The sequence below is a fragment of the Astyanax mexicanus genome, chromosome 11 (assembly GCF_023375975.1).
Source record: "Astyanax mexicanus isolate ESR-SI-001 chromosome 11, AstMex3_surface, whole genome shotgun sequence".
Taxonomy (NCBI): Eukaryota; Metazoa; Chordata; class Actinopteri; order Characiformes; family Acestrorhamphidae; genus Astyanax; species Astyanax mexicanus.
The window spans coordinates 27,729,606-27,789,882 of NC_064418.1; the positions used below are offsets into that span (position 1 = coordinate 27,729,606).

The 60,277-nt window shown below is 36.8% G+C and overlaps 6 protein-coding genes across 17 annotated transcripts; all 6 read left to right on the plus strand.

Annotated features, from left to right (window-relative positions):
* The first annotated feature begins 666 nt into the window (after positions 1 to 666).
* Positions 667 to 14,586, plus strand: scel (sciellin). 10 transcript variants are annotated; one of them, XM_049485178.1, is made up of 28 exons: positions 667 to 773; positions 2,561 to 2,621; positions 6,124 to 6,229; positions 6,703 to 6,765; positions 6,890 to 6,976; positions 7,559 to 7,594; positions 7,785 to 7,835; positions 7,948 to 8,010; positions 8,100 to 8,153; positions 8,261 to 8,290; positions 8,802 to 8,864; positions 8,950 to 9,003; positions 9,598 to 9,627; positions 9,890 to 9,946; positions 10,041 to 10,115; positions 11,084 to 11,134; positions 11,238 to 11,291; positions 11,394 to 11,456; positions 11,601 to 11,627; positions 11,844 to 11,918; positions 12,395 to 12,472; positions 12,575 to 12,637; positions 12,751 to 12,819; positions 13,440 to 13,529; positions 13,604 to 13,675; positions 13,776 to 13,884; positions 13,984 to 14,086; positions 14,186 to 14,586. In XM_049485178.1, exons 2-28 carry the CDS (start codon positions 2,576 to 2,578, stop codon positions 14,200 to 14,202), a joined length of 1,686 nt encoding a protein of 561 aa, XP_049341135.1. In that variant the 5' UTR covers positions 667 to 773; positions 2,561 to 2,575; the 3' UTR covers positions 14,203 to 14,586. The 10 variants fall into 10 exon arrangements, with proteins under 10 accessions (XP_049341135.1, XP_049341137.1, XP_049341136.1 ...); XM_049485180.1 differs by having other exon boundaries at positions 13,607 to 13,675; XM_049485179.1 differs by having other exon boundaries at positions 8,805 to 8,864.
* A 2,685-nt stretch (positions 14,587 to 17,271) lies between these two features.
* Positions 17,272 to 32,646, plus strand: slain1a (SLAIN motif family, member 1a). Of its 2 annotated transcripts, XM_007251696.4 has the most exons (9): positions 17,272 to 17,888; positions 21,730 to 21,866; positions 24,027 to 24,158; positions 25,556 to 25,666; positions 25,914 to 26,063; positions 29,525 to 29,875; positions 30,673 to 30,870; positions 30,990 to 31,272; positions 31,689 to 32,646. In XM_007251696.4, exons 1-9 carry the CDS (start codon positions 17,452 to 17,454, stop codon positions 31,762 to 31,764), a joined length of 1,875 nt encoding a protein of 624 aa, XP_007251758.3. In that variant the 5' UTR covers positions 17,272 to 17,451; the 3' UTR covers positions 31,765 to 32,646. The 2 variants fall into 2 exon arrangements, with proteins under 2 accessions (XP_007251758.3, XP_007251759.3); XM_007251697.4 differs by lacking the exon at positions 25,556 to 25,666.
* Positions 32,647 to 33,819: 1,173 nt separating this feature from the next.
* On the plus strand, positions 33,820 to 35,588 carry wu:fc50b12 (uncharacterized protein LOC103911624 homolog). 2 transcript variants are annotated; one of them, XM_022668558.2, is made up of 5 exons: positions 33,820 to 34,186; positions 34,335 to 34,372; positions 34,474 to 34,637; positions 35,055 to 35,327; positions 35,440 to 35,588. In XM_022668558.2, exons 1-4 carry the CDS (start codon positions 34,168 to 34,170, stop codon positions 35,287 to 35,289), a joined length of 456 nt encoding a protein of 151 aa, XP_022524279.2. In that variant the 5' UTR covers positions 33,820 to 34,167; the 3' UTR covers positions 35,290 to 35,327; positions 35,440 to 35,588. The 2 variants fall into 2 exon arrangements, with proteins under 2 accessions (XP_022524279.2, XP_049340954.1); XM_049484997.1 differs by having other exon boundaries at positions 35,055 to 35,588.
* Positions 35,589 to 36,473: 885 nt separating this feature from the next.
* kbtbd7 (kelch repeat and BTB (POZ) domain containing 7) lies at positions 36,474 to 39,276 on the plus strand. The gene has a single exon (XM_007251698.4). The coding sequence runs from the start codon at positions 36,839 to 36,841 to the stop codon at positions 38,738 to 38,740; it is 1,902 nt and encodes a 633-aa protein (XP_007251760.3). The 5' UTR covers positions 36,474 to 36,838; the 3' UTR covers positions 38,741 to 39,276.
* Positions 39,277 to 39,362: 86 nt separating this feature from the next.
* zgc:101559 (Rab33B_Rab33A domain-containing protein) lies at positions 39,363 to 42,779 on the plus strand. The gene is made up of 2 exons (XM_007251699.4): positions 39,363 to 39,821; positions 41,368 to 42,779. Exons 1-2 carry the CDS (start codon positions 39,525 to 39,527, stop codon positions 41,800 to 41,802), a joined length of 732 nt encoding a protein of 243 aa, XP_007251761.3. The 5' UTR covers positions 39,363 to 39,524; the 3' UTR covers positions 41,803 to 42,779.
* A 2,176-nt stretch (positions 42,780 to 44,955) lies between these two features.
* rgcc (regulator of cell cycle) lies at positions 44,956 to 51,518 on the plus strand. Its single transcript, XM_007251701.4, has 5 exons — positions 44,956 to 45,120; positions 45,266 to 45,439; positions 49,658 to 49,765; positions 50,440 to 50,502; positions 50,910 to 51,518. The coding sequence occupies exons 1-5, from the start codon at positions 45,087 to 45,089 to the stop codon at positions 50,915 to 50,917; spliced, it is 387 nt and encodes a 128-aa protein (XP_007251763.1). The 5' UTR covers positions 44,956 to 45,086; the 3' UTR covers positions 50,918 to 51,518.
* Positions 51,519 to 60,277: the final 8,759 nt, after the last annotated feature.

A 60,277-nucleotide genomic window follows, 5' to 3' on the forward strand; every position in this document is an offset into this window, starting at 1 on the left:
ATGAAACACACACATATTTACATACATATTTTTGAACGTCTTCTTTTGGTGGATTGTGACCTGCATATCTAAAGTACAAAGGGTATTAAAGGGCTGCTGTAAAGGCAAGAGATAAGAAGCAACATTACATCAGCGCGGGACACGCAACTTTCTTTCTTTTTTTAGAAAGTTAATGAGGATTTAGTGTGTATTACAACTAAATATTAACCAGAGAACATGTATTTACACATTTTATACCTTTGTAAAGAACTTAAAATGGCTTATGAGAGCTTTAGTATGGACATACATTAAAGGTTCACATGTTTAAGAAGGAATAAACCCATTATATTTTCATTAGAGAACATTTCCACATTATGTAGTCATAATTAGAAAGGCAAAAGGCAAAATACTGGTGTATTTTGGTTAGTGTTAGCAGTGCTGCTACAGATAACATACAGTATGCTTACATGAAAAGAAAATGTGTAAAAAATATTTTCGTTCTATGACTCAGAGTTAAAACATTTTTCACACCCTCTAAAAGGTTTTGCATGTTCCTGATTTTACAAAGTCACTGGTACTGATCTGCCTGTCACACCTGAACACTAATCACAGGCTGACATATCCATGGTGACCAGTCTGCAACCAACTGTTCTGGTTTCGGTGGTGGTTTGTGTACAGTGAAGGCCACACCTATAGCCGCACTCACCGTCCCCTCCCAGCAGGTCAAATACAGCGGCACAGACACACTCTGTAAAGCTGTTTGCATTCAACCTTTGTTCACCTGAGGCTGTAAGGTAGGTCTAACCTTGATTGACAATTTTATTTTGTATTAATCCTTTGAAAAGAAATAGAGTTACTCATGTAAAAGTACTGTATTAAACTGTATCAAAATCTTACTCCATTACTCTGAATGTAAAGGAATTATTGAGTCAACAAAAGGTCTTCAGTAAAGATTAAATCATAATAACATTTTAATACAAATATAAAGAAATGGTTTAACACAAAATAAAGGGTATGGACAAGGTTTTCTCTCTCTCACTTTGGGGTCAGTTTCCCGAACAGAGGTTAAGCCTGAGCCTAAACTATATTCTTCACTCTAACTGCTGGGTAGTTCAAGAGTAGGCTTAAACCCTGTGAAATGTCTGTGAAACATTCTGCTTAACCAAAATCTGGTTCAACAAACTGTATGAAGTGCAGTAGTAGGAAATGCAATTGAGTACTAGTTCAAGTACATTTAGTTAATTAAAGTACATGTCTTCTAAAATCATAGTAAAATACAGTAATGAACTACCGGAACTGCATATTTTACCTGAGTGAATTTGTTATATTACTTTACTATATTACATATTTCTTTATTGTACAGACTGAATTGATCTCACTCACTAGACAACTACTATCAAGTTGTCATATTTTTAAATTGAAAGAATGCTAAAGTTCTCTCTCTCTCTCTCTCTCTCTCTCTCTATATATATATATATATATATATATATATATATATATATTGTTGAATGCACCAAAAATGACTTGAAATTATGTATTTTTTTACACTGAATAAGAGTTCTTTCTATTTTGCTATCGTGGACATACACTTTACAATAAGGGTGCTAAATTTACTGACAGAACTTGCAACAGAATGCATCAACTAATTATTAATAAATTAACACTATTTAAAATATTATTAGTACCAATTCATTATTATTTACAACATTTATTAGCATTGACATTCAGTATTGTTTATTAATGTTTTAAATAGTGCCAATTAATAATTAGTTGAGACATATGTACATATATACATATTATACAGTGTTTATTGCAGCCGTAACTACTGCAATTTGTGACCCTTGTTGTGACCCTTAAGTGTTACAAAGGTAATAAAAAACAATACACATCTAATGTATATAATATATTAGCTGAGTTTTTCTGCCTGTTTATTCCTGTGTTCCTAGTCATCTTTTTCTGTAGACAAATCAATTATAATAAATATACAGGTGTGTTTGTAGTACAAATATGAATGCAATTGCTTGAGAAATTAAATAAATACTTTAACACATACAATAATCTACTGCCAAATATGTTCAGATACCACTTTCCTCACTTAGAATGACTGACACTTCTCCAAACCTACACAGACGGCATCTATCTTCTCTCTACATCTGCACATACTCTATGTCTGTTTTGCATAAGACTCACAGACATGTGTGATGATGCATACGACCATGTAATCCCTGTCATTAAAGCTAGGAGAACAATCCAGAAGAGCTGCCAGGAGTGTGTTTGAGTAGGGTGTGTCTTTATGATGGGCAAGATAGACAAGTTTTGCTTGCAAAAAGCCAAAAGTCAGGGGGTGTTGAAGAATTCCAGAGGAGGGCACTGTGTTACACACTGTCGCTGGGTAGGTCTAGAGATCAGTCAGCGCCATCAAGGAGGAAACAGACATAAATCATATATATCTATGTCTATCATCAAAATCCAAATAAATCCATAACAATACCTTGTTGGGGTTTGGTTTATAGATTCCTATGGCTTTTTTATGTAAGATATCAACAATGTTATCTATTTATGTATTTTTGACTTCTTTCAGGGTACCCTTAAAACCATGTCTGCAACAGCCACCAGAAGATCATACCCTCCCACCAAGACAGGTGAGATAACATGCCAGGATGTTTTACCTTTATGCTATGTGTTCTGCTTTCTGTAGCTTAACATGTGGCAGCAGTGTTCATACACATTGGAGGATACATCAGCACAGCAATTTCATTGACTGTAAAGAGTTATTTTAAACACTACTGTGGAGCATATGTTGTCACAGTCTACAGAGTAAATGCAATTAATTTTTTTCACATACATGAGATAAAGTATTTCTATTTTGAGTGAAAGTTAACTTTAGTTAAAGTTTAACTCCTTAACTTCATCAAAGAAAAAAATATGTAAATATGTAATTTTCTTTTTTGGTTTGGTTGTTAAAGGCATTAATAAAAACATTTAGTATTATTATAAATATATTTTAAAACCCCAGTTCTTAATGTAAAGTATATGTTGTATACATTCCTTCATTAAAAGCTCTATAATATGCTGAAATGTATAATGCTATAATGTTTACCTTCAAAAATCCCAACAAAACAAACCATATATGTGGAGCGAATTATGGATGAGAACTGAAAAGACACAGTACTGAAAGACACAGTGACATCTAGTGGATTTTATTATATTAAAAATACCTCTGCTGGTTGGTAAAGATTGCACTAAACAAAGTTTACTGCCTGATATATTCACTCAAATGTGTTTCACCTATCGTTCAGGCAGATGTTAAAGGGTTAACTCTACTACATTTTAATTTTAAATAACTTACTTTTTACTTCACACAATTGTGTTCCTTTTGGTTTATGTGTGCATAAATCTTAACACATGAACACAATATAACCACAAAGCAAGCTCACCAATCAGCATAGGAATAAAATGTGTGTTTACATGTTTCCTAGTTGGTATTTAGCTGTAATACACACTAAGCATGAAAATAAAATGTATCCTCATTATCCTCATTATCATCCTAAAAAATGTAATTATAAATGTAAGTGTAAACGTGTAATATTGTGAAAGTGCCTATGCCTACATATTTGAAGGAATATATGGAGTATACAGATGAAATAAAGTGAAGGAAAACCTACTTGTGAATCAGTTTAAAACAAGTTAAAAAAAATTTAACTAAGGACTAAGCTGCAAATAAAATGTAAAGAAAAAAGTCATTCATATGCAAAAAGTGCTACACTAAGACATAAGAGTCATAATAAATGACGGTAAATTTACTTTTAACACTTACTTACATTTGAAAACAAATGCATTTGAACTTTTACTCAAGTGAAGGTCTAAAGGAAGTGTCAGGGCCAGACAGGAATGAGACTGGTGCAGATACAATAAAATAACTTTATTAAAAGTTATAGAGCAGACAGGGGTAGTCAACGGAAACAGGGTCAGTACCAATAATACACAGTGTAGAAAAACCATACCATAACCGGAAGACAGTCCAGAGTTCATACACGGGTAGGCAGTATAACAGGGTAGGCAAAAATCCAAAGTACTATAAACAGTCCAGGTCATACACGAATATCCAACACAAGGGAGCAGGCAAAAATCAACATCGGTAGAAAACAAAAACAAGATCATACACGGATAAAGGCAAGGGCAAGAGAAACGCTTTGTATTGCAGGTATTACCAAACAGATACTCGGCGAGGTGTGAGCGTGAGCATGGTCCTTATATACTGAGGATAATCAGTACTCGGGGCTTCCTGGTGGCGTCATGTGATGTGTCATGTGATCGGGAGTGTGTGTTGTGTCATGGAGTGGTGCGTTCTGGGTATTGTAGTTGTTACTGTGGGAATCGCAGATAGAGCTGGATGTGGGAGACTCAGACATGCTTTCAGCACCAGACATGACAGGAAGGACTTCTACCTGTATCTTAAATATCTCTACTTTAACTAAAATACATGGTTTGTGTATTTTGTGTTCTTATAACATTATTAAAGAAAGTGTAACATGTTACACTCACTAGTGTACTCTCATACACTAGTACTCTCATCTCACTACTCTAATAAAGCATGTTTTCAGTGTCAGTCTCCAGCTTTACTGAAGTGAATAATATTAAGCCCTCCTGTTATGTTTAACTGTAAGAAACAGCCATAATGTTCCCAGGTTAAACTGAACCATGTTCTGCCATATTTAACAATTTATAAAATCTTCATACAAATAAAAATATTTACATATAAAGAATATTTAGAGTAATCAAACATTTCACCTTTACAGATCATGATTTATTAATGATAATTCACAATGTTCATGAAGTACACATAACTCACAACATTGTTTAGCCTCAGTTTTAGTCTAAATCTAGCATTTACACCCTTTGAGGCCTTTGTTGTCACTACTGGTTTAAACTGAAGAAGAGTATGTGTGTAATATAAACAGGACATGTATATACATAATATAAACATACTAAATTTGACATTTTCCACTTAACTGTTCATTACACTAATTTCAGTTTAAGTTTGGGGGTTCAGGGGCCAAAAATAAATATATATATATATAAAAATCTAAATATACAGGAGGGCTACCTGATCAATGTTTACACTGATGAGTTTATGTGTACGTACATTAAGCAGAAGCTTCCTCAAGAATTTTGATCCAAGTTCTTAAAGTTCTCTCATTTCCTTCAGTCTACATTCTATAAAATACATATCTCTTCACACTTTGAACCATCCGCTGAAGACATGATCTCTGGCTGGATCTCTGGTTCTGTTTAGATATAGATAAAATACTGTATTTTAGCCAGTGATAAATTACTGTATTTTATTTTATGAAATATGTAATGTACGTAATGTATTTTAATGTAATGTCCAACGCTCTAAATCCTTTCCAATACCAAAGATCTACCGTATTTTATGAACTAAGGCGCATTGTATAATAGGGAGCATTTTAAGCAACAATAGTAAAGAACAAGGGTGTCACCATGTTTTTTCCTTCTATTGGCAAAGCTGAGGGAAGCTTTAAAAAAAAAACTAGAATAAAAAAAATTGTTTAAAATCAAAATGGAGTGTTGGATGTTAATCTACACAGATTTCCCACCTGAAAACTGTTTATTTGGGTGAGTAAAGTGCTTTCATTTATTTAAAGTGAGCTTAGATTTAGCAGAGGTGCTAGCCACGGTTAGCTCTAGTAAATGCTATCCAACAGCGCTACACTGAGGAACCCTGAGTGTTCCGGTAAGCCAGGGCACAATCAGCTAGCAGTTTGTCCCACTTAGCTTGTTTTAACACGGAAAACATGCAGGCTACAGACGGATATACTCACCTCTGAACAGAGAAAGAGCTAGCGCTTAGCCTGGTAATGCTTATACTGCTCCAGCCTCGGTGCTGGAGAACTAAACTGAAACTTCTTTATAACACAGTAATTCAGCGGAGTGGCTTTACTGCTCCTTAGTTCCTGACTGGTAGAATTCATAGGTGCTCTGTCAATTTTTGAGAAAATGAAATGATTTTAAGTGAATATTATAGTGCGAAAATTAACTTTGTTGTACTGTACAATTCTGCATCAGTAAAATGAAAATAAATTGAACTGGATTTAAATGACTATGTTTTTTGTGTATCTGCAGACAGCACCTCTCCCAAGACTGTTGTGGATGACAGCAAGAAGAAGACATCCCTTCTGAAGGACAACAGCTGGATTAAGAAGGATGTTACCAGTGATAAATCAGTGGAGTGAGTTCCAATTTAAACATAACAATAAGAAAAAAAAATAAATGAATGAATAAATGTATGTATTCGTCAGAGAAATATTTGGTAAAAAACAGTGTGAAATATACAATGATAACATTCATAGTCCCATACTGCTGCTAAAAAGACAATTCTACAAAACTGGACTATAGCAAAACTTGAATGTACTCACTGCTCAAACTGTTGAAACGTGGCAGACTTTTGTGCTAAATATTTAGAATTTTTTTTGCAAAGTATGTGTTGAATACAAACACTCCCTCCTATTTTTCTCTATCTGCGAAGATGATTGTACCCGTAGAAACTTGTCATTCATGCTTCTGTTTTCTTTTGCATTCACTCTTTCTACCTGTCGGCTGCTCTCTATCCCCTTGTTGTTAACATTTTGTGTGAAAAATAAAAATTCTTGATCACAAAAAAGAAAAACATCAGCTAAACTGTGACTATTTTTGATTTTACAGTCAGGACTCAAACTTTGGGAGAACCGTCCTGAGTCGATTTAAATCAGCTGAAAACCTGAACAGGTACTGTGTTCCTTCTGAACTGTTCACACTTCCTGTTTATAACAAATGAGCTCTCATTAAAAACAAGCACACTAAATCTATACTCTATACAGAGGTTTATGGAATATGCACTATATTTGTACAGCTCTCCAGATAAAACCACTTCAGTCGTCACCACCAAAACCTCTACTACTCCTCCTGAAAGATCCTCAGTCCAGAATCTAACCAGAAGGTAATGCAGCTGACAAAAATGCATTCATATCAGGTATACTAAATACTAGTGATCTAATTATTTGTACTGATAACACTGTTTGGTATGAGTATTGTACAGTGAAAAAGACCCCAAAACTTTATTAATACCTATAGGCAGCTGTGGAAATTAAAAGTTTGTTCAATCTAGTGTTGTATAGACTCACCTAATAACCTAGTTAATATAGTGTCAACAGTTAATAGTGTGTTAAATAAGCAATAGATTTTCTACACACACCCACAAATGCTAAAACATCACCCTCATCCTATATATCAATATTTTATAAGATATCATAAACCTCTGAAGTAGACTTGAAGGCAGCATTATGTACGCATGTGAAATTACCTTTTTTAAACTAGTAAAGCATATCATATATTTTCTGTGCAACTGTGCACACCAAACCATGACCAGTACACTAATAGTTTGGTGCAACTACACATATTATTATACATTTTAAATCATATCACAACACTGTATGGAGTTGCATTCACAGACTAACATTCCAAAGTTATATTTAAAAAAGTAAAACAGTAACAAAACTCTCTCTTTTTATGTATTTTGCAGATTCAGCGCAAGTCAGGATGAACTGGATTCACGCGGGTAAAATTAGTTTGACATTATATTCATTTTTATACATTTATTATATTGTCCATATATATATATATATATATATATATATATATATATATATATATATATATATATATATATATATATATATGTATAATCATGTTTAATAGAGTGAAACAGTGGTAATTTGCTTTGAATGCTGTATTCTATTTTTTTAAAGGAAAACCAGCACTCAGACTGTAGTAACTACTACAAACACTACACCCAAAAGGTATGAAGATGATTTATCTTCATTAAAACAGACTTGATTATTATTAAAAGTAAAAATATATATATATTTGGTAGACATAATAATAATTGGTGATTTTTCATTTCTGTTCCAGAAGCTCAAGTGTTACCAAGACAGAGACCATCACTAAAACTACTTCCAAGGAGCCCACAGAAACGTGAGTGATGAATATACATGTGTTGTCAACTTTATTTGGAGAAAACCCTTGTACTGACTCTTCTCTTGTGTTTATGGATTACGGTACAGTAAAACTGTAAAAACGGTGACGTCACCAACTTCAACTATTAAAACCACCACAAGGTAAAAACATACTCCGCTTAACACATATCTTACATATATTAGCAGTACGATGCTCCACACCAGCTTCACAAACTTTAAAAATCAATATAATCATTTCTGTTTTACAGAACGTCATCTGTGAAGACTGAACCAGAGCTGTAAGTGTCCCTTTTCATGTTAAAGCTGCTGTTGAATTCATACAGTACACTGTGTACTGAACAGTGAATATTACAGTTCGGCATGATCCTGTCTAATGAATATCTATTGGGTTTATGTCATGTTCAACAAACTGTATTAAAGCTTTAACACTTTTAGTGTTAAATGAGCACTGTGAGTGTTGAAACATAACACTTGTAGTGTTTGTTTAACTCTATGGGTCGGTTTCCCAGACAGGGATTAAGCCTAGTTATAGTCTATACTTTTATTTCAATAAAATCTCTTTATTGAAAATGCTGTGCAGTCCATGACTAAGTTTTATCTGCCCATATATGTGTTGATTTAACAGTATAATATGGAGCATTGGTGATCATTTAATCGTTTGAATGCTGTATTGTATCTCTTTAATGAAAAACCAGCACTGCGACTGTCGTAACAACTACAGATTCTACACCCAAATGGTGTAAGTAGTACATAATAATATTAATTAATAATTTCTCATATCTGTTCCAGAAGCTCAAGTGTTACCAAGACAGAGACCATCACTAAAACTGCTTCCAAAGAGCCCACAGAAACGTGAGTGATGAATACACGCTTGTGATGTCTTTTCTTTTGGAGAAGACTATTGTATTCACTATGTTCTTGTGTTTATGGATTACAGTAAAACTGTAAAAACGGTGACGTCACCAACTTCAACCACTAAAACCACCACAAGGTAAAAAACATACTCAGCTTAACTTTTTCTTACATACAGTTCTGGAAAACATGAATAATCACTTCAGTTTCTGAATCAGTTTCTCTGATTTTGCTATTTACAGGTATATGTTTGAGTAAAATGAACATTGTTGTTTTATTCTATAAACTACGAACAACATTTCTCCCAAATAAAAATATTGTTATTTAGAGCATTTATTTGCAGAAAATGAGAAATGGCTGAAATAACAAAAAAGATGTAGAGATTTCAGACCTCAAATAATGAAAATAAAACAAGTTCATATTCATAAAGAATTAAGAAATCAATATATGGTGGAATTTGGGTGTTTTTAAATCACAGATTTCATGCATCTTGGCATGTTCTCCTTCACCAGTCTTACACACTGCTTTTGGATAACTTTATGCCACTCTTGGTGCAATAAATTCAAGCAGTTTAGCTTGGTTTGATGGTTTGTTAGTAAAATCAAAAAAACATATCATTTTAAGTGGTCTTTTATTTATTTTCCAGAGCTGTATATTAGCATTATGATGCTCCAGCACCACAACCACAACCTACACCTGTTTTACAAACTCTAAAATCATTTCTGTTTTACAGAACATCATCTGTAAAGACTGACCCAGAGCTGTAAGTGTCCCTTTTCATATAATAAAGCTGCTGTTGAATTCAGACAGTACATTGTGTACTGAACAGTGAATATTACAGTTCAGCATGATCCTGTCTATTGCATATCTATTGGGCTATTATGGCATGTACAATAAACCACCTTCAGAAAAAAATATTTCAAATATTTTAAATGTCAAGTCCACACCCCTCTGTCACACCCTGTTTAAGGAAACATTCTTTCCTAAGAAAGGGCTTTTAAAATAACACTGCATTTTCCTTTCAGCACCAGCACTACTACTACTGTAAGAGATGGCACAAAGACCACGGTGACCACCACCAGGTAGAAACACTGAACACACAAGAACTGCCATTTCAGCTTCTCAGCCTCTTCTCACTTTTAAAAACTGCTGATGTTTTTAAACATATTTCCTCAGCACATCTTCTGTGAAGTCACCAACCAAAAGCGAGACATTCACTGAGAAGATCCTCTCTGATACTACCAACATCGGGTATGTGTTTATCAGCACAGCTGCATATATTTATGTGTTCCTGACAGCCCTGAGGCATGCCTTTTCTCGCTCTTTAATCATTATTATTGTTAAAACAGGCAGCATGCCTTTTAGCAGTAGTGTAGGTCTGTTTGATCTGAAGACAGACGGCCTCATTGATCAGATTATCACCTTTACTTTACAGTGTCTGCAGTTTTTACCTCAGCGTGTCTGTCTGTCACTATCCTGCTGCTTGAAGCTCTCAGATTCACTATCAGCCCTAGGGCTCGTTTGGCTGTGCTTAAAGTGAAAGATGTTAAATCTGCCCTCAAGCTGTTTGCATTAACTGGCTGCCTGCTGAAGGTTATAGATGCATTTGCATACAAGGAGAAAGGTCATTGCCGCTCCCTCTCAGTGAGATATGCCAGTGACATTCATTCATTCATTCAATCACTAATTTCATCTAGTTTATCACAGTAAATTTGCCAGTGTTAAATCAGCACTGACAGTGTTAAATTACATTTTAAGTGTTAACACTGATTTAACACAAGCTAATTAATTTTCTGTTCCACAATATTAACACTATTGAATTATCATACAACATATTGGCAATTTTTTAAATTTGTAATATTTAAATAATTGAATGTAATAACTTTATGTAATAATTGCATGTAATATTTTTTTTTACTTTTTTAAAACGTATTTAAAAATTCTTCATGATTAAAAGTTCATTGCTTATTCAAACTAATTTTTTGCATTATTATGTTAGTAAATTATTATTACATAATTTTTATGGTCTTAAAATGACAATATATATATTTGTCTATATATTTTATTTCAATATATCATCCATAAAAATTGGTTATCATGACTGGCCAATGTCTGCAAACTTGCAAAGTTTTTCATTATCCAATGTCCAGTTAAATAAACTAAAACTGTTGTTATTAATTGTTGTTAATAGAACTGTATTTTTTATTGCTTTTTTAAAGGAAAACTCAAACTCAACCTAAAGTGACAAACACAGAGACTCCAACCAAAACGTATGAACATGAGTCAACTTCATGAATCCAGATTTTAATATTATTGAAAGTTTAAGATTTTACTAATTTAGTAATGATTGGTGTGTCTTTATATATGCTCCAGAATCTCCAAGACAGAGACCATCACTGAAACCGCTGCCAAGGAACCCAGAGTTCGGTGAGTAATGAATTTGTGTGTGATATCTGGATCATTTAATTCAAATTAATCATTTAATGTTTCCTATAGAAACTCTTACACAGTCTTTCCTCTCATCTTCAGAGATTACACCAAAACTGTCACAACAGAGACACAGCCAGCTTCAACCATCACAAGAACTACGAGGTAAGAAAAAGTAAAAAAAAAAATCTGCAGCAAAATCAACTTCTCCATATCATAAACATGCTCCAACATCTACGACTTATCCCACCTCATCTGTACATCTGTTCAAACTCTAAATGAATAGTGATAAATAATTTTATTTTACAGAACCTCTGTGAGGACTGATCCAGAGATGTAAGTGAGCTTTTTTCATGTTAAAGCTGCTGTTCATTTATACAGTGAAGATCAAGTTCAAAATGTAAATATATTGGGGTTCAGTATAATCCTTGTAATAAAGGTTAATAAAACATGAATAATACAATTTGCATTATTTCTTTGAATGAAAAAATGTGCAAAACAAATGTTTTACACTGACCTCTGATTTAATCACTTTTCCATATTAACTTTCAGCACCAAAACCTATACTAGCTATAATGATACTCCAACATCTAAAACTACAACCCGCACCATCACCACCAAATCCAGGTAAATACTTCTCAGAGTACTACGGGTATTACTATTAGTGTGCTGAGTCTCTGTATTGGTATCACTCAGATAATGGCCAAAATCAATGGATTACATTTAATAAAAAATGCACAGTCTAATATGATTCATCAGCCTTAACTATCATGTAAAAGCTCAACCCCTAGACACCTACATGTCAATAACATGTGTTCAAATCTACATGCCTTCATAGAGGAGTAGAATATTGTTTCACAGATTGAGCATTATATTTTTTAGATGACTATGTTAAACAGATTACTAATTATAAATAGTTCAATCTAAGAGAGAGTGAATCATAGTATCTGATTGGTATTATTATTGGCAGATACTCATTATCTATCGGACTCAGTATGTATGAATATATCTCAATATGACCCTTAACACACCAATTACAACTACAACACCATGTTATTGCAATGCTATGTGAATGTCAATTAATCACTTTCACTGTCTCATAGTGCTGAGGACCAGCTGTTTGACACCCTAATACCGACATCCATCAAGTCAGTGTCCTCCTCCGCACCTGACACCAGCAGGTATGGCATGCAGGGTGGGGCTGACATATTATTATAGTAAGCCTGTAGCCCTTTTGTGATGACATACAAATAAGACATTTACATATTGTGTCTTTTTCGCAGTAACGAGACAACAAGTGTAACCAGTCCCACGACCTACACCAGAACCTCGTACAAAACAACCAGGTCAGCCTTCTCATATGGACTCCAGTGTTTGCATGAGCGTGCTAGAGAACTTTACAGTGCAGTCATATTCCAGACTGCATCTATTTAACCATGTCTCTGTACCGCATTCGCAGGACTGAGGAATACCCTTCGGACACGGTGATCACCAGAACCATTAGATCTGTCTCCTCCCCACCTGACAGGTGAGACTTTTACTGAGATATTGTTTAAAATTCACATTTCTAAAATTTAAATTTGAATTTTAGATTTTTAAATATTTTAAGTATTACAGAAATTAAATATTTTGTATTATTATCTACTATTTATTTGCTATATTTTCAAGGTCACACCCTACCATAATCATATCTCCTCTGACCTTAACTTAAATAGATGTTTATATATTTTTTCCTTTATTATATTTTTTACTATTTTTGTATTTTATATGTAATCTTTATTTATTTTTTTATATAGTTTTATTATTATTTGCTTATATATATTTGCTTTTTTATATATAGTTGTATTAGTATTTGCTTAAATATTTTCCTGACCTGTTTCTCTGTCCTTTCCTCTGTGCTGCTGTAACATTTCCCCATTGTGGGATTAATAAAGGATTTTCTTATCTGATCTTAAATTATCTTATCATAAGAAAAATACTTTTTACTTATTACATTTTATTTACGACGTTAAAAGTTTGTTTCTTAATTTATGTATTTTTCTTGCTAAAATGACACTGCCCTCAACTAATTTCTATTTATATGTATTTTTTAATTTATTTTAACAAATATTATTTGAAAAGTGCTAATTTATCATTTTTTTTTTACAGTACTTTGCAAAGGTATGAGCGGCGCAGTAGTTTTAACGGCTCCACTACAACCTACACTACTACTTCCACAACTTACACAGACAGCAGCAGGTACAGTCAGTGCAGAGTAAAATATTTAAATAAATAAAAAATAAAAATAAAAAATACTGAACATGACTTTACAGCAGGTCCTTGGATTATCTCTCTGATGGCCTTACATCAAAAACTGTTAAAACCGTGTACACAACACCTGAAAGGTAGGACAGAACTGCTCTCTATTTACATTATTATTATTTTTTTATACATTTGTTTGGGAATAAAACAAGTAAATGTAAAATGTGCATCACTTAACAACAGGACTTATATTGAGAGGGATATCTGTACAATCTGCCACAAGCCCATGATCTCTGACGTCAGGATGATTCTGGATGACATGAATATGCAGTGTCATGCCACTTGTTTCAAAGTAAGCTCTTTATTTGAGTATATCTGGATAGTATTATAATTAAAATTATATATATTTTTATGAATTCACTCTCATGCTCTGTGGATCTCTGTGTAACAGTGTGAGGTGTGTAAGAGCTCTCTGGGCCACCTGAAGGCAGGGGACAGCATGTGGGTGTATCAGCGCACTGTGCAATGCGAGAGATGCTTCGGTATCACTAGAAGTAAGAAAGAAAGTGTTACTCTAGTACTCAAACCTGTACTGTTTCGTGAAAGTTTACCCAGGGAATTATCTAAAATAACTAAACCTGCTTGTTTTACAGATAAGTGGCATCGCTAAAGCTACCACCGTGGTGAATGTGAAGATAAATTATGACGAACATAGAAATGAAGGAAATCTTTATGTGGACTTATTCAATTAATACTTTCATAAGGTGAAGGAAAATGTTCATATTCTGTTATTATAAGCAAGTGACCATCTGGGATGTGGGTTTATCTACAGTAAGTGGTGGTGGGGATGAATAAGAGGTTTCCTTGTTGTTTTTCTGTATTATTGTATCTTATTAATTAAATTCTAATTACCAACTGAAGTAAACATTAGGTGTCCTGTAAGTCACCATATTATGATATATGTTAATGAAAAGTACATGTTGAGGTCATAAATTTGTCCTCTGTTTGTTTTCTCCATTCTGTATTTAAAGTAATCAATAAAAAGTACATGATATTGGTGTTCGTGTTTGTCATTCATTAGGCTCAATACACAATAATCATATTTACTTTTAAACATGCTCACTTGACTTATGAATGCTCTTTAATAAAGTTGGTTCACTTCACATCATAGCACTCTTTAAATTGTACCTGAAAATAAAAAAAATGCCTTTTATTTCCATTGGAAAATTATTTAACAATATTAATCAGTCAGATCAAATACAGAAACCCACACATGTACACCCACTGCCTGCATGGTGCCATCATATCACCTATAATCTCTGTCTGATATGAAATTTAATGTTTAAAGGTTTTATGACTAAAATATTCTTGAATTTTTTATAAAAGAAACTAATTTAGATGTAGTTCGTTTAAATAAAAAAAATGTTTTTGTCAATAGAAATTCACAATAGAACATCATCTGAAATTTATTCGTGATAAAAACATATCTTTTTTTTGTTATTACAAATAACAGTACTTACAACAGCAAAAACATTAATAAATGGTTAAGTAATGGTAAAGTAACTATTATTAATTGACTCTAGTTATTAGTCTGTCACTAAACATTACTACTGTACATGTTAATGCTAAAGAATGTCAGACATTGATTTTAAACATTAGTTAAAAAAATATTGTAATGTGTAATAATGTCGTAAATAGTGTCAATTAACACTTAGTTAAAACCTTCTGTGATATGTACCATCAATAAATGTACACTTATTATATTTGTGTTTATATATTTTTATGAAACTTTTTATAAAAAATGTTAATATAAAACTTTTATGAATACCATTGTGGGCGCCATGGACATGAATGAACATGACTGACATAGCAATATTTGGCTTCAGTTTAATTTGACAGAATAAGTTGGGCCAAAAAATATACATACCCACACTTTAATTAATTCAGTGATTGAGTGATTCCTGTAAGTGATCATGATTGACTACAGCTGGTAGCTATTCTGTGTTCTGAACACATTAAAAGGGCTATTTGACAACTTGTATTGGCTTACAACAAATACACAATGTCTCTTAAAACCATTTTCCCCCGGGAAAATTCCGTTGTGTTGTGACTCACTTCCGTTGTGTTGTGGTTCTATTTGCAGCGCGTTTTTCTTTTTGCAGCGCGTTTTTCTATTTGCTGCGCCTGTGTTGTAATTTTGATGGATGTGTTTTGTGCTTTTGCAGCGCTTTTCTATTTGCACTGCGCTGGGCTTTCTCGGCCACCGTACTGTCAACATTAACATGCTAATTAATTTCAGGACAAAAATAAATAACCTTATACTTATGCTAAAGTTTATGCTCTCTTTCTCACTTGTGTGGTCATGCACAAACAAACACACACAGCTGATGACACTTTTCCTTTTTTCAAGCTATCAAAGGAGCTATGCTAGTATCAAAACTACCCTGAGACATTTTAACACAGTCAAATAAATATAAGCCATATCTGGATGGGATTCGTTTCTCAGGGGGTGCTGGGGTAGTTTTATTTTTCATGGAGGCTCCTCTGTGATTGTATTCCTGTCCAGAACGACCATATATGTATTTTTCTCAGATTAAAAATTATAAGCTGAATTACCTACTGTTTTTCGCTGAACACCGTGGTCCTCCGCTAATTTTAGTCCTGTCCGGATTCACATCTTGTCACCTCGCATTTAATAAAATAGCTATTTGTCCACTGCCACGCACCATGATTACACTTTGGGCGCACAGTTCCATGGAGATCCAGTTAAACACAACAGCAAGTGGAAATGGAGGAGCTACTGAATGCGATGTTGTGACCGGAAAATCCAAAAAAGTCACTGGTCCGCAAGATGCTAGAGTTTTATTTTTCACACTTCCGGATAGGGCTATAGTGTGCCAGGTGTAAACCACACTAAACCATTATTTTTGTCCCCTTTTTAAAAAGATGTAATCATGATTATATCCATTATTTAGTCAGAGAATATTGGATTATTTGTGATTAATTTGATTCTTTTTTCAATGACAGACACCACTAGTATATGCACTGAATAATGTTTGTACATTTTCATTCATTCAATTTTATTTATATAGCGCTTTTTACAACAAAGGTTGTCACAAAGCCGCTTTACAGGAAAAACAGGTCCACGCCTCTTATGAGCAGCACCACAGAGTTGCCAATTTTATGGTGACACAGTGGCAAGGAAAAACTCCCTTTAAGAGGAAGAAACCTTGGAAGGAACCAAGACTCAGTCCGAGGAACCCATCCTACTCGGGTTGACCCGCTCAGTACAAACAACAAACAAAATAACAGAACAAAACAGTACAGAGAATTAATGTGAACTATGGCTAATATAACAGGTACTAATTTATGAATATAAGAATGTGATGGGCACAAACTATAGAGCTATGGCTAATACAGAAACAGATACTGAGTGTGTTAATGGTAATCAGTGCAAATGTAATGTTTGTACTTCTTAAAGCATTTAAGTGTATTGTTATGACAGTACAAATTAGTAAAAAAAAAAAAAAACTCTCCTTTACCACAGTGTGATTATTATTAGGTGAAGATGACAAAGCATCATCCAGTCTATCACCTTTTTTTCCTTCATCCACACACTAGAGGAACTGAACAAAAGGAGAGGGCTTTTAAAATGCCCGGCAGGCTGGTACCCCTGTGTGTGTGTGTGGTGTTTTGTTTTGAGCTGAGAGGAGGAGGAGGAGGAGGAGGAGGAGGAGGAGACACTGAGAGTCAGCAGCAGCAGCAGCAGAAGCTCCACATCACACACAGCATCTGAATGAAGCAGCATGGCGCTGCCGCCAGCCCAGCACTGAAAGCTGCTCTCACGGCCACGCTGGCTCTCACTCTCTCAGCCTCGCCACCATCTTTAACTCCCGGCTAATTCGCGGATTGCGGTCCGATGGAAGCCGCTGTGATGAACCTCCAGATGATGGCGGACGTCAACGGCAACAGCAGTAAGGTTATGGACGCCGAGCTGGAGGTGAAAAAGCTCCAGGAGCTCGTGAGGAAGCTGGAGCGGCAGAACGAGCAGCTGAGGACGAGGGCAAACACGGCCAACAGCTGCCCCTCAGCCGCTCACCTGTGCTCCTCCAGCTCGAGCTGCTCTGGACATCTCACAGCTGCACAGATAGCGATATTACACACGGGGAATTACTGCGCGGCCCCTCCGCCCGCCACCGCTCCGTTTGTGTCCCACAACACCGAGGAGATCTACCCGTATTTCCATCCTCAGAGAGAGGCGGAGAACAACGGCTGCGACCAGACAGCGCTAGACGAGGCTGAGATCCTGGACATTTCTGCTCTTCTTCCCAACCCTGGAGAGGCTGAGGACACCTGGTACTGCAGCCCTGCTCCATTTTACTGACCCACTTCTAAAACTGTGTGTTTTTATTACAGTTAAAATGATTAAAATACAGTAAGTTTTAGGTAAACATAGGGGTTTACATTTAAAAAAAAAAAACAGCTACAGTAGCTAGTTTACTAGGTTAGTTGTTTAGTATTGTGTAGAGACAGCAATGCAGAAATTACTGATGGCTTCTTTCACTTAGTAATGCCACACCTGCTCAATACTGTTATTTGTATTTATTGATTGATTTATTTTACAGTATAACTACTTTGTTTATTAGTGACCCAAACATAAGTACTGCTGCAGCAGTGGCTGATGGGATACTCTAGCTGTCCTTTGTTAAGTCTGTTTACATCTGATATGCTCATAGCTAAAAGCTTCTGAAGATGGAGAATACCTTAACCTAGCTCATTGGCTGAAACATTTGCTTACTCACAAGGAAACTCTCAAAAATGTGAGGTTTCAAATACCTGCTTAAAAAAAAACACCACCAGCTCAAGCTGGTTAAGCTGATTGACCAGCAAAGAATATGTGGAAATGGAAATGAATGGAACAGTTTATCTGGTTTTCTTGGTGACCACGCTTGGACATGCTAGTTGTCTAGCTTGGTCATGCCAATAAAACAGCTAAACTATTCCATTAAAATGGACAAATACACTTTGCTAGACCTGCATCACCAAACTGGACCATTAAGACCAAACTGGTTGACCATCAAGACCACTGAGGCCAAGCATTACCACAATCAAATGCAACATACCCTTTCCTGATCAAGAGCTGCTTAACAAGCTGATTTCCCCTAATATGGCATGGTTTGACCTGGATGATCAACTTTTTAACCACTTTGGTCATACGAGGCCTGCTTAGACCAGCTGCCAGCAAAAGCTGGTCTTAAACTGGATTTTTCAGCAGGCAGCTGAATACAGAAATAACTGAATTAATGGCACATCTGTTCAATATTTGTTACAGTATACTTTAATTTAAGCTGATTGACCAGCAAAGAATATGTGAAAAAGGAAATTAATGTAATGGTTTGTTTATCTGGTCTTCTAGCATGACCAGTGTGACCAAGCTAGACAACCAGCATGTCCAAGCTTGACCATGCTGGTCAACCACCTTGGTAATATTATCAACCAGCATGGTCCAGCTTGGACATGCTGGTTGTCTAGCTTGGTAATGTCAATAAACCAGTGAATACAATTCTTTAAAATGAACACAAACACTCTGCTGGACCTGTATTATTAAACCGGGCCATCAAGACCAAACTTGTCGACCATCAACACAACTTAGGCCAACTGTTAGTACTGTGTAGTGACAGTAATGCAGAAATATTACTGACCTGAATTAATAGACTGACCTGAATTAAAAAAGAAAATGTATAAACTAATTTATTAAGTTTAATTTCTACTGCAGCAGTGGCTGATGGGATACTCTAGCTGTTCTTTGTTAGGACTGTTTACATCTGATATGCTCATAAGTAAACGTTTCTGGAGATTGAGAAAATCTTAACCTAGCTTATTAGCTCAACACATTTGCTTACTCACGAGGAACCTCTCAAACAAGGGAGGTTTCAAATCCCAGATAGAAAAACAGCATGGCCAGCTCAAGCTGGATGAGCTGATTGACCAGCAGAGGATATGTGTTAATTTTAATAGATTTATTTGGTCTGATGCTTATGGCTAACATCTTAATGAGCAGAATAGATTTGCTTACAGACAAGTAACCTTCTCTATAGTTCAATCTGTTATCTGTAAAGACCTTTAAGTTCTGTTTTCATATCCCAGGACCAACTTTAATAAAACAACTATCTATTCTACACTGTAAGCCCAGATAAGTTGAATTTACTAAAAATTGAGGAAACCGGTTGCCTTAAAAAAGTAATGGGGAATGAAAACTTAAGTTAGCATAACTTACAACATCAACTTATTACAACTAAAGTGGAAGTTGATTGAACTTTTTTATTGTTGTTATATCTTAACTTTTTTAAGGCAGCTGGTTTGCTCATTTTTTTAAGTAATGGGGAATGAAAACTTGAGTTAGCATAAATTTAAACATCAAATTATTACAACCAAAGGGAAAGTTGATTTATTTCTAAGGTAGCCCAGGGGGAATCGCTACACACTGATGGTGAGTGTCAGAAACTGTTGGACACACCCAGTATGCAAATTGATTGTGACAGAAGCCAATGGAAAAGAAGCTGCCAATGGCAACAGACTAAACTCAGTTATTATAAGTTGGTGTAACTCAAATATCCCAGTTTGAATGGTAATTTGCCCACAAATGTTTAACTAACTCACAAAAGTAGATTATTGTTTAGAAATGTCCAATTTTATGTAAAACAGACTTAAATCATTTGAGTTCAAACAACTTCTGGGTTTACAGTGTAATAGTAAACAAATCACAGGTTGTGAAATCTACTTCTGATTGGATGAGATGAGACAATGTTTTGGAGACACAATTAAAGTTGAATCATTTTATAAATGATTTCTTCTTAACTGAGATGTACACAAAGTAGGTTACAGTGGTTTGGTGTGAAATGGTTCATTGTGGAGAAACCTGCTGACTCATTTTTTTTATTGCGGTAGTTAAATTGCCAAGGAGCCATGATGTCTGTAACTCAGACATCACTATTGTTATAAATATTTAAAAGTTACCAGTGGACATCTCAGAACTATCCTACATGCATGTATAGCTGAATATAAGAATATCTTACACATCAGGCACTGTATTCATACAATGTCTCAAACATTAGGCACTATAATCAAGGAATGTCTCAGATATCAGGCACGATATTTAAACAATGTCTCACATCAGGCACTATAATCACACAATATATCAGTTATCAGGCACTATATTCATACAAAAGCTCAGATATCAGGCACTATAATCATACAATGTCTTAGACATCAGGCACTATATTCATACAGTGTTTTAGATATCAGGCAGTAGTTTCATACAATGTCTCAGACATCAGGCACTATATTTATAGCCATTTCAGACAGGACTAGGCAATGTATCTATTCAAAACTATTTTTTTACCAGATATAAAAAATACCATATTAAAATATTATCTGCTATGTATGTTACCATCTATGCAATCTATTTTCAAAAAGAACATGCTCCAGAATGGGTAATTTGTGTGAAAATGGTTTGTTTTTTGGATGGTTGACAATAAACTGTTTAATGCAAATTATACTGTATAAATATTACAAGCCGGAGCAGCATGAGCAGCATGATGATTTTCACCATTTCAAACGAAATAATCCTGTGCAATTTGCTGAGTCAGTGAAAGAGCCATGAAGAGTGGAATGGTCTTATGGTTATTATTTATAATAGTAAACATACACAGTTAGACATTTATTATTTCAATAAACAGATTAAAAATATATATTTTCATTATAATAAAATATATCATTATATTTTATTAAGGGTAAAATTATATTGTACGTTTTTTCACCAGGTTTCCTAAGCATGTTTTTAGTCATAACAGATTTTACTGATATTTAAACAGTGCATTTTATAAATATAACTGTTCAGTAATTATGTATAGCATTTCAATGTAATTCCCCTTTAAAGCTAAACCTTAGTGTGTCCCATAATAAACCAGACAAGATTTATTATGTCCTTCAAACACATTCATAGAGTAACTTGTCAACATATTGAAATTTTGTCACCATAACAGGCAGCTTTGCGAGGCGAATTGATTTTTTGCCCAAGTACTCTTTCAATCTCACCGTCAATCTGCTGAAATGCTTCTTAGCCATATCTTGCTAAACATCTCTGCAGAGCAGCCTGTGCCTTTAGTAAACTGACTTGTATCTTTTATATCTCCAGGTTGTATGTGTCTCCTAAAGCAAAGATGTTCGCTCAGTCCCCCCTCAGCCCTCAGCAGTGGTGTAGGCACGTGCTTGATAACCCCAGCCCTGAGGTGGAGTTAGCAAAGCGTTCGTTATGCTACCGACTTGAGCAAGGTATGTTGTTCTTTCTCACATCCCTAAAATACAAACTTCCATACAGTCTACAAGAAATTAAAATAATTTGGACACCGTTTGGTTAATGGAGATGGATTCATCTTAAGTTTTGTCTATTGCATTGGAAACTAGGTGCAGAGTCTTAAGCAGATAGAATCAGTAATTTAAATGGGCTTAAAACTCATCATTAGCACACCAGAGTCTCTTTGAAAAACTGTTTAATAATAGCTGATGCTGCTTACACATGTAAAACATCTTTAAATCTAATCGTTGTCATCAGTTGATAATGTTTGGTACTTGGTACTCCATTCTACACTTATTTTATACAATGTAGGTGTTTTTTTATATACTAACGGTCGGAATTAAGCCTTTTTCTATTTCTAGTTCTAATTTTACCTCAATGGGAACTCTTCATTCAAAATACTGTGAAGTCTAAGACTAGGCTTAATCCATATTTAAGGAACAGAACTAACCCCTTCTAATGAATGCCCTCAGCTGCTCTTAAGTTGAACCTATTGCTTGTCTAGTCCAGGTAGAAACAAATAAATAAAAATAATATAATATATATGAATAAGGCGTGGGCTAGAGAGGGTTAAAGCCCCCCATGATTGAGTTGTGAATTTGTGGAGAAAGCTGTGTTCTCTGGACTTTTTGGAAAGGTTTATACTCTTGAAAAAAACGATTAATAAGCAGGTGTTTTAATACTTTTGTCCATAGAGTGTATTTCAAAAAGAGCAGAGCTACTGTAAGAATATGTGAAGTAAGACAAACCCTGCTATTAAGCTTGGATTACACACTTATGTAAGTGTCAGTCTCTTTGAATAGAATCTTGGTGCTGTGAAGAAAAGAGTCCATAATTATACTCTCAAGATAAGAAAACCATGTGGTTTGAATGACAGTAGAAAAGTGCCAAGTGAGGAATGAGGCAAGGTCATGATGGTGCAGTCAAAGATAGCACACAGCATGCAGAAATGGCATTTGTAAAAAAGGATCTTTTAGTAAATATATAGCATCACCAAGAATGGTCAACAGAACAGACTATTCGTTGGCCTTTTGCATTTTTGTTTTTGCAGATTAGAGCTGCATGAATGGCATTGCAGTATATTTTCGTTTTGCTGTTTTTATTCTGGTACATCTATTCTAGGATTCTAGTAAAAAGTTAGTATTGTTATTTTACTTTAATTTGACGGTGTATAATTTAATTTGACTGCAGTGTAACTATGTGCATGCACGCTCTGCAATAACAATGCAAAAACAATATACTGTACAGTCCAGCACATAAGGTGTAATTACATTATTAGGATATTATGGTATCATTATATAAGTGCCATTACACAATCTTCAAAAATGAAAATAATATCAAATACTGCAGTTATTTTTGAGGCAATATATTGTCCAATAAATATATTTACTGTGACAGGACTACCTGCTTACAATATATATGCATGTTTTCCCTTTAAAACTGTAGAAATTGTAAGTTTTTTGATTATTTTTTTTATGAAACAGACATAATGTAAATACATCTAAACCCTTTTCCTTTACTCAGTTCTCTTCAGACCTGAAACATTCAATCCTGTGTTTTGCAGCCATGGCAAAGAAGATGGTTACCATAGAAACCTTGACTATATTAACCCTTTTGCTAACAGTCTCCTTTCCAAAGATCTAATGCATATCACAGCCAGGACATGCAGAGCATGAGGATAGCAATTTATATCAATTAGCCCGTTTGTATCAGTCCATATATAAATAATGTATGAGATTTGTACACAGATGAGTGTGCTGCTGAGCCTTGTGCCCTCTTTGCTGATTGAGCAAGGTTGGCTCTGTGCTGGGAGGTCATGAATACAGCATTGTTCAGCGAGTCTCTAAAAAGCTGTTTTTGTGGGCAGCCGTGAATGCTAGTTTTCATGCAATTGTGGCAAGGCTAATTGTGTTAGGTATGCCAAAGGCACGGCACTCTGTTTGCTTACCAATAACTACAGATTAGTTTAGCAATATCAGTGTTCATTGAGGGTTGACAGATGGGCAGATGTGGAAATGTTAAAAAGTATTTGGTGCAATCACTCACTCCTTTTTAATTTTAATAAACTTAAACGTTATGCTCTATGCTCATTTAACTAAACAGCATCTTACAAATATCCCTTCTCTTTTTTTCTTTAGCCAAAAGATGGAGAGGGGTCCTCTCAGGATATGCTTCATCCTCCCTTACTTACAGCCCTGTTGTAGATGGACTCCACTCATTAAGTGCTTGTGTTAAACCTCTTACTAAACCCACGCTAACTGAACAAACAGGTAACAAACATTACTACTGCCATCACTATAGTTGCACTAACAGACAGTTTTTTTGGGATTTTTATATGCTGATACTAGGGGTGTGACGAGACACTAATATCACGAGACGAGACGAGACCATAGTGGGTTCACGAGAACGAGACGAGATGAGATTTAATTTTTTTTTTTTTTAAGAAAATGTCAAAAAAAAAAAAACATTTTATTTGACAAAATCATATAACGCAAACTTAACAGACTGTTTTTTCTCACACATTGATTTGATAAGAAATAGAAATAAGAATAAGAATAAAAAATAAAAATAAAACTTTTTTAGGTCTTATATAGTGCAAACAATAAGTGCAAACCACAACCCGTCATATTAAGCAAGTCTGCTACTTAAAAGTAGCAGAAGCATCTTCTGTGCAAATGCCTGAATTTTCCTCTTCTGCTGAGAGCTGCTCTCACTGCTCAGCCACCACACTCGCTGCTATCGCTACTGTGTTGCCAGATCCCTCTTAAAAAGTCCACGCTAAACAGTTTTTTTTCCCACTAGACAGGTTTAAGCTTGACGAGAAATATTATCATGTTTTTGCCACGAGATCTCGTCACACCCCTAGCTGATACACTTGCATATAATTTACTAAACAGCATCAGCGTGCTTTTTTTAAAATTATATGACAATTCTACATGTGCTGATAGTACATAAACAGTGAACCTAAATGCATTATTATTATATGCATTGATTTTGTTCTAGAAGAAATGCATATCAGATGTCTTTGAGTACAACTCAGCACAGACGTAGCGAAATGTGAGACATTATTGATTAGGTCTGGTGACATTGTCTTTTGTGGAAATGGCTTTAGCAGCATGTGTTCTGTCCCTATAGAAAAGCAGTTATTGTCATATAGTATTTCAAACTGTCTTAATGGAGCACTTATGGTCCTGTTCCTACTCATCAATGTTATTGACGTCAAAGATATTAGTGATGTCATCAACATCATTGAAAATATAATGCTGAGACAGCACTTTGCAAAAATGGCCACGCCCACTAAAAAAAACACTGCTGTGTCCCAAACTGTTCATTACTACACTTAATACTATGTTAAACACAGTGCAATAAGGGTACAACCATTAGAAGTGTGCTTAATAATACAGTAAGTAATATAGTAATTAAAGTATAGTGTGTGTGGCTTGGGATGTGGTAGCAGTATATATTAATGTAGCCCTAGTTAAAATATTAAATATTCTATATTAAACAGTAGTTTTGCTCATCCTTTATGTTTGTAACTATTATACTGCAAATGTATAGTGGCCACTCATTATGATCTTCAGTGAAGGCATCTCATATCATCATTCAAGGTTATCAAATATCGTAAATCCATTACACTAAGCCACTTCTCACGTCTCTGTTGATCCAGTGCCATCCTCTCCATCCAGCCACTGCTTGCTGCAGCAGCCTCTTACTGGGAGGAATAGCGGTGGACTGGCCGAGAGGTCTCCTTCATTCCTCTATCACACGGCTACTTACAGTAAGCCTGATCATACTCGTCCATCATTCATCTCTGTGCTTTACAAGCACTTTACAAGTAGCTAATGTGGAACTACCACTCAAAAATATATATATATATATTAATATATTTTTGATTATGTAACGTGTACCAAAGTCTTAATACATAGTTTGTATGAACATCACATACAGTATGTTGTATATTGTTGTATAAATGTCTTATCATATATCTTATGTAACTCTTTTAACCCCTTTTTTTAAATTTGTAGATTACGGTCGTCCACATGCAACCGTCAGCCCACAGTCTTCCACAGAAAACGATTTCAGCACCTCAGAGCTGGAGGATGACTCAATCTCTATGGACTACAAACTTCAGGACATGACAGATGTGCAGGTCATGGCCCGACTACAAGAAGAGAGTATGTTCCTTTTAGCACACTAATCTAAGCTTTTATCTTTCGGCATTATGAACTAGGCCTGGCTCCACGGGGAGATGGTGTTACAGTATTATGCCCTCCTCAGCTTTCTTTCTTTGTATTTCTATTTGTCCTGCAATCTGTCCAACCCCTAATACTGAACTCACAGGAATGTGGAGGGATTAGGAATCGCTGAGCTTGCTATTTAGACTGGCCAGTATGAGCAGATATCAGATATCAGCTGCAGCACTTGAGTTCTCAGTTTGCTTAATTTTTTGTGAGGCATGGAAAGTAGTGCTGGGGCAGTTGATCAAATTAATGCAGATAATAAAATGAATGAAATTAATTGCATTACTGTTCTATGGTGATGTTCAAAACAAGGTAATCAGGATTGTACATCTTTGAACATATAAAACCGGCCATTTCAGTAGATACGCTTCTGCTTCTCTCAAAAAAACCTGTAAATTACTACTTTATTCAGTATAAAAGCTGATTGCTCTTCTTACAATAGCATGAAAATAACCAATTTATTGTGCTGGTACCGTTTTGACTGCCTAGAAAAAATGTAAATGACAACAGATAGCTGTAAATGATTTTGTTTTGGCATATCTGCAAACAGCTGTTATACAGGAACAAATGAAATATTAAAATCGAGAGAATTAAGAATCGCTCATATACAGCAAAAAAAATCACTTCAGTTTCGGAATCAGTTTCTCTGGTTTATAGATATATGTTTGAGTAAAATTAACATTGTTGTTTTATTATATTTATAAACTACAGACAACATTTCTCCCAAGTTCCAAATAAAAATATTGTTTTGTAGCACATTTATTTGCAGAAAATGAGAGGGCTGAAATAATAAAAAAGATGCAGTTCTTTCAGACCTCAAATAATGCAAAAAAACTGAGTTCATATTCATAAAGTTTTAAGAGTACAGAAATCAATATTTGGGGGAATAACACTGGTTTTAATCACAGTTTTCATGCATGTTCTCCTCCACCGGTCTTACACACTGCTTTTGAATAATTTGCCACTCCTGCCAAGATTTTTTGGTAAGATCAAGATTTTTCTTTCTTACCCTAATGGAAAGCCCTCCCAAAAATAAAACATAAAAATTGTTATGTTTAACTCAGATACAAATGTAATTAACATTTCTGTAGTGTCACAGCATTGCTCTCTCTGCAGCTGGGTCATATTAAAAGAAGTTATTCAGTGGTTTTGGAACTATCACACATTAGTCGGCTTTAATCATTTATTAAGTACTTTTGACAGCTGAGTGCACATGAATGTTTAATGATGTTCACTCAATTTCATTAAAGGCAGATATGGTACCAAACTCAGTAGGCAAATGCTAGATAAATTATCCTGTAACCCTAACATGACTTACAGTGCCCTGTGTCAGCCCTTCTCTTTTGATCACCTTTAATTTTACATGTCACCCTAAATGTTTTCAGATTTTTATACAAAATGTAATGTCAATGAGAACATGACAAAACAGTTTTAAATAATCGCTTCTTTTGCTGACTCATAATGTTTTGCAACTAGTACCCTTTTATTAATACAATCTTATTAACACCTGTGTAGAGAAGCAATTACTTCTGTGAACTTAACAAACACACATGCCACCTTCAGCAGCAACTACAATAAATACTTTCTATTACCGGAATTGCCTATTTGGAATCTGGGTAGGCATTTTGGACCACACAGAATTGCTTTAATTAAGCCACAATAAAGGGCTTTTAAACTTTAACTGCCTGTTTAAAAGCCCACAGCATCTAAAGTCAGGGCGTAATTTGGTTCTGTGAAGCTGTTCAGAATGGCTGTCTTGTTGCACAACTCAATTTGGCTTGAGTTTCAGAGGTTCAGATCAATGACATTCTCCTGCAGTATATTCAGGTAGAGAGCGGAATTTACAGTTCATGCTTATACCTTTAATCAGCAAAGCATCCTCAGACTAAAACTCTCTCATCACCATTTGACTGCTGGTATAATGTTTATATTATGGAATTATGTGTTAGCTTAATGCCATGTTTAAAAGGACCTTATATATTGGAATTATAAATGCTGATTTCATCTGAGATAAGAGAATCCTGTATGAGGAATTTTGGTGTGCTGGAGTGGGCAATTTTAGGAAGTTCCACCACTGTTTAGAAATGGCTTTGTAGCCCGTTTTTTTAGACTGGTCCAGACTGTGAGCCAATTGCATAGACATTTTAACCTACTTTGATGAAAAGGTTGTAAGTGACAATAACTGGAATGATAGTAGTCAAGCCTGGTTGCGCCTAGTTTAGTTGATGCCAAATAATTAAATTAAATGACGTTTTTACACATGGCTGGTTGCTTTAGTTTGCTTTTGTCCTCTAATTAATTAAATTATTATTTAAAAACTGTATTTTGTGTAAAATCAGGTTGTATTTGGCCTGAATTACTTTTTTTAGCGTGACAAATTTCCAAAAATATAAAAAATATATATTGGTCATTGGGTAAAGGTAGTTCTGTGCCCTTAATATATATTTTTGGGCTCTTTATATGATTGATAATGGTGCCAGTTCTTACATAAAAAATAATGTCACACAGGACTGGTTGCTTTGGTTTGCTTTTGTCCTTTAATTAATTAAATGATTGTTTAAAAAATAAATGGTTACATAAAATCAGGTTGTATTTGTCTTAAATTCCTTTTTTAGTAATTGTAGATCTTATATAAACATAATTATGTGGACATATTTTTGGGTATAAGTTTGCCAGGCATCCTAAGTTGCAAAAATTAATTTCACATAGGTACTTCAGGACCTGGACCTTTCTCTCCTTCCCCCTCTCTTTCACACACGCTATTAGGGAAACATTCTATGTCACCTGCGTGCACGTTTGTGCTCACTCTTGGGGTACTTGTTCTAGATTCTGGGAGATTTTATTTGACTTGCGGGCATCAGGGAGCTGTTATTGATATGTGGTAGACTCCTGCAACTTCTGGGAGACTTCGGACATCTGGCTTGCCAAAATGTGACTGAATGCGCACAGAAACTTTGTCATTCATTAAGGTTTGTCTGTCGAAAGGAATCAACAGATATAATATATGTGATGTACACAGCTATTTTTTTTATAATGTACTGGTGCTTATCAGATGTCATCCGAATTTCTCTAATTCATAGGTCCTTGAGAGGCACTAATAAATCTGCATAAAGGGTAGGGTGAAATATAGTTGATAAAGTTGGTATCAGAATACTTCATTTGATAAGGATGGTGCAGAGTGCTAGAACTCAGGCAAGGAAAATGTAAAAACCTAATTGTACAACTACCTACAGTAAATTAGGGATCATACAAATTATCAATACAGAAGGATAATGTAATGCGGATTCACCTCTGTAGTGACACTACTGAAGATATAAAAAAAGACATTTTATCTGTGTCACAGCATCTTTTCTCTATGATTACCACGTCTAATGTGTGTGCATGTGTGTATTCAGGTCTGCGTCAGGAGTATGCCACTACCTCTGCCACAGTCGCTCGGCGCAGCTCCAGCTTCTCTGTGCACTCAGGTTTGCGTCGACCGGGGAGGAGTGTCATGGACCTGGAGGAAGAGGAAGAGTATGACGATCTGCCACCTCCCCAGCCTCGGCTCTTCCGTACGGGGTCCATGCAGCGCAGCCTGTCCCACTCACACAACCTCTCCAGCCCAAGAGAAACTCGCCGCAGCCCGTCTAGCCCACAGTACCTCAGCAGCCTGTCCTACCAGCAACAGTTCAGCACCCCCAGCCCCAGCTCCAGCACAACCAGCTACACAGCCAACGAAGCACACAGTTACCGCACCAGCACAGGTCAGCACACTCCACAACAATAACAATATATTATTACTGATTTTAGAGTAAAAGCAAAAAAAAAAAAAAAACTGAAAATGCACTTAACAATGACCAGGTTGGGGTGGCATGGAAATTTCAAACCTAACTGCAAACAACTTAGCCAATAAATGACTGCATATTGCTGTAAAGATTCCTTTGGTAAAAGCACAGGCAGCGTTAAACCACGTCATTTTACTTTTTCCTAATTATAGTAGCCTAAATTTCAGTTGCAGAAATTTGGATTTTTTTCTTAACTTTTGCTAAAGATTTAGATGGAAACCTGGAGTGTGTTTAGGAGATTGTGAAGGTTATTGCAATTATCCCAGTAAATTATAGCTAGATTCACTCACATTTATTATGACTTTTATTATACTCTACTTATATACTGACTTAAATTTGAACAGTTATTAATTTAATGGCATTTATTTTTTTTACATTGTAAATACAGAAGGTCCAGCAAATATGTAATACATGCCACATGTTCACATCTCCAGCATGTTGGGCCAAGTTTTCTGATTATGAGTGGATGAATGGCAGTGCATGGCAGCCGTGCTGCTGCCCAGGCTTGTGACCAAATGTTAGTACATTTATGCCAAAATGGGAGGGGAGAAAAGCATTTGCTGGATCAGGTAGTAGAGCTATTAATATAATAGTAGGGGCTATTGGAATGGCAGATTTCTAAAAAGAGTCACACTTAGTAATTTCTCGTTTCAGTAATGATCTATCCATTTACTAATTGTTCATTATTTCAATATCTTGTATTTTTTTGTTTAAAGATAAATTGCGAAGAAGTATGCCAAACCTGATACGGGCTCCCAGCATGCTGTCGGTGCCCAGTGTCCCAAGTGTCCCAAGTGTTGTTTCTCCTGCCAGTCCTGCCCCAGCTTTCCCGTCTTTCCCATCTTCATCATCCTCACTGCGCAACAGTCAGAGCTTTGATTCTTCAAGTGGGCTTGCCAGGCTTCAAACTGCAAGTAAGACCAACACTATCAGCTTATCTTTAGGAGTTAAAGAGCATTTAATACAATTGTAGGTGATTTCATTCATCTGCTGTGCATTGTGTTATTGACCTCTGACATCATTCATCTTTCAGTTCCCTCCCCAGGTCAGCTGCAGCAACGAGTGCAGAGTATAGGCAACTTCTCTACAGCAACGCGGCAACCACTGAAGGCCACAGCGTATGTCAGTCCAACAATACAGGGTCCCACCACAATGCCTTCATCAGTTAGCTTAAACTCTCTCTCCAGTAGTGGCATTCCTCTTCCCAGTAAACCCAGCACCTCGTCCTCTACCAGTCGCAGTGCTCTACCTCGCCCAGCCTCCTTTATTGGGACCACTGGGACCGCACGCAGCAAAATTGCTCAACCAGTGCGCAGGTACTCACATCAACTGACAGTTACTATCAGAATCTAAATTACATAGTTTACTTAATGAAATGATATAGAACATGTACACCAATAAGCCATTACATTAGTACCAGTTCAATTGATATACATTGATTATCTTCATCTACAGAGGCATCTTTCAAGAGGTTTGATATATTAGGCAGCAAATTAACAGTCAGTTCTTGAAAGTGATGTTGGTAAGAATAAGGATATAATCATGTCTGACAAGGGCCTTTACAGGTCTTATGGAGTCTATGATTTAGGTGGGACTAATGCTATGGCTGATCAGAGTAAATTCAAAGGTTGATCCAGTGTAAATGACTTTGCATTAAATAATACAGTTTCACAATTATATTGATGATTTAAACTAATGATTACTGTTCTAAAATATCTGTTATTTATTATAGCTTGCTGACACCCCCAAAGAGCGTGGCTGCTTTGAGTGCCCTGCGTGATTCAAGCTGGAAAGATGGATGCTATTGACGCTGGATAACTACTGCCGTCCACAAACGTCCAACAGTGTTTAAAGCCCAGCTGGCTGGGCGGAGCTGTTGTTCACAAACTGAAACAGAAAAAAGAAGGACTTTCGTGATAATCGATGGTGTAACAAGGTTAGCAGTGTTAATTAATTGCATTGATGCAATATGAATAAATAACTGCAATATGCCCTTTGGCCAAACATTTTAATTAGAGCATTATGCATACAAATGTTTACATATGAATGACACCCTGCTCATTGAATTTTACTTTTTGTTACAAGAACCAGAAGCATCAAGTGAGATTATTAATTAGATATGGCAAATATTGGTTATTTTAGTGCCTAATGTCAAGTGTTTTTAATGCCATAAGTAATGTACTGTCTCAAGAACTGCGCTTTTACTGTCCCGTTTGTTAAGAAAGAACATACAGATTAGTGCCAGTTAAGTTTATTTTCGCAAAGCACATCAAGTACTACTGAACCTTTCATTCCTAAACGTTTCTAAAGAAGCACTTTTTGATAAGTATGATGGAGACAAGATAATCGTCGCAATAAACTGTAACTGTGAATACAAAGATATGACATTTCAATAACTATCCAATTACTGTTATTAATGGACAGCTTGTTTTTTGACACTATTACGCATACTTTACAGCTCCAGTCATAATTTTGTTTTCTTAGTAACTTCTCATTTATTCTACAGTATTAAAGAGTTCAAATGCCTCTTAATGCAAAGTGTGACATGCAGAATTGTATGTTTACAAGCTGCTCATGTGAAGGAGCATTGCTGAAGAATTGCACATTTAGAATTTTTTTTGTTAAAACATGAAGGGAATGCAAGTGAGTGTATTTTAACATTAAAATAAAGACTTTTCAACTGACCATGATTATCAGCTTGAGGAAGTTCTGTATCTGGTGTTTGAACACTATTTTGTGTATCTACAGATTGCTCTAAAACAAAAGATTTATTTAATGGAATACCTTACTTAAATTACTTTCTTGAAAGAAAGATTTTTATATTAGTATTTAAATTGTGTTAAAAACTAAAAACACACATCTTAGGCTATGTTTAGACTGGAGATTAAACTGATCTATCCAACCCTTGGCGCTCCTTTAGGACCACCCCACTTTCATCACTTTGGATTTGATGAGGCCATGTTTGATGGGCTGTAAGTGACAAAAAAGGCACAGACAGTGGACAGACAGAGATGCATTTCAAATCACCTCCAAATGTGGTTTGTGTCTAATATGCAAAAATCTGGCTGTTCAGGCTATTAACCCGGATACAATTCAGATGCCAAAAATCTGATTTGTGCTGGCTTACCATTAGAAACACTATGTCTGACAGAAATCGCAGCTTAAATCCATGTCAGATCATAATAAATTTAATTCATATTTGATTTAGAACAATATGTTAAAGGTCAAATTTACACAACAGATAAAGTGTCTCAAATTTGATTTTCTTACCAAATCTAATGTTTTTAAGGCTGTTCATACTATCTTTTTACTTTGATCTAATTTTGAACTGGATGTTTAGAATGATTCACACTGCTATAAATCGGATAATGGTCTGTAACTGGATTTCACTACCAGATATAAAAGTGCCCGAAATCAGAATTGAGAATGACTGATTCATTGATTTATTCACACAAATAACACATCTGTGTCAAATATGAAGAACATTATTAATGGATTTATGCAACTTTTACCTGCTGTGTGAATGTAAACTGACTCAAGTCTGACTGCATCTGGTGGCAACACAGCAGCGATCCCCATGTTTCACAGTAAGGTTGAGATTAGATTTAAACCTTGGGAACCTGGTAAATTTTCTTTTTAATTACATTAATCTGGCTCTCCAGGGCCACACGGTGTAGAAGGAGCAGTCCTAATATATATATATATATATATATATATATATATATATATATATGTATATTCATTTATTTATTTATTTTATATATATATATATTTTTTTTTTGAGGTGATAACTCCACTTCAGTTATCAGAACCTAAATAAACCCTAAAGATCTGTGAATCACAACCATCATTCAAATGAAAAAAAAAAAATGGGCAATGCCACTGTAACATTAGAAAGAGGTTTATCACTGATGGACATCCTTTAGAATAGTTTTATGGGGCTTTAAAGAAAAACAGAAAAAAAGCCTTGTATGTAAAAACAACAGCTGCTGAAGATCACTTTAAATTTCAGAACTCCAGAAGCTAACTGGCTGAATAGTACTTCTGCTACAGGTTTGCTACAGGTGAGTCACATGACTTTATTCCACATTAAGTTCACTGGACTCAACTGACAGAGCTTGGTCTAAATGATGACTTAATTTGTAACTGAGCAGATTTGTTTTAGAGAATCTCCTTGGTGACTCCAAGCCAGCGTTGAGGCACTGTGTTTTATGTGCACGGACAAAAACAGTAAGTACTTCTTTATTGTTAGCTATAAATGACTAATGTAACCAAAGTTATAGTCATATAATTTGATTATATATAGTAAATATATTAGATCAGAACAAGTGTTAAATTGTGTTTTTTGTTAATGAAGCAAAGCTTTTTTCTTACCCAGAGTACAGTCAGGAAAAAATGCCAAGTAAAGCTCAAGAGGTAAGTGATGTAAAATCTGATCTGTCTTATAAAATGTTTAAGGACAAAGCAGAAGTGAAGAGAATAGAAAAAAATCTATATATACCTTCTGTGTCTGTCAGGATGCTGTGATTAATATGAAGTCAATACAAGATATTTCAAAGCAGCTGGGCTTTGAGTGGACAGTTCTTGCGTATGAGCTGGGCTTCAACAGAACTGAAGTCAGGCAGTTTCACTCTACTTCTAAAGAGAAGAGGCTCCAGGCCAAGAGCATGCTGGAATCCTGGTATAAAAAAGCAGACAAACTACATAAATAATTTTACTACAGCCTATTATGTAAAAATACACTGTATGTTGTAGGAATATGTACATAAAACACATGCATTTTTATTTGGGTGAAAATGTCTGATATTACTTGTCAAAATCTTTGTATTAAAGGTCACATTGTTTTTGTTTCTGAGATACAAGGTTTAATTACCAAAAGTGACTTTAACTGATTAAGTATTGTAACTGAGGGTTTTCTAATCTTACATGTATTATTTTGTACAGGTTCCTGCTTAAATACTTAAAATGTCTCAAAGGACAATATCAATTATCACAATATTTAATTTTTTTCTATATTTCTATATTTATTTTAATACTTTCCTTAACACTCTTTTCTAAACAAATTATGGACACTTATATAATGTATCCTATCACATAGGTATGAGAGGTCTTGGGACAAGCCTAACAAGACTAAATTGCTTCAGGATGGTCTGGAGCGAGCTGGCCGCCGAGACCTGGCTGAGAGGCTGCGCTGTCTGCACTGGGGTCACCAGAAACTCAGCCGGCGAGTGGAGCTTCCCTCTGCCTTTCCCTTTCTCATCACAGTACACAAGACCATCGAAAATAAGGATGCTCTGCGCAGAATCAATGAACTCAATCGCAGCTACAACTAATGTCACTTGTTGGCAAGCATGAGAAAAAATTTCCTCAGGTTTGTGTCCTTAAAAAAGGAAAACAATGTATAAATAGGCATTATATGAAAGTAATCATGAAGAACCAGTTGTTTGTAGAAATCTGACTTTTTTTTGTTGATGTATCTCCAGGGTCTTCATGCTTCCAGCTAGCAGCTATAGGCTGCTGATCTCTTTTTATGTAGGCCACATGAGGCAGCATTAATGTTTTATTGACCTCAATCCTCTAAAATCTGTTAAATCTCTCAAAATGCTTCTCAAAATAAAGCTCATTTTTCCTATTTTTCTTCCAATTTTTATTTATATTTTTAAAAATGTACATGCTGGTTAAATCAAAAGGTAGCAGATAGTCCACGTTATACCAAAAAAGGACTTTATCAAATAAAAACATGTTTTTGTAAAGGGACGTCAGTTTGTTTAAGATTTTGTACCTTATGGTTAAATATTTGTCAAATTGCTAAATTTAAACAAAAATTAAACAAAATATAACATAACCAAAACCCCCGAATATAGTATATATATATATATATATATATATATATATATATATATATACTACCATCTTTTTTTCAGCCATTTCTCATTTTCTGTAAAAAAAGATTTATTTGGAATTTGAGAGAAATGTTGTCTGTAGAATAAAACAATGTTCTTAAACATGTACCTATAAATAGCAAAAGTGGTATATATATATATATATATATATATATATATATATATATATATATATATATATATATATATTTACAGAGAGAGAGAGAGAGTAAAATATTATCCTGTGGGCACACATTATTATAAGGAAAACACCATATTAATATTAAATAACCCTTTTTCCTTCTAATCACTAACACTAATAAGCCCTAGTTAGTGTGGCTAATGTTGCACTGTGTAATGATAAACAGCAGTGCTTATTTACCCTCACAAACGACAGTCTTTCACACGGTTAATCTTCGTGAGTGTCGCGGTTCTTAAATGTGTGACTGAATGTGGTGTTTTACTGAATAAACCGGTTTATTTTGGATGAATTCTCTCCTCTCTCGTCTGAATCGCTTTAATACAAGCGTATAAACAAGGGCACTGCGAGCCAACCTAACCCGGTGCTGCGGGGCTCAGTGACCACAGCCAATCAGCGCCCTGCGTTTTGACTTCACTGCTAGCAGGGTTGTGTGCGCGTGCTGCGTCGCTGTCTGTAGGAGAAGATGAGTCGACGGAGCGCAGAGAGGAGAGGTGGCCGTCAGTCCGCGCATTAATGATCATATTAAAATACTGTGGTCACTGCGACCACGGATCCATTCATTAAACCATGAAAACGCACCGTTTTTGCGCCAGAAAACAGAGGATACGTGTCCGTTCCTGCACTGGGAGACTGTTAGCTGCCCAGCTGGGACTGTGAATGTGTGAATGAGCTGATTTCTACACCGGAGATCACTGGGGATGTCCACATGAGGATTTCACTCATATCGAGGACATAGCTAACTCTAGCCTGCTAACGAACTCTGCTGGGTTCTCACCTGCAGCTGCAGAGGGTTTCTGAATGCCTCTAAAGCTCAACATGGCCACAGTGAACTGTTTCAGCGGTCCGGAGGAGCTGGAGGACTCAGAGCATGCCCTGAATCTGCTGAAAGAGCTGAAATTCTTCTACGACTCTCGACTCCTGGTGGATGTCACCATAGAAGTGGAGCCGGAGCAGGACAGCTCTGTTTACGATGCTTCTTCAGGTACTGATTCCAGGGCTGAGGCAGGGAAAGTTTTCCAGTGCAACCGCAACATACTGGCCGCGGCCAGCCCCTACTTCAAGAGCATGTTTACAGGGGGGCTGTATGAGAGCACCCAGAGCAAGATCACCATCCACGACGTGGACCCGGACTCCATGGCCGTCATAATCGACTACTGCTACACTGGCAAAGTGACAATCACGGAGGGCAACGTGCAACGGCTGTACGCAGCTGCTAACATGCTGCAGTTGGAGTACATCAGGCATGCCTGTGCTGACTTCATGACCCGAAGACTGGACCTCTCCAACTGCACAGGGATTCTGAAATTTGCTGACACCTTTGACAATCTTGAGCTGAAAAGCAAAGCCCAGACTTTCATAGCCAAGAACTTTGCTCAGCTCTGTGCCAGTGAAAAGGATCTTTGTGAGCTGGACATGAAACAAATGAAAGAGATCCTAAGTTTGGATTCTTTGGATGTGGACTGTGAACGGAAAGTGTGCTCAGTGGCAATACATTGGATTGAAAACAATCTGCCTCCAGAAACAGAAGATGCATTGCATATCCTTAAATGTGTTCGATGGTCACTGTTTACAGAGAAAGACAGGGTTTATTTGGACAGCCTTAAGTCAAAGCCTCTTATACAGAAGCACCTTTCTGGTTTCATTGATTCAGCAAGTACTGGAGAGGGCAGTGTCATTTCAAAAGGTTTGAACCTTACAAAACAAAGAATCGGTAAAAGTGCAAAAGAAATGGTCCTGTTCTTTGGACGACCAAATGAACCTTTCATGTGTTACGACCCTTACACCGAAGAGATCTACTCAATGGCATCCCCCGTCATTAATCTGAGTAATCAGAACTTTAAACGCTCTCCCATGGAGACATTTTTAGTCTGTGCCACACCAGAAAACAACCTGTATCTGGCTTCACATCTGACCAAGCATTTCTGGGTGTATAATCCATTGTTGAATTGTTGGCAGGAGCTGGCTGAAAGACTGCTTGCAAGGATGCACTCATATGTTGGCTACCTCAATGGCCACTTGTACATTCTTGGTGGCAGGGACCCTGTTTCTGATGCCAGGCTCAAGGAGGTTGAGTGCTACAGCATTCTAAGAAACCAGTGGATGTTTGTGGCCCCTCTGCCTCATTCCTTGGGCAAGATGCAGGTTGTGACAGTAAATGAACGGCTTTATGTGGTGAACAAGAGGAGAATGCTCTGCTACGAGCCCAAGAGAAACCACTGGGTCCAGCGTGGCTCCTTAAAGCGCAACAAGCTGCACAAAGCCTGCGTCTTTCAGGAGCAGATCATCTGTCTTTGTGACATTCCAGTGGTGAAAGCTTATAACCCTGCCCGTGGTGAATGGAGGCGCATCGGTGACATACCCATCGACAGCAGTGCCCTGAACTACCAAGTGGTGCAGCACAACAACAAGCTGCTTCTGCTCACACTTGCTATCGCCCATCACAACAAAAACAGGCTTGTCATACACGAGTATGACTCTGCTAGAGATACATGGAAGAATGTGGTGACCATGTTTGGGTCCTCGTTTGGCTCCATAAGCCTCTCTGCTCGTGTGTACACAGCATGCCTTAGTTCGGGACAGAACTTCATCACAGAGGAGGATGATGACAGTGGCTCCAGTGCAGACTGGGACTTTGATGGCTTGACTGATGCAGACTCGGACTCTGGCAGCTCAAGCTCTTTTTCTGATGAGAACTGGTAGTAAACACTGTGTATTAGGCAGTCATAGTGTCAAAGACAGGGTTGTGTGTGGGAGATAAACTAGGTACTAAATCTGTTCTGAAGGTGGAAACATTACTGAATTGTATTAATATTATTTGCTTAACCATAAGTGACTTTTTTCCAGTTGTGTACCAGTGCAGCGCCTCTGCTTTTACTTGAATTTCCATGGTAATTAGTATTATAGAATCAAATTGTACTGTGATGATTAATGATGATATGAAATGAAAAGTAAAAAAAAAGCATATTTTCTCAGGATTATAATGGCAGTTTAGTCAGCTGCTGGTATGGTAGGAACAGTGTCATTATTTACTGTATGCATTGAGTGATGCAGCTAAACAGCAGTATTAATATAAAAACTTTTGAGTTGTGTACATTTTAAGTTTTATTCATCTCACTCCAAACATTTACACAAACAGTATTTTTTCACAAGAATGTGGAACTTGTGGGATTTATTTGTCTTTTATTTGACCTATTTAAATATGTGCTCCTAACAGAGTAAAGTTTTTGTCTGCACAGTTACTGTAGTTTGTGGTGTATTATTAATATTTTCTATTTGATTTCCTTTTATTTATTTTATTTTGTTACAATAAAGACAGTATGTATGTTTTTCTAACAAAGTGGCCAGTGTGTGTAAGCTTACACAGACAAAATACACAGAAATACACAGAAAATCAAGCACAAGTTGCTGGTAGTAGATGTTTAGTTTCAGAACAGAACAGGCTGTTTGGTTGGGGGCGTGGTCATACTGAGTTCACGTTGGTCTCATGGTCCTCCGAGTTCTCGCGATACGCAATGGGAACGTCCGAACTATGGCAGTTGAAAACAAAAATGCCGATAATGATTTCACTACGATACATAGCAGAGACAGTCTGGCGAACGACTCGCTGCAGGACAGCTTTCAGACACGAATATTTAAGATAATAGTCATTGGTGATTCAAACGTTGGGAAGACGTGTCTGAGCTATCGGTTCTGTGGAGGTAAATTCCTTAAAAACCCAGAAGCAACAATAGGAGTGGACTTCAGGGAGAGGACTGTTCAGCTAGATGGAGAAAATATAAAGGTAAGAGAGAATTCCCTGCTGCCCGGTTTATTTTAAGGTTTATAATCTTTGTTTTCAGCTGAATGCGCTGTCAGTGCTGTGGGCTGTTATACAGTCATTCTGCTTTAGGCTAGGATATGTCCTGCAGTGGTAGGCAGGCTAACAGGGTAACAGTGCAGTGAGGGCAGCTAGCTGAAGACCTGTGAGTACTAGGCTGAGCATAAACAGCACAGATACATAACGCTAGTTAATTAGCTAACAGGCCTGTGTAGTCTAATACAAATACATTCCGTGTGAATTAAATTTAAACATGTGACTAAAGCGCTTTCTGGTTACAACCCATTAATAGCAGGTATTTGAGTCTAACAGACAAATAATGTAAACAGGGCTCTTGTGATTATACTGTAGGCCTGTATTTCGTCACTATCACACAAAACCTTGTATCTAGTGCTATCTTAAAACATGGAACATGTCTTAGTTGGTTTTAACAATGTAAAACATAAGATAGATCAATATTATATCAATATTTTTTTATATCAACTCTATAAAAAAGGTGCCAACAAATAGCAGCTTTACAGTAGAAGGAAAACAATTAGTTAACAGCTATCTTTCAATTAAAGACTGTGAAGCTATGATTTTGCTCTAAATCATTTCATAGCAGTTATCTGAGTCCATTTATCATTATATTTTAATACAGTCTAAAGTAGGGGAGACCAGGGACGGTTGTAACACTAAAAACAAACAAAAAAAAAAATTAAATACAAATTTAGTTACTAAGTATTTACACTGGAATAGCCAATTTGCTATATTATAAAGTCCAATGTGTCAGCTACTAAAACAATGTATTTAAGTGGTTTTAGGAAATACAGATTGCAAAATCAGTTGAAACATAATATACATAATTAATCAAATACCCAAAATGAAAAAAAATAATATTATTCATATTATTGTGAGCTGTCAAATTATAGTGCAATAAAAATTGTTTGATTAGTAGAACACAGATTCTCAATGTTTAAACGTGAAATTATGTTTCATTAGGGAAACATTAGTAGTAGGCATGCAAGGTTTCATATTACAACAGTCCGGTCTCCCCTACAGCTGATTCAAAAGACATCAAGAATGTAAAAATGGAGATACACAATGACTAGCTTAGGTTCCGTCTATGACATATTTACAGATCTATCAAGCCATTATGACTAGATGTATTACCAGGACAATTTTCTGTCCCTTTTTGTGTGACAGTGACAAATTTACATTTAGATTCTACAATTTAAACACTTGTTTGACCACATTTCTAAATTATCTCCAATTTGTAGCACTGATTTAGAATCTTTCATGTATGATCACTTAACAGACAGGATCAGGTCCATGATTGAAGCCCTCTGCTAAGCTTTAATGATTTGATGAAACTCCTGTTCCTATCAGAAATCATACAAAAGAGATTAATCTGATTCTCCACCAGTGTTTGTGCTAAGAAGCTTTATGATTGCAAACCCAGAGCTGCAGCAATACTGTTTTTTTTTGTGGATGATAAGAAATTAAATATTTCTTTCCTTTTTTTTTACAGTTGCAGATCTGGGACACAGCAGGGCAGGAGAGATTTCGAAAGAGTATGGTGGAACACTACTACCGCAATGTCCATGCTGTCATCTTTGTGTATGATGTGACCAATCTCGCTTCCTTTGAGAGTCTGCCAGAGTGGATTGAAGAATGCAGCCACCATGCCGTCCCTCCTGTGGTGCCCCGTATCTTGGTGGGGAACAAATGTGACCTAGGAAGAGGAGAGGTTCCCACCTCGTTGGCGCAGCGTCTAGCTGACAGCTACAATTTCCCCCTTTTCGAGACATCTGCTAAGGACCCTGCTGAGAAAGAGCATGTGGATGCCATCTTTCTCACCTTGGCCTACAAGCTAAAGAATCACAAGCCCCTGAGACTGAAACAGCCAAGTGAAGGTGTTGCAATGAATTCAGATAGTGAGAAGGAGGAGTCCTGTTTCTGCTGAGCTAATGTGGCCTAAATACTTATGAATCACTAAGTAACTGAGAAGACACTAAAGATGGCATTAATTTCAAATGTTCAAAAGCATGGGGAATATTGCTGATCAGAAGGACTGCACATATCCTTTGTGTTTTCATTTTCATTCACTCTCTAAGGCCAGTTTAAATGTTTACATAAAACAGAATGATTTTGAAATCAAATACTATACTTAGTTTTAGGAGTTAAAAAGGAACCAGCTGAGAGTGTTGATTGGATCATTTGATCACTTACTGTAAATAGTTTAAATTCATTCATATCAAATACTCCAGACTCATACAGTATTCATACAAGATATGTATGTGTCATACATTTCTTACATGGTTATACTATATAATTTCAAAAGAACACAGGAGACAAGCTAAACGGTCTGGCAGCAGTTGCATGTTTACAGCCAATTTGGAACACTTGCTCTATTTGCACAGGCTTAGTATTGTATACGGCCTCAAATGTCTGATGTGAACAAGAATTGGATAAAATGTGATTTACAATAATTATCAGTTGCTGAGAAAAGCATGAGTGTTGCTATTGATCAATATAAACAACACTGTCGTATGTTTTAAACTGTTTATCAAATTCAGTTTAAGTAAAATAATGAGGGATGTTTATAACAAGGCACTTTATTATGAGCATGGAAACAAAATATGTAGCATCCTCCCACTCAGCTTGTAGAGGATTGATACTTCTTAGTATTGAGTGTGTGATGTTGGAGCCATTTTTAATACAGCAAAACAACAAAATCCATTAAGATACCGTTCCTGTAAATGTGAATGTGGACCATACTGGTGGAAGACAATAGCTTGTATTGATGATGCATTTTGTCTGTCACTTTTCTGGAAGTCCTTGGAATTTAACACTCCCTTATGTTCAATAATGGTAAAGAATGTGTCATAAATGTGTATGTGACTGATGAAATGTCAAAATAAACATGGACATGATTCATTATTTCTCATTTGTTTAAACTACTTGGGAAAGCAACTGTTGGATTGCATTTTATATGTACAACCAATATATATTTTTATTAGCATATTTTTATAGTTTCATATGTTATGTGTGTTACATGACAGATGTTAAGTTGAAACATTCATTATGATGCAAGTAAATACAGTTTATGATAGCATGTAATACAGTACATATGTCAATAATATTGACATAATTAATCCACATTTTGGGCCTGTGAACTAAACAAAGCCCTGTTCTCCGTACAGGAGGTGTTATATTTGTCACTTTGTGTGACACTGTGTATGTAATTATCTCGCACAGCAGCTTTGAAAGCCATCAGGAAAGTGCAGATGCAAACACACTCTGTGTTTTGCCAGTTGTCTATGTGCTAAACCAGGCAATGTAGGTGTAGTAAAATGCTAAACGTGCTGGATTTCACACCTCAGTAGGGGTAGAGAAAATACAGAAATTAGCCCTTTAAATACTCCTACTAATTGAGCACAGGGTACAAATACAAACAGAAATGATCTAGGCATATGTATATACTTTTGCTATAGCTAAACTACAGAGTTAACAAATTGTATATATTTTTATTTATATGTATATACAAATAATTGCTCTTAAGTATGCTTGGGTAGCTTTAAAAAAGAATGGCTGTACAGCCACCCATATCCTTACATAAAATGATTGAAAAAAAGTCAGTTAAAAACATATTGTATATTTCCAAAAAACAACTTCACACGAAAAGAAAAAAAAGCTTAATTTACCATGAAGATGCAAGAAGTCTTGAGAACCTATTGCATTCTAAAACGTATTTCTATCATAAATGCAGTTACTGTTTCAAACCAGCAGGTGTCCCTACAAACTCACTATTATAGAGGAGAGGCTTCTCGCGCTGTAGGCTAAACAGAGTCTGTAGAACAGCAATATATTTTATTATATTGGTTTTCTATTCAGATTAACCCACACTGTTGGAAAAAATAACGAATGAACAGCCCTTTAGTATGGACTAAAAAATATATTTTTTCTCATTTTTTATATAAATGTTATTGAGTTAATGTGGTCCCGGAGTTCCCACTTAAAACTTATGTCCCTCCCTCCCTTAAATGAAAAAATATATATGGGCATACATTTAGATTATATACCTTCTCATTCAATGTTTGTTATGAAGGAACACACAAAGAATCATGTAGTAAACCTTTCTGAGGCGGTGCTGATGAGAGCCAGTTTTATCGTAAAGCTTTTAATAGTCTTTGCGACTGCACTTGAGGATATTTCAAAGTCCTTGAAATTTTTTGGATAAACTGACCTTCATTCTTATATATATTTTTTTACTTAGTTGAGTAATTCTTGCTATAATATGGATTAGAACATTACTCAATCAGGCTATTCACTGCGTATACCATGACTAAGTTATAACTGATGCTCTCAAACACATTAAAAGGCAAGAAATTCAAGTAATTTACTTTTGACCAGTTCAGCACAGCTGTTAACTGAAAGCCTTTCCAGGTGGCTCTACCTCATAAAGATGACGTAGAAAATTCAGCCAAAAAATCTAAAATTTAAAACAGGTTCTGGTTTGTTTAACACGTTTTTGTTTAGTAAATAAATCCAAATGTTTTGTTTTATAGTTTGGATGACTTAAGTATTAATCTACTATGCAGATGTTTACAAGGCACTGAATTTAAGATGTGTCCAAATGTATTTTATAAGACACTATTAATCCCAGGGCAAATTTCACATATTACTGTAGCCCAAGGTATAGAAAAGGCAAACACAGTAGCAAAGAAATTCTAACAATATTACACAATGTTTACATAAGTCAAAAGTTTTAAAATAAAGACAGGGAATAAAATATGTGTATATATTTGTCTATTAATACACAAATACATATAAATATATTTATTTCCTCTGTGTGAATGATGATGACTGTACCTCGTGTTAATGTGTAAGGTATGTGAGGGCAGGGTGGACTCCTGATTATAAATAAAGAGGAACTGTATGTTACGGGCTGCATGTTTATTCAGTTTACTCACACTCAGAGGAGAAATGACGGCACGCTGTGTGAAGAAGGAGCTAAAACCGGCTGCGGGGCTGAAGTTTACCTCACGTTCCCCACGCCTCCGCCTCGGGCCACGCCCACCGGCGGGAGGCGGGGAAGATTTAAAAGCGCTCAGGCTGCTTTTACTGCAGCAGGAGTGCGTATAGAGCTCAGAGCGGAGAGCGCGCGGGGGCACGAGCGACACTTTTACTGATTTGGATCATTATTTTGGAATAGTTCTGGGATAGACAGCAGCTACCTGACCCAGCATGAAGTCTCCAAAGATGAAGTCTCAGAGCAAGTGTGAGTTCAGTAGTGAGCTGTAGGGCACTTCTCCACCCTCGTGGTGGAGCTTTAGGACCTGTACAGGTTTAGTTTATCATACATATATTTAGTTCAGTTTAAGGTATACTGAAGTGTTAAACTTTGTTCTTGCTGTTGTTTCCAGCCTTTCTGGAGGAGGACGATGACCTGAACGCCGTGCTGTGCGAGTTCGACGCCGTTATCGAGGACTTCACCTCCCCCATCGAGAAGAGACACTTCAGATACGACGAGCACCTCAAGACCATGAAGAGGAGGAGCAGCGCCAGCGTCAGTGACAGCGGCATCAGCGACTCAGAGAGTGAGTGCTGCTGAGTTACTCACAGATAGTCACACACTCATCCTGAGAGGATTATACATGCAGTGATATCACTGATAAGATTAGCAGTAAAAAAGAACTAACTGTACTGGAGACTGTGAGGAGGCTTAGAAAGCTGCTGCTGCTCTTGCTGTTGTGCTTCATATTCACTAACCTACCCAGCTAACACATTTTTAGTTGGTAGAACGTTTTCTGGTCAGTGTAACTTAACGCTTATTAATATAATCTTCTGACTGTTCGAGAAGTAAAAACTCATTTTTTAATGTAGTGCAGTGTACAAGAAGTAAGTGGTTATCCATTTTTCCAATTTTAGTTTTTTCAGCCCCTCACAATTGTAATTTCAGGAAAATTTATTTTCTTTATTTTCTGATTTTTCCATTTTTGCATTTTGCAAGTTGGGTTATAACATCAGATTTGTGTTACAAGACACAAAATCTGAGAAATCTGAAAATTGAGAGAAGATTTGCCTTTTCATTTTTCTTGAAATTCTATTTGCATCAGCTACCTTTCCCCACATCACTCCAAAGGGTGATGTCGCTCAGCACAAGGCGTCTGTGAGCTGATGTATCAGAACCGAGTCGCTGCGCTTTCCTCCGAGCGCTGTGATGCTACTTAGCAATGCTGCATCAGCAGCAGTTCTAAAAGAGGTGGTGGCTGACTTCACATGTATCAGAGGAGGCATATGCTAGTCTTTACCCTCCTGGTGTTGAGGCATCACTAGTGATAGGGGGAGTCCTAATGAGTGGGTTGGGTAATTGGCTGTGTAAATTGGTGAGAAAATGGGGGGGGGGGGGGGGGGGGGGAATAGAAATAAAACTATATTATATGAAATTCTATTTGTAACCCCATTTCTTCTTCACTCAACTGAATGGAAAAAAAATGATAAAGACTTATACCCAGTTTTCTATTTTCAAACTTAGCTTGATACAGTCAGCAAAACGTTACACTGACCTTTTCTGAACGTTGCAGTTAGTAATTTTAGTACCTTTATTCTTTCAAGCTTTATGGATGTCCTTAGGACATTTTATTTATTGAATGCCTTTAATTGCCACGTGTGTCAAAGTTTCAAACTTTTAGTTGTGGAAATGTTACTTTTAAAGTTTCAAAGTTTCAAAATTTGAAAAATTCTAATCAAAACGTTGCTAAACGTTCTTATAACGCCCTCTGTTTTCTGGGGCAATACTTACAAGCCAGTTTTTTCCAACACTCATAGTTGAGACTCACTGACTTGACTGACACATTTTAGTGCTTTTCCACCTTTAACACACCCGCTTTAACTTAATTATGGGCTGTTAATGAGATGATTAGTTGGATCACGTGTTGGGAGCAGGGAAAGCACTAAAAAGTGCAGGACAGTGGGCCTCCAGAACCAAGATTGAGAAATGTATTATACATAAAGACTTACCTTTAGGTAAGTCGCCTGTTAGTTAACAGGTTATGTAAGCTATTTCTGTTAAAGGAGGGAAATAAGCAAACTATGCTGATTCTGAAGAAGCATGTTTGACATGCTTGTAATGGAGACATGTTTGTCCATGGGTTCCATTTAGGCCCCACATTTGGATGTCAGTGATGGGGCCCCAACAGGGTCAGTAATAGGACGAGTTGGAGTTAGACATGGGCCTCAACTGGGTTGTACATGGCACATGGGACCTAGATGAGACCCATGTGAGCTGTGCCCACTTGGAACATACCAAGCCCACATTCCACTCTTGTTAGCTCTACATGAGAACATTGGCTGGGTTGCCATATAATCACAATGTAATAATAATAATAATAATAATAATAATAATAAAAATAATGGTCACTGTGCTTAGGAGACTACAGTACAGCCCTTAATGTTATTTATGATTATCATTTTAAAATAAATTCTTGTAACTGTTCTGCTGGTGCAATCAAAAAAAAAAAGAAAGAAAGAAATATTTGTTTTGCCAAGCATTGATGTATCGCCCACCCATAGGCATTTTCAACTGAAACCAGATTATGAAATGCTCTTTAGAGAGCCAGGGTTAGTATCTGCAGGCAGCACTCACGTGGCAGATTTCCTTCTCAGTGATCTATCTTAAAGCAGGTATATGGAGGTCAAGTGAAGGCCCTCACAACCACTCCCTTTAGAATGAAGCTCAGCTCTTGATGTTTACTTAAGGCATGGGCTTGTGCTCATTTTGCTTTCTTCTTTGACAACATATTCAGACATGTCAGTCTCCATTTCAGAGTTGGACTGATGCCATGTGGTGCTAGTACAGATTATGTCAGGTTCTTGAGATGGTGTGTAATGCCTGGAACAACAGCAGCTGATGTTCACAGCTTTGTCTGAACAGGTAGTGTTATTGGGAGCATTCCGGCAGGCTTCCAGCAGTTAGTTCTAAGTGTGGATCAGACTCTGTCAGTGTTAAAGAGCCACAAGGAGCTGTGCAGAGAGAGCTTAGGGAGCACACAGATATATGAGGACAGCCAGAACTAACCTAGTGGGTTTGAGCACATCCAGGAGATTATAGGGTGTCATTTTCAGGTCACATGAATCGTTTCAGTTTAAAACCTCTTCTCAGTAGTGAGCTGGAAAAACAATATATGGAAGGTTTTCGGGGGTAATTACTGCTCTTTCAGTATCTTGAATCTTGAAGAGAGTGGCATAATGGGAAGACATTTGTGTGCCCTGCATTAGGGGTGGGCGATATGGCTCTAAAATAATGTCACGATATTTCAGGGTATTTTAGCGATAACGATATACTTGCCGATATAGGAAAACTAAAATAATTCATTAATTTCAGGAATATGGTATAATAGTATAACAGTATAATCATATTGTGGGAAAATAAATAATTTAGCATAAAAAAATATAATGCAGCAAATAATATTGCAGAATTTTTAGTGCATGCATATAAACTGCAAACTAAAACAATTATACAATAAAAACACCTAAAGCTTCACAGTAAATTATAGACTACTTTTAAGACAGAACAGCCCTATTATTATGATATGGATTTTTAATATCATGATATTTCTGTTTCACAATATATTGTATACGATATAATATTGCCCACCCCTACCCTGCATTAATAGTTTTTTAAGCATTGCCATAAAAACATAAGAGATATAGGAGAGTCAAGAACCTTTAAGTAAAAGTAAAATCTTTACACCTTTTAAAATGCTCTCTACACCTACATATTTCTATTACAAGCATGGTTCCTTTTGGAAACAAGCATTGTTCCTCTGTAGCATTGCTCAAAGAGCCACTGGTAGCACCTTTATTTTTTTTAATGTATTTCCATAGGCAATGGAATCAAATTAAAGAACAGGCCACTTTTTCATCGTAATGTACTCGGTTGAGTGTCACCCTTCAAATATATCAGTATTTACAACCTATTGTCCAGCTCTATATTTTTAAGCATTCTCACGTAAAAGTATAAAAATAAATGTTGCATTTCTTGGCTATGTGTTATTGTGCATAATAACAAAATACAAAAACCTCCTTCTCCCATCCGTTTCCTTTCGGAACAAACAGTTGAATGTGTTGAATCTTGTGGTCGACTAAAATATCTCTTGGCTAAATCAAAGCGTTCATTATGTCACTCAGCAGTGAAACAGGCCGTTTTTATGGCTGTGAGTGCAACCAACCTGCTCTCTTCTGGCACTTCTGCTGCTGTTTTGAATCTGTGGTGTGAGTGAGTGAGTGAGTGAGCTGTGAGAAGCAAACACAAGCCTGCACTTATGAGAGCGAATGGAGAAGGCTCAGCTCAGGCCAGCAGTGGGACGAACGACTGACTGCACTGAGGGAAAAGTTGAACAAGCAAGCGTCCAAGTAATGACACGCCTGGCTTGTCTGAGGTTCAAGCAGGGATCAGAATGGGCAAACAAGCAGCAGGGGGGCGGTATGTGTTTTTTTTTTTTTCCAACACAGAAGGGAGCATTCTTGCTCTGGGGCCTTTAGCTTTAAATTAACCTGCTAGTGGGCGGGACTCTTGAACCTGAAAGTGTGTACGTGAGTGTAGAGTGAGGCCATAGACTGACATTTTAAGAGTATGCATTGATTACATACTCTGCCAGCCTGCTCTACTGACACACACTGAAGCCCCTGGGCTATGGGTCAGTGAAGAGTTTGACAGGTCCGTGTGCTGTAAATGGAAACGAGTGAGGTATTCACCTGCTGCAGAGGCTCGGCATGGACGACTGCTTAAACCTCTTTTTCTCTCTCGCCAACAGGTGCAGAATCACTCAACAGAAACAGCTTCAGCTTCAGCGACGAAAAGCTCAACTCTCCCACTGTCTTCTCCCCGTCACCAACCAGCCCTTTAGCCATGTCACCCAAACGTGAGTCTGCAAGCTTATAGTTTATTTGGGAGATTCTAATGTGTGTTGTATTTAATGGATCCACTAATATCGGAATTGTGGGCCAATATCAAACATTCAGTATTTTTCCACTAAATATTTTAGTAGGGTAGTTGGTGTAGTGTAGTGGATTCAATTCCCAGCCAAGGCAAACTCAAAACACTACACCAATAAGAGATTCAAGTCAAATAAAATAAAAACATTAATTAATTCATAAAGCAATAGGTAAAGTAAAGAACTATTGCAAATGGAAAAAAGATTATCTGAAGCTAAAAAACATTAACCTGTTGGCATTATGGCTTATGACAGGTGTGTATTGAGCTGTGAAGCAGTGGATCAGTGTTCTTCTGAATGATGGTGCTCCATCTAATACTTTTGGGATAAGTTAGGGAGTTTCAGATAAGGTCAGATGGTGATCATACAACATCCTAAACGTTTATCACTTAATGAAATCAAATCCTCACAGCAATGCTCCATGAATCTAGTACCAAGCCTTCTCTGGACCATAGAGACATTTACCCCAGCTAAAAACAAGCAAATTTTTTTTAATACTCTTGACTTAATAAAAATGCAAGGGTTTCAATACTTTTGTCCACATAGTATGTGTATCTATTTTTTATAATGTGTTTATTTACATATTGCTATTATCTTTACAGCTAAACTTGGCGACACAAAAGAACTGGAAGACTTCATCGCTGACCTTGACAAGACATTAGCAAGTAAGCACTAATAACTTACTAATTGATTACTTATCACATTTTATGATAATATCATCATTTTTACACGCACTACACTGGCTGTACTGAGTTTGTTTGTGCTAGTTCAGAGTACTGTAACATGTCTCAGAGAGCATGGAATGCATGTGTGTAAATGTCAGGGTGGGAGGGGTCCTACAGACAGGCTTTTGCATTAGCTGCAGTTCTTCCAGCTCTGTGCTCGGGACTGAGTGTTCCTCAGTGTGAGCAGCAGGGCAGTTAAGACTGGCACGTTTATTAGCCTGCAGTGTTTACAGTGTGGCTGTTCATTAAAGCAGACCCCCTCCGTCCAAGAATAGCCGTGACGACAACCAGTGACCAAAGGAGCCCCATTAACTGGTGACCCCTCTGTGTACTTGTTTTTTCCTCAGGCATGTGAGCTGGAGTCGTAACGGCAGCGGGGTCCAGCCAAAGGTGGCCCCACCACGAGGGACAACAGCCAGGCAGCAGGACACACACTGGACTGCTCTTAGCCTGGACATGGCATAGGCTAACATGTTGAGAGCTTTGATATAACTCAAAAAGACTGGAAAAATATCTCTTTCTCTCTATTCTTATATCTCTTACACACACCAATACACACACACGCACACACAGTACATATCCACACTGTCAGGACTGGTTTGTTCTCCCTCTGGAAAACTTGAGCTGGAAGATTATTTAAATGGCTTTTTATAGAACTTTATTTGTAATTGTATAGCGGAGGTTAATGTAAATTTACACAGTAATGCCTTTTTGTGAATATATATAAATATCTATATTTTTTGTATTTGTTTGTAAATATGAACTGTTTCAAAGTCTATTGCCTTGTAATAAGAAGCTCTTCTGTTTTGGGTGATGCATTATTAAATGAGTTTAGTATCATGAGCTTAACATGAATGTGAACTTAATTTTTAATTCACTAGAAAAGAACTGGAAAGCAACATTAAAGTGTATTTAATACACAAACCAGATAATAAAATGGACAAACTGTGACTTTACTACATGCTTCTGTGTTATTCTGTCTTTATTAAAGCCTTTAATGTTAAAGCTTTTTAGTGAATGGTACTTCTACTTAATAGTTATAGATATTCAATAGCTGCATTCCAAAGACTAGGCTGCAGCTGAGGTGGGGTGGATCCTCAGTAGGTCTGGTCCTTAAAAAAATCCATCTTAGTAAGCTATTGGTCACCAGTAAAGTCCCGCCTCTTTTTTTCCTGTTTGTGGGGCTCTGTCTCAAACCGCACATTAACACCCTAAATAGTGTATTAAAATAATGCACCACCATTCCTCCACTGATGCACAAATACAATTACCAGTGACTACAGATAAGTTATGAACAAATTTATAATAAGTTATAACCATTTAAAGTTTTTAAGTAAAGCTATTATTGCACATATTAGGTAAAAGATTTTTGTGACGTAAAACAGAGGTCACCTCTTAACAGAACTGAGGTTTTTAAAGAAGATAATATGAAAATATGTTGAAATAAATATTTATTTCATTTGTACAGTTTGTACAATTATTTTATTTACTATGTACTATGTACATTCATTGTTAGATTATTAAGCTAAATGAAAATTCGAAATAAACTTTAGATTACCGTATTTTTCACACTATAAGGCACACTTAAAATCTTTAAATTTTTCCCAAAAATCTACAGCGCACCTTCCGTATGAATTTACCAGTCAGGGTGTAAAGAGCAGTAAAGCCACTCTGCTGAAGTACAGTGTTATACAGGAGTTTCAGTGAAGTTTCCCTAAGCACTAAGCAGAATTAGCATTAGCTGCTAACTGCAGCGCTAACTCTTTGGCTGTTCAGAGGTGAGTATTATTGGACTGTACTCTGCTGCTTACCCCAGCTAGCACTGCTGGAGCAGTATTGGCATTAGCTGCTAACTGCGCTAAGTACTAGCTCTTTGGCCGTTCAGTGGTGAGTATTATTGGACTGTAGTCTGCTGCTGATTTTGTTAAAACAAGCTATGTGGGATGAACTGCAAGTTGCTAGCGCCCTGGCTTAGCGAAACACTCAGGGTTATTCAGTGTAGCGCTGTCAGGCTCTGCTGCTAACTGCGGCTAGTATAAGGAACAAGGCAGCTGCTGCTAACTGCACTGTTCAAAATGTTGTAAATCTAAGTTTACTGTAAATAAATGGAAGCGCTTAACTCACCCAAATAAACAGTTTTCAGAAATCTGTGTAGACTAACATCCAGTGCAAATCGCGGCTTGCCATAGGAAATTAATGGTTGCCTGCCGCGTTGTCGCTTTCCAGTGTGAACGCAGGGTTAGAAGGAAAACATTGCAACAACCCTGTTCCTTACTATTGTTGCTTAAAATATGCCTTATAATTCAGCGCACCTTATATATGAAAATAGGCCATAAAACAGATGTTCATTGATGCACTTTATAATATGGTGCACCATATAGTCTGTAAAATACAGTAAACAAGACATTTCTTTGGTGCTGACATGCAAAAGTCTATTTAAAAGTCTACTTCAAATCAATTTAAAAACATTTTGTCATTTTGAAGCATTTTTATTCATTATTTTGTCAGCAGAACTTGTGACACAATGTAAAAAAAGACCTACTACATTCACATTTTGGCAAAAACTATATAAAAACTGAAATGGAAACAAAAATTGAGATAAAAGATTTTAGCATGACAGCAATGAAACACATACATGTTAACCGGCACGTCTATGCAAATTCATTCCATGATTACATTAGTCACAGTCTGTGGGCAGTGTGTAAATGATTGACCTCACAGTAGGGGTCTGAGCTTGCGAACAGTTGCTCTGCAGAACGTGACAGCTGGTCAGCACCTCAGCACTCTGTGTCTGTCTACTGTCACAGAGCCAGAGAGGCACAGAGGCAGTGACCTGACAAATCCTACTGGCCTGCTGCTCTCTATCAGTTCAGCAGCAATGACTTTAGCCGAGGTGTCAAGCTTAGTCACCTCTTAACAGAGTTAATCATTGAGTGATATCAACATTTAAAAGAAGTGGCCTTCAAAGAAACCACTACAAATTGAGATGCGTCATTGGGAAGTGTCCGAAATGATGTGGGTCAGAATATACTTCAAAAAGGGCGTGACCCATGTAAGCAGGTGAGCAGTTTGTGGTTTGGTAGTGATTTGCAGAAGCTAAGCCTGACTGTACTCTTCCGCTTTGTCTGAGTAAAATACCATAAATGATTGACACTGCATTGAATGTATTGTATTGAAAAGCAGAACAAAAAAATATATACAGCTCTGGAAAAAAAACTTTAGAGACCACTTCAGTTTCTGAATAAATTTCTCTGATTTTGCTATTTATAGCTATATGTTTAAGTAAAATGAACATTGTTGTTTTATTCTATGAACTACAGACAACATTTCTCCCAAACGCTAAATAAAATTATTCTCATTTAGAGCATTTATTTGCAGAAAATGAGAAATAGCTGAAATAACAAAAAAAAGCAGAGCTTTCAGACCTCAAATAATGCAAAGAAAACAAGTTCATATTCATAAAGTCTTAAGAGTTCAGAAATCAATATTTAGTGGAATAATTTGGTGGTTCTTAATCATAATTTTCATGCATCTTAGCATGGTCTCCTCCACCAGTCTTACACATTGCTTTTGGATAGCTTTATGTCACTCCTGGTGCAAAAATTCAAGCAGTTTAGCTTGGTTTGGTGGCTTGTGATCATCCATTTTTCTCTTTATTTTATTCCAGAAATTTTCAATTTGGAAAAATCAAATAAACTTATCATTTTAAGTGGTTCATTTTTTTTTCCACAGCTGTATAAATAATACATCAGTGCAACACCTTTGGCGGCTTATACCATATAGGAAACAGTATACATTGTAAGTAGTCAGCATGCTCATGACTCAAGATAGGAAGATATGAAGTGAGGCCTGATAGTGGGTAATGCCACAGTACCACAGTGAACAGCACAGTGGTGATTGTGGGATTAATCATGACCTGTGGTGTCTGGCTAGAACTGTCCATCTGAACAGGCAAGATACTTCTTTCTTGCAGAAAACACATCTACATTCAATGCAGCAATCCCCACACACACACACATATCTTGCACAAAAATGCTAGTTCCAGTCCCATGACTTTTGGCATGTCAGTGTAGTATGAAAAGAGTGATTTAAGCCATTCTCCTCTGTTTTAGGCCCAAGGCCAGTTAGTGCCAGACATGTTGACACAGAAGCTTAACTCCCTGGGGCTGCGCTCCATCATTTTAAAAACACAACTCCTAGTTGGCAGCGGTTGGCACCTTTTTGGCAGCACTGTCCTGTGTGAGTTTGGCGAGCAGTACAACCCACTGGTCTGGAAGTGTGGGAAAGTGGTGGGTGATAACTGTATCTGCCTACGCCGCAGCAGGAGCTCGCCATTCTCCTACACGACCCACTATCTTAAGAGTACAAAAGAACGAGGGAGGAAAGGGACTTTTTGTTAGTGCCCAAAAGTGGACAGTTACATAATGTATCACGGGATAACAGAACTACAAAGGCACTTAAACACCCCCTCCCCAAAACTGGGGGTCTTCAGAGCACTGCATATACAGGCTATTGATACAGCCTTGTTTGGAGGAAAACATAATACAAATATTGTCAGATTTATTTAGATGCTGAGTTGATTTTCCATCCGACAGGAAGTTAAAAGAAGGAATCTGGCTAGGTACACAATAGGATAACCTGAGCCAAGTGACATCATGTTATATACACCATGATGTCCAAATGTCAGCTCCTTCTCCAGCAAGGAAGGAAAAAGTCAAAACAGAGGTAAGCCAGAGCTGCTCCCCCTGAACCCGGCTGTCAGTCAGAGTGGAAACAAGACATACTGTGTCTTGCCTTGTGACAACACCTGGAGGCACAATGAGTTACAGTTCACCTTCACAGATCTAAAAACCCATGACGCTAATGTGCTGGAAGGATTCCAGCGAGGAAAACATGGAAAGAAAAGGAAGACAAGGAGTTAACAAAACACCAGTGAACCCACAGCTAGTTTGGTCATGCACAGAGCTTGCAGGCAGATGACTGATATTTACAGTTCAGTGTGTTCACTACAGTACAGATCAATACATCATTTTTATTATGTAAATGACAAGACCACAGCCTCCTTTCAGACAGTCTAGTTTAAGATTTTTTTTATAAAAATTAATAAAAAAAATTGGGCAGCCTTGGTCAAGTCACATATTTAGATTGTTTTTTGTTACGGAAATTCCAAAGCCTTTTCTGATAGCATCCAAATAGTTAAATTTGGATATTTTTTTTACTCATCTGAACTGTCTAGATGGGGCGGCACGGTGGCGCAGTGGGTAGCACTTCCGCCTCACAGCAAGACGGCCTGGGTTCGATTCCCGGCTGGGGCGACCCGGGTCTTTCTGTGCGGAGTTTGCACGTTCTCCCCATGTCTGCGTGGGTTTCCTCCGGGTTCTCCGGTTTCCTCCCACAGTCCAAAGACGGCACGTTCAGGCTAATTGGAACTTGATTGAAATTGCCCCTTAGGTGTGAGTGTGTGAGTGAATGTGTCTGTGTGTCTGTCTGTCTGTCTGTGTCTGTCTGCCCTGCGATGGATTGGCGGCCTGTCCAGGGTGTATCCTGCCTTCTGCCCGATGCCTGCTGGGATAGGCTCCAGCCCCCCCCCCCCACCCCCCGCGACCCTTCACGGATAAAGCGGTTGACAATGAGATGAGATGAGAACTGTATAGATGCTTTGTAGAAGAATACTTTAGACATACTTCAGACACTGTATTGTGTGTAATAAAAGTCACAGGAAAGGATTTATACTTTGAGAAAAAGTAAATAAAAAAACAATTTGACTTCCAAGAACCTGCATAAATGTTAAGTGATGGTATACTTTTCTACTATGCATTTGTGCTTGCACAAACATATTCCTCATGGAAGAGCTCTTAGAAAAGTATACCATCACTTAACATTTATGTAGGTTCTTGGAAGTCATATTGTTTTTTTAATTTGCCTTTTTATTTAGCAATTTCAGTAGTTTCTAGGAGCTTTGTTTGTATTCCAGATCTCATCTTGACTTCCACAGTTCCCCTGAATGGCCTTTTTTTAATACATTCCACACTGTAGAAATCACAAGATGAACGTGCGTGGCAATATTATTATAGCCTTTTCCTGCCAGATATCAGACAGTTGCTTAGATAAGCTCCATGAGTTTGAAGTGTTTAATGTTTAAAGTACAAGGTTTACAGTAGATTTGCACAATTCTATATTTATATTCTTAATGATTTTGTATTCTTCTGAAGCAGGATAAAAAATCTGGTGTTATTTGTGAGCAATGTTTTTTTAACACCTGATAAAAATGTTGTAAAATGGTTGCAAATCGCTTTCATAAAGGCTGATCTCCTGCAAAGTTTTTTTTTGCACCCTCATCTGTTAATTGTCTGACAAAGTGAATGTGTTTGAGTAGGACAACTATCAAACCTTAATGCCTGGAGTTGTGCACCCTGATTTAAAGCTTGGAAAACTGATGCAGCTGACAGTTCCTATATAGTTGGTTATTTCCTACTTAAGGTCTGAGCCCTTGTCAATAAATATCTGAGTGCACACAGTATTTATTTAATAATTTATTTTTATATGACAGAGTAACAGTCCATTAGCCATCCCAGAGCTCTCTCTCTCTCTCTCTCTCTCTCTCTCTCTCTCTGGGTGTGCAGGATGGCCCTCCCTCCCTCAGCACTCCCCCAGTATGATGCTAGCAATATAAATACATTAATATTTAACCTCCTAGGACCGGATGTCCACATGTGTGGACAACACACTTTGTGTTGTCTAGACCACAACAATATATTTTGCTCTACAAGGGCCTGGTGTCCTCTTGGTGACAGAAGAGTTTACACAAACACTTTACACTTTTGATTTTGGAAATACAGTAAATGTTTTTATTTTGTCATGTCTTTGTGATGAAGCAGCACTTTATATGAGCTATATTGCTCAAAGGGGCACAATTGTTGTTTCTGCTTTTGTTTTGCACTCAGGCAGAAAATGCTGGTGTTTTCAGGCACTAAATAAATTGTTTTGCACATCATTACTAATTGTGACTTCATTGTGTTTTATCTAAATATAAAACTAAAGTCCTTCATTTTGTTCAAAAACTACATCATGTAAAAAGATAATTATTTGTTTTTACACAATTAATCAGGTGCCAATTAATCCAATTAGAAAAAAAGTATGCCATGCAACAGTTTGGGTCTTAGGAGGTCAATTAAAAAAAATGTGTTTAATAATAACACTTTCATTGTTAAATATTATACCTTATCTAAGATCAGAAAGCATTCACTGTGAATTTGTGCAACAAAAAGGGAATCAGGAAGGAGGCATATATATATATATATATATATATATATATATATATATATATATATATATATATATATTCAATGACATCTATTTAAAGAAAATTTCTTAAATGAAATTCATAGCTTATGTATTACACTACTAAATACACTACAAGATAAACTCTGACTACTGACTGCATATGAATTGAGGCCAACGTAACATGAATCAGCTCTAACTGGAATCGTGTCAGATGTGTGTCTGTGTGTGCAAATGCACATGTAACTTATTTGTTACAGTGCTGCTCATAATGATGTCACCATGCGTTGTCATGCATCTGCTCCAGCTGCTTCCACATCAGCTTTTCCCCATGTGGAAGTAGTCATGCTGATGCACCAGAGATTTACTGGACTGCATACCAGCCCAAGCTATTCTATCTGGGGGATTTCAGGGATATTAAATGACTTCAACTATCTTTTTGTTGGCTCTTCCTTAAGTGTGGTGAGGTTCAGTGTGAAAAAGCAGAATGTGGTCTTGTGCACAGAATGCCAGACGCTAATGTTAAAACTATCATTTCAATAAGCTTCAGCTTCCAGCACGGTGATGAAAACAGCCGGCATCAGCAAGAACCAGTCTGCTTTAATTCCCCAAATATTCCATAGGGAACTTGTTCCTGATCTAAACACGGTGAACTGAGGAGATGGCGGAGGCTAGGCCGTGTCATGCTATGCTGCCCCCAGGCCGGCCATACACATTATTTAGAGCGATGGAACACCCAGGCCAGGCGCATTTATCTCTTATGCAGGCTTTGCATTGTCTCTGTCCTTCCCCTGACCTCTGTGTCACCAGCCACCTTTCACCCAAACACACTGCAAAAGAGGCCGAGGACAAAGGTCACACAACAAGGCACGGAGGGTGGGCAGCGAGAGAGAAAAGAGAAAAAAGCTGGATTAACAATTTATGTCCTTGATGTGTGTGAAGCAGGAAAACAGCACTTAATTTAGCCTGACAACCTCTCAAAGAGCTAATATCCCCCGCTGCCCCTCCTTAAACATAGTCAGCCAAGAGCTATGAGGCTAATTTAAACCTTAAATAATATGCCTAGGCCACCCAAAAAAGATGCGGCTGGAGATATTCATAATTTGTAGTCACATCAGCCTCATAAATACCAAGGCATTAGGGTAAGCAGGAAATTGTGTGCATTTAATTTTTTGGGGAACCATTGCTGTATGCATCTTTACTTTTTCTTCGTACTCAAGAATATCTGCCTAAAGCAATATCCGGACGGAATTATGTTTTCAGGGGGACGTCTGTGAAAAATATTTTACACTTTTACTCAGTGATAAAACTTTTGCATCCGGACTGCAATTGAAAAAACCTGAGGACAAGTGAGTTTTTTGGCTTTCTCAGTCAGACATCGTGTTCAGTAGCTCCTCCATTTCCACTCGCTTTTGTGTTTACCTGGATCTCTGAGGAAATGTGAGCGCAAAGTGTAATTATGGTGCATAGCAGCAGACAAATAGCTATTTTATTAAATGTGAGGCGATGAAATTCAGAGATGCGCATCCGGACGGGATTAAAATTAGAGTTCAGCTAAAAACAGTAGTATAGTCAGCCTGTAATTTTCTCAGGGGACGTCTGAGAAAAACACATACATGGTCGTTCTGGACGGGAATAAAATCACAGAGGACCCCCCATAAAAGAGAAAATTACCCCAGGACCCCCTGAGAAACTAATCCTGTCCAGAACCACGTTTAAAAAGATTTCATAGCACTCTTGCAGCTGCAAAATTACTATTTTTAAAACATTTATTTTTAAAGTGCGTTTTTTTATCACATACATTATTTTTTCCAGTTGTAAACTGCATTTAACAAAGATATAAAAAAAACTTTGAAATACTAATTTTGTATAATATCACAGAAAATTATGCATTTTTAAATTGAACAATACTTTTTATTTCACTGTTTCTTTAGTTAAAAAGATAAAAAAATATGTATTCAATTTCTGCAGACTCAATATTTAATTCATTATTGTCTTTTTAATTTTACAGAGAAAACACTATGCCTTTTTTAAAAGAAACCTAAAACGATGAATACTCTATACTTCAGCTCTAGTTACCAGTCGGAGAGTTTAGGCCAGGGCAGATGCAAGGCCCAGATGGCCTTCTTGGAGTTCCACTCCTATTGTGGAGCTAAATCACTAAGAATGTATCATCTGGTGTGGGATCTGCTTTGACATAGATTGATCACTGCCCTCAGGGCAAAAGCCATAACCCGTCTGTGGATATACAAGTACTGGGAACAGGAATTTGAAATACATAACTTGAGTATTTTTATTCAGTCCTTGTTACATTATAGAAAGACAGTATTACAAAAAGTTACTTTTTACATCGCCAGGAGAACAAGTGGAATACTTACCCACTAAATTGGTTCAAATCAAAGTAAAAAGTGACCACATGCATTTTAATGAACAT

Bases quoted from the DNA above. Each gene is read 5' to 3' on its own strand.
- scel (XM_049485178.1), top strand. From the start codon at position 2,576: ATGTCTGCAACAGCCACCAGAAGATCATACCCTCCCACCAAGACAG. The intron at 8,011-8,099 runs GTGAGTGATGAA...ATTACGGTACAG, and splicing joins TCCAAGGAGCCCACAGAAAC to TAAAACTGTAAAAACGGTGA. The intron at 9,004-9,597 runs GTAAAAAACATA...TCTGTTTTACAG, and splicing joins ACCACTAAAACCACCACAAG to AACATCATCTGTAAAGACTG.
- wu:fc50b12 (XM_049484997.1), top strand. The intron at 34,373-34,473 runs GTAAGTGATGTA...TGTGTCTGTCAG, and splicing joins TGCCAAGTAAAGCTCAAGAG to GATGCTGTGATTAATATGAA. The intron at 34,638-35,054 runs GTATAAAAAAGC...CCTATCACATAG, and splicing joins AAGAGCATGCTGGAATCCTG to GTATGAGAGGTCTTGGGACA.
- kbtbd7 (XM_007251698.4), top strand. From the start codon at position 36,839: ATGCCTCTAAAGCTCAACATGGCCACAGTGAACTGTTTCAGCGGTCCG.
- rgcc (XM_007251701.4), top strand. From the start codon at position 45,087: ATGAAGTCTCCAAAGATGAAGTCTCAGAGCAAGT. The intron at 45,121-45,265 runs GTGAGTTCAGTA...TGTTGTTTCCAG, and splicing joins GATGAAGTCTCAGAGCAAGT to CCTTTCTGGAGGAGGACGAT. The intron at 45,440-49,657 runs GTGAGTGCTGCT...TCTCGCCAACAG, and splicing joins CGGCATCAGCGACTCAGAGA to GTGCAGAATCACTCAACAGA.
- zgc:101559 (XM_007251699.4), top strand. From the start codon at position 39,525: ATGGTCCTCCGAGTTCTCGCGATACGCAATGGGAACGTCCGAACTATG. The intron at 39,822-41,367 runs GTAAGAGAGAAT...TTTTTTTTACAG, and splicing joins TAGATGGAGAAAATATAAAG to TTGCAGATCTGGGACACAGC.
- slain1a (XM_007251696.4), top strand. From the start codon at position 17,452: ATGGAAGCCGCTGTGATGAACCTCCAGATGATGGCGGACGTCAACGGC. The intron at 17,889-21,729 runs GTACTGCAGCCC...TTATATCTCCAG, and splicing joins GGAGAGGCTGAGGACACCTG to GTTGTATGTGTCTCCTAAAG. The intron at 30,871-30,989 runs GTAAGACCAACA...TTCATCTTTCAG, and splicing joins TGCCAGGCTTCAAACTGCAA to TTCCCTCCCCAGGTCAGCTG.